The 72,089-nt window shown below is 37.0% G+C and overlaps 2 protein-coding genes and 2 pseudogenes across 3 annotated transcripts; 2 read left to right on the top strand and 2 right to left on the bottom strand.

The window, feature by feature from the left end:
* Positions 1-16,878: 16,878 nt before the first annotated feature.
* LOC120168271 (probable BOI-related E3 ubiquitin-protein ligase 3) lies at positions 16,879-19,512 on the bottom strand. Of its 2 annotated transcripts, none has more exons than XM_039177055.1 (4): positions 19,367-19,512; positions 19,132-19,238; positions 18,597-18,916; positions 16,879-17,610 (listed from the first exon to the last, which is right to left on the bottom strand). In XM_039177055.1, exons 1-4 carry the CDS (start codon positions 19,444-19,446, stop codon positions 17,083-17,085), a joined length of 1,035 nt encoding a protein of 344 aa, XP_039032986.1. In that variant the 5' UTR covers positions 19,447-19,512; the 3' UTR covers positions 16,879-17,082. The 2 variants fall into 2 exon arrangements, with proteins under 2 accessions (XP_039032986.1, XP_039032987.1); XM_039177056.1 differs by having other exon boundaries at positions 19,132-19,232; positions 19,367-19,510.
* Positions 19,513-31,001: 11,489 nt separating this feature from the next.
* On the bottom strand, positions 31,002-32,972 carry LOC120168281. The gene has a single exon (XM_039177062.1). It carries the CDS (start codon positions 32,970-32,972, stop codon positions 31,002-31,004), a length of 1,971 nt encoding a protein of 656 aa, XP_039032993.1.
* A 2,164-nt stretch (positions 32,973-35,136) lies between these two features.
* Positions 35,137-44,328, top strand: LOC120168282 (annotated as a pseudogene).
* Positions 44,329-71,076: 26,748 nt separating this feature from the next.
* The window catches only part of LOC120168270, a 2,250-nt pseudogene continuing 1,237 nt past the window's right edge, over positions 71,077-72,089 (top strand).

Consider the following 72,089-nt stretch of genomic DNA (forward strand, 5'->3'; position numbering starts at 1 on the left):
AGTGACAGTAATGTGTAATAATTTTAATGCCTATAATAGGGAGACATTCATCCGCAACTCCTTACGATATGTACCGAGGTGGGTCGACGAATAATCCGTATGGCAACATCGCGTCCAGTTCAAGGGGAAGACATTCATCTACAAATCCCTTTGGCCTTAATATAGAGATACTATCGACGCAACAATCTGTGCAGTTTCCATTTGACACGATGGCTTCAGCTCTAGGGGGAGGCATTCGACTGCGAGCTTTTTCGATCTGAATGTCGATATGCCTTCCAGTTCAAGGGGAAGGCGTGCAAGTAGTAGGTTCTTCGACCTAAATGTGGAGAGCATGGAAGAACCATCATCTCCACCAGAAGAACTGTTTCGTGAGCTTGGTGCGGATGGTGCTGAGACTGGACTATTCATTCACCCAGAATCATCGTAATTCAACTCCGATGATGATGATGATGTGGATGAAGTTCCAGCAAATGTGGCACAAACTGACCCTCCAGCACACATGTATGAAGCTGATTATGGTGTAATGTATACGCCAAAATTTGCAGATAAGCCTCATCTCGGTGACTATGGATATTACTCATCAATAAATAATGATGAGTTATATTTAGGCATGGAGTTTTCAAGCAAAGAAGAAGCGATGATGGCTATAAAAAATTACAATATCCGTAATTCTGTTCAATCGAGAGTCGACCGCTCCACGACAGAAAAATATGTATGCTACTGTGCCCGACACGAAAACGGATGCAATTGGATGGTTTGCGTATCGAAGAGGAATAGGAAAAACAACATATGGGAACTAACAGTATACAACAGTCCTCACACATATAGCCAATATGTCATTGTCAAACTTCATGGTGAATGGGCTATAGGAAAAGCAAGCTCTCATATAGTTGTTCCTCTATGACATAGAGGTGTCGGTGCCTTCCCCGTAGAGGAAAAGCAAGCTCTCATATAGCTGTTGTTGTGTTGATTTCAGCTATACAATCGCAGTATGGGTACACTGTCTCCTATAAAAAAGCAAGGTTGGCAAAACAAAATGTCATTGTCAAACTTCATGGCGAATGAGATGCATCTTACAACGAACTTCCAGGCTGGTTTAGGCTGGTACGGAGGTTAAATCCTGAGACAATTGTAGACTTCGAAACCTCCTATGCATACCATAATGATAGAGTTCTCCGCGATCGATGCCAATTCTTTCAGGTTTTTTGGACTTACCCACAGTGCATTAATGTTGTCAAATACTGCAAACATGTGGTCCAAATCGATGGGACTTTCTTGTATGGAAAATACAAGCAAGTTTTATTATTGGTTGTTGTTCAAGATGGCAATCGCAACATTCTTCGAGTTGCTTTTTCTCTTGTCGAATGAGAAGATACAAATTCTTGGGTTTTTTTCCTCCGAAATTTATGTGCACATGTTATCACGAGGGAAAAAAGTTGTGTCATTTCAGATCGCGGAGTTGGGATTAAAGCAGCAATGGAGTCTCTGGGTCCAATGTGGCAACCACCCTTTGTCCAACATAGGTATTATCTCTAACACATTACTGCGAACTACCATGGAAGATACAAACATAATGATGAGCGTCAATTACTTATGCGCATGGGTAAGTGAAACTGATGTAGTTTGTTTTCTTTCGATCCTTTTGATATGGTTAGTAAGTTATACATTTTTTGATCAGGTTACGAACTTCTTCCTCGAACGTTTGAATCAATGTTTCAAGATTTACGGGTGAAGAACGAGGAATGATACGATTACATCATCCTCATCGATAAAGAAATGTGGACGAACGCATATGATGGTGGATATCGATATGGACATATGACGACCAACTTGGCAGAGGCAATTAATTCAACCTTAAAGGGTGCACATCACTTACCTGTAGCGGCTTTGGTAAAGACTATATATTTTCGTTTGGGGGCGCTTTTTGCGAAGCTCGGGGGACAAACTCAAACCTGGATGCAAGACAATCATGTCTATCACCCTATATTAGTTGCAGATCTACAGAAAAAAATTGATGCATCAAATGGGATGTCTGTAATAAGCTTCTCTAGAAGGCATTAAATGTTTCGTGTCACAGAGTTGACGCGACCTCTTCAAGGGATTGAAGTTGTGTCGCTAAGAGTAAATTTAAGGGATAGAACACGCGACTGCAGGTTTTTTCAAGCTCTGAAATATCCATGCTCTCATGTGATAGCAGCTTGCTTGCATACACGTCAAGACTATAACCATTTTGTTGATCACGTATACCTACTATCTGAAGTTTTTAAGGTATACAAATTTGATTTTCCCCCATAGGTAATGACAAAGACCCTGATGGGGATCAAGATTGGCTTCTGATTATACCAAATCCGAGTTTATTGAGGGAGCGCGATCATCCAAAATCCAATCGAATTCATTGCGATATGGATATTCAAGAAAGATCTAGACAAGACAGAAGATGTGGGCATTGTAGAAACCCATGACACACTAGAAAAACATGTTCACTTTTGTTGTCATCAAGTAACAATTGATGAGGAAATGTTGTAGTTGTTTATCAATTAATAATTATTGTACTTTAATTTGCATTTACTTCAAGTTAATGTTATTCGATAACCGCTGATGAAGATTAAAAAACGATACAATTATACGAGATTGGACGTTGGCGTTATATTAACGAATAATTGATATTAACGATACAATAAGTATTAAATGGTAAATGATAACCAAATTATAATAACTAATATTAAATGATAATAAACAAAATTAAGCAAAATAAATTAACAAAAAGTCCAATAAATTTAACAAAATAAATTAAAATAAATCCAACCATATTAACGAATTAAAGTAAGTATTAAATAATAAATAATAAAAAAATTACAATAAAAAAGTCTAATAAACAACTACAATAAAAAAGTCTAATAAACAACTACAATAAAAAGTACTAAATACAAATATAATAAAAAAAAAAATCTCTATCGATGCCTGCGACGCGAATGTGTTCCGCAGGGCGGTGGCTGTCGGTCTCGAGGAGGATTTCTTCATATCACTGGTTGTGACTCCTCGCTGTCATCATCATCACCATCATCATCATCATCATCGTCGTGGAAAGGTCTGCCCTTGTGCATCCTATAGCGTTTCTGTTGTGTGAGGACCATAGAGGAAAAGCAATGACATATTGACCATAGAGCTCTCATATAACAAATGAAGTTAAATAAAAAGATTATGGTATAGCTTTATAGGAGACCGTTCACCCATACTGTGTTTCTGTTGAACCACTCATAATAATCATCACCAACCGTCAAGTCATCAACATAAATGGGCTCTCTACGGGGAAGACGTCGATGTCGATCCTCCCACAACACGACCCATTCATGATGCCTCACTAGCCAATATGTATCGGTCTTGCCGTGTCTATCTGTGCTATGCAACTCGTCCATATTGCGAGGTGCTTCCAGAATTGGTTGAAAACAACCAAATTGCCGGAGTACACGATCAGTGGAGTGCCACTTGACGGTCGCATAACAGATCAAAGAGACCATCACCATCCAAACATCTGATGGGCCCCTCAACTCAGGTGGGATCGCCATCCTCACATCATCATTAGAATATGGCACTCATTCAAACTAAAACAAATATATATAATTTTTTATCAAAATAATAATCTAATTATATAACTATAATCTAAAATCGATTTTTAAACATTAAAATTCATACATGTGTGCCAGCCTTCTGATCAATTAGCACCTTAATTTTTTCTAAATCATCGGGTAACTCCTGATGATTTTTCCTGTCAGTAGACCACCTATTCAAGGAAAAAAATTATTATACATTGTATAAAATGATTAATATACGAAATCAGTTTTATAATTACCTAAAGAGTAGCGGAAATACGAATGGATTCTTCACAACTTGACATAAAAAGGGCAATCGATACCATGCCCAAGACTGTAGTAGCAGGAGACATCCGCCGATAACATTACGCTTGTAGTCAGTGGTTCGACACATCTTCCTATACAGGAAAGCGAAAATTTTCGAGCCCCAACTAAGTGATCCGGCTAGACGAAAGTCGACAAGATGTCGCAACCACATACAGTGAACTTGGTTGCGCGATTTGTCCAACATCAACAACCCTCCTATCAGCTGCAGTATGCATGTCCGTGCATATATTTTAACTTCATCATCTGACGCGTCCTCGCTCAACTCTCGAAAATTGGCATCTAACCAATTTAACGGTATCCAACCACCGTTAAAACTTTTCGAGACATGTCCTAGATTATCCCGACACAAAGCAATCCAGGAACCCTGCGCGATCCCTGATATCACATCTCCATCTACCAGAAGCCCCATGTGCATAGAAACATCCTCAAGTGTAATCGTGCACTCTCCGCACATAAGATGGAATGTGTGCGTCTCCGGCCTCCACCGCTCTACTAAGGCAGAAATAAGGTCTGGTTCTATCTTACAGTGACCCTGATATTTACCTATGTAACCGAATCCATCCTCTACTAAATATGGTAAGACGCAGCTAGGTATCACTAATTTAAGGTTTCTAATAAAAGGATCTAATACACAGTCCTTCTCCTAAAATTAAATAATTACAAAAATTAATTCTTAATCTAATAATCATGCATTAAATAAATCAACAAATTATTACTAATAATTTTAATTAAATTAAAACGTTAAAATGTTATCGTATCAGCAAAGTGTCGAGATATATGATTTCCATCCAAGCGAAGTAGAATGTCTTCCATTTTATATATGCAAAAAAATTAATTAAGTAAAATATTAAATAAATTAAATACTTAAATAAATTAAATATAAAATATTGAAAATATAATAAAATATACATTAGACAGAGATTATAAGAGTATTTGAGAGAAGTTGAGAGAAATTGAGAAAATTTGGTGTGATGAAAGTGATTGAGGATGAAAGTATTTATAGGGAGGGATTGGGGTGTGAAACGTCGGGATAAGTGGGTAATTATACCTAAGGCGCGCCGCAGGGGACGCGTCTTACTGACGCGTGGCAGATTCACAGGTAAGGCGTTGCCCCTGCCCCGCACTATACCCTACGTGGCATAAGGATCGTCTCAGGGGCCGCGCTATACACATGTGTATCCCATGTCAGCATAAGACGTGCCTCACGGGGCGTGCCTTACCTCACATGGTGTCAAATCAACGTTAAGTGCGCTATAAGAGGACGCCTTTCTGTAAAGGGTGTTAAATCAAAAAATATAGTTTGAATTGTGCCTGATCGAAAAAAAAACGATAGACGATGATATATCAAGAAAATCGCCCAAAACGATGGCAGGAAGAATCAAGGTGAGCGTCAAGTCCCGATAGTGAATATATAATGCAATAGTCTTGTCTTTGAACTTTCTTAATTCTTCCCTCAATTGTTCACACCCTCACACAACCCAGCTGTCCTTGTGCAACTGCAAAGTATGCACCTACACGCCCACGGTTTATTTTTTGCCTTTTGGTTTATTGTTGTTGATGAACATCTTTGTATGTCGCCATTGTCCTCATTCCTCTTATGTTCTTTTCCCAGATAACATAAAATCCCACCACTCTTTCTCTTTCAGACACATTTCTGGAATAATATTATTTCCTACACTACACATTCCCCAACAATAATAGATTAATAGTGACTCTGTATCTCTGCCACGCCACCTTATCCTTTCAAATTTAAAGACCATAATTAGTTCAAAATTAACTAATAAAAATTATCTCCTTTGATTAACCTAATCAAGTAATCATGTTATTAGTAGAACCTCTGTATCTCTACATTCATGATATACAAGTGTGTGAGTAGGGACCCATGAAATGAATAGTATAGAAGAAGGGCTCATCTTTTTCTCTTTCTTCTCTCCCAAAACAAGTTGTCAGCAACTTGGACACAGATCCTACTGAGCCCACCATTTTCACTACCCAAAATCTCTCTCTCTCTCTCTCTGCCTATTTCCAAACTGTTTAAGGAGCCAAGAAGATTCGATTCTAATTTCTAAAGCGCGGTGAAACTGTGAAAGTGAAACCCACCACTCACCCCCCTGATCCCACCTCCTCTCTCTCTCTCTCTCACATGCCCACCGCCGATTCTCTTTCCAAATCACTGAAATAATATATATAAATACAACATGTTTACGATATTTAAAAATGGGGTTTGAATGAATATTGGAATTTCAAGGAGAGACAACTTAAAAACACTGATCGAATACGACAAAACCCTACTGCTGTACTCTGTTATTTAATTTAAGGGGGAAATAAGAAAAAATCTTAGCGTGGTAGGGTGTATTATTATATTGATCTTCTTCTTCCTACTCTGTTTTTCTATTTCTAAAAGTGAAAAAAAAGAATCAAAATCTGTATTCTATACGACAACGACAAGCTACAAGGTTCTTTCTTCCGTCTCTTCTTGCACTCTCTTTTGTCTCTTTCATTGTCTCTTTTCCTCAACAGAAGCGAGGGAGAGAGAGGCATCGAAGACAAAACCCATTTACCGATTTGCATTTTAATTAATTAATACTTTATGGTATTATATTACATATTAGAAACTGATATACATATAAATAAAGAAGAAGCTACAAGTAATTCAGACATGAAGGCATTTGAATTAGCATTTATTTGTGTGATTGACATCATTGTCCTTCTAGATGACACGCCTCTGCATCACGCGAAGAGTGCTACTCGATCTGCTTCCTCTCTAATAATGCATGCAGACCAAATATGAACAACGTGCCATTCTTTTTCCCTCTCTTAACCACCATGGGTAATATAATTTAATAAAGTTCGATGAGTCAGCCAGGACCAACTCAGTAAATAGGTTCGCAATTTTATAGAAACTAAGCTTATTTCAACTTCAAATGCCACTTTTATACTACACAAACGCATGCTTCTGTTTCATACTACTGAATTGTCTTCTCCAAGTTCCTTTGACTGCTGCTTTTTTAAATGCCGAATGCTTATTGTGGTCCATCGTGGGCTGCTGTAATTTTAGACTTGCATGGGCTGTTGTAATTTTCTTATCACTAAAAAGAAAAGCTCATTTTAAACAAAAAAACACTTTAAGAGAGTTACATTAAAAGAAGGGAACAACAAGAGATATCTCCCGCTTTCCCTTTTCTTTTTCTTCATTCCTTTGTTTAAGACATGCTTCTTCTTCTACCTGAAAAAATAAAGATATTCCCTACTATAAAAAGTGTGAAACTTTGCCATGTACAGAGGGCAATAGATATAGGTTGATAAGCAAGTATATTCTACGTACAAATGAATATGAAGACCTGGATTAATAAAGAAAGAATGAAAGACATCTGAGCTGGCTATGGTTTGATGTGATATGGTCCTGTGTGGTGGCCTCTGAATTCCACTAATTAAACAAAAACATCTGCTTTTAATCAGTGCATGAAGAAAACATGGCTGACCTTGCAAGACTAAGTATGGGCCCGAATTAATTAACTTCTTTAGAACCTAAAAGCAAAACATCATTAACATAAACATGCAGAGACATGTGATGCATGCCATGTTCAGTATGCCATGGTTATAAGCAAAAAAGTAGTTAGCAACCGAATGTCGAAAAGGGAGTTAGAAGGGATGGTGGAATTTCTGTGGATATGGGATCGGGTAGAAGAAGAGGGGAACATAAAGGCTGTTGGATCACATGCTCGTCACATTCTTTTTCTTCCTCCTCTTCTCTTCTTTTTATACTGTGGGTGATGAACGTTAAAGGAAAAGAAAAGGTGATTTTAAAACAAAGGTCCCACAATTCAAGGCTGATGCTCTTCATCCTCCTCAATCCAAGGGATTCTTTGTGTCGATCAAACCCAAATCATGGGTCCCTCCATCGTCTTCACCATCATTTCATGCAATATGTAATGTAGCAGTATATATGAAAGCCCCACCTCACTTTCTATTTTGCTCTTTGACAAAAGCATATTTCTTAAAAGCTACCTTTTCTTTTCTTTCTGTTCAACTGCCAATAATTTTGGATATATAAAACTTGGCAAGTTCTTCATTCTTTTCCTCATCGAAATCCAACTCGAATTATTGTAATTTGATCCATATAATAACTGTTTTGGGAAAATGAAGTTAGCCCTCCAAATCATTCGCCGTGTTGGCTTGATTCGACCAGTCCAGTTCCCTTGCCTTCTTTTCCCATTACTACTATATATTATTGGGTAAACTACGTATTTAGTCATACAACTTTTACTTTAGTTCTGTTTTAGTATTTAATTATTATCTTTTTCCCCAAAATTTATAATAAACGTTACATTTTAGTTTCATTTTGATAATCCATCGTTAAAAAATTAATTGTGACACTGATGTGCCATATTAAGGTAATATCAATGTCATGTTACCATTAGAAAAAAAATTAAAAATACCATATTAGTATCTATGTTAATTTCTTAATGAAAAATGACTAAAATGAAACTAAAACGTAAAGTTAATGATTTGAAAAATAGTTAGATGAATAAATAAGTACTTTACCCTATATTATTGCCACCTCATTATCCACTATACCAGGCCAATCCTGTCCACCAAAAAGCTTGGTAGTCACCCTGGTCTTGGATCATTCCTCGAAAACGACAGTCCATGGATGAAATTGATCATGTAACACCATTGCCCACTACCCCGGTTTAAGGTCTCAACATAATGTTAAATCTTAATTAATTGATGTTGATTGCAGTTATGTTGTGGACTACAAAAAATGATTAACTTGGCTACCAAAAGTGAACAATTAAAAGCTCATCAACTTGATGAAAAAGAACTTGTGGCTAGTCATTATTAGAGAGAGTGCATATCCAAGGCCTAGTGGCTCTGTGCATGAGACTAAGGAAACTGAGAAAGGATAATTATGAAAATAATTCCTCCAACGAAAAAGCTACATTTGAAGAGAATAGGACAAGGACGTGAGTTTCTACATAGGACCATTGTTACCAAAAGTGAAGCCAACAAGCTATTGAGAGGAGGATAAGACTTTGCTTTTTCTTGGTTCCTATTCTTGTAAGAAGCCAACGAGCCCATTTGTCTTCTTATACGTACAAACGTATAAAATCATATTATATTAATAAAATCATCTTTTCCAATGATAGAAGCTGTTTTTGCATCAACTTTTATATAATATTAGACGAGGAAACGATAATGTATTAAACTAAACTGATGTAATAATTAGATTATAATACGGGGAAGTGGGTGCTAAGAGTTTGCACATGATACGAAAACAATGCAGAATATTTTAGGAGGAACGAGGAAAGACAACACTTGAAACTATGCAAAAACAAATATTCCATTATACATCTGGGGACCCCTTGAGGAACTCAGCAGAGACCAAAGAGAAACTATCTATGGTATGGCCTCGTACCCGAGGTTGACCGTGGGTATCACTAGATGCATTTTCAGTTTAAAAATGGAATAAATTTGACACTCTAGATCACATTTGAGTCCCCCAATTTATAATATTCACAATGTACAATATCTCATGAAAAGAAAAGGGAAAGTTGAAAAAAAGAGAAAAGCATAGTGGAGGTAAGCTCTTTCATAAAAAAACAATAAGATAGATAGCAAGAAGAACATATTTATCTGAGGTCAGGTGTATCTCAAATTTCATAAAATTGGAAGTATTACTTATATATCAATAATTAAAGATGAAATTTGAATCTTAATATATTTCAATAAGGAAAAAAACTAGTTTTACAGAGAATAAGGAGGAGGTTGGATGATTGAACTGGAATTTTTTTTGATAAATTTTTAAAATTCATTAATTTAAAAGGGATAAAGGGATAATTAAATGGAATAAAGATGGCAAATGGGGGGTGGGGGGAATGACAAGACTGAGATCGGCTGGGGTTAGCGGTGGAAAGTGGAATAATAACAACAACAACAATGCGTAGTGTATAATCATTGGGGCCACCAGATTCACTTTCTTCTTTGTCGTCGCTTTCCAAGGCATGATTAGATTGAAATTTATTAATCTTCAACCCCCACATTAAAGAATTTTATTTAAAAGAAAGCTTTTTCTTCTCCTGTCCCCCTCCACCTTTTCTTTTTCCAATTCTAAAACCCAAATAATTGTAACTTGTTTCCTTTTAGACTCGTACATATGTACCAATTAGCATATTAGTGAAGAACAAGTAAAGGCTTTTCGAATTTTCTTCTTCTTAAGATGTAATTTGTACATGGACCTCGCAATTTGATATCTAAGCTTGCTCGGGCTCTTTAATTCTTGAAATGGGCTTGGTAAAGGTAACAATGGCAGTTCAACTACTTAAAAAGGGCGGTGGATATGAAATTCTTCGGCAGTGCAGATTTTAGCACAGATGATAAAGCTGACTGGGTTGGTTTTTGAGTAACACAGGACTCAGTCAGAAACATCAATTAATATTCCCTTAGCTTTAGATCTTACTGATATATCTCCCACCATTTTATTCATAATGAGTTGCAGTGGATGGCCATTGCGCTATTACATGTTTATCTCAGTTGCCTTCAAAAGTTTCTGATTTTCTGCAAACTAGGAATCCAGCTATCTTGTCTGAGTGATTGGGGTCAGACTACATTCAAGTAGAGTTTGTTACTTTGTTGAAAAACAAACCTTAGCTTATATTATTTCTTCTAAAATAAGAGTTTCAGAAATGGTGATGGTGCTAAGCAATAACTATCAAAGGAAAAATAAAAGTTTCCCTGTTTTCATTCAAATCATCTTTGTTATATTCAAAATTATGGAAAATGAGTAGAGGAGAGAGCTTGTTCCTGTATCGAGCCTGAGAACAACAAATAGCATGGAATTGGTGGAAAATAAGCAAATGGCACATAATGCTTCGAAAAGAGAAAGGACTCTCACATGGGTAGGCCCAATACAGGGAACGATCCTTACTCCTCGCAAAATTAATTGGTCCAATACCTCATCAAAAAATTTATTTTACAAACCATGATCTAGTGAGATAAAATCGTCATGTTGACGTAACGAGTTTGTTAAAAAAATAATTTTTAATAGTCCTGTCATAACCACTTTTTTATAAAATTAAATTTAAAATATAATTATGACTTTATTTAAAAAAAATTGAATTTCAGTTTAATTTAAAATTTGGAGTCGTTGTCGATCTTTGGGTAAGGTAGGTTGAATACCTAATAATATATTTTAAATTTTTTTAAAAAATCATTTTAAATACAAAATTTATCACGCGTGTCACCAGAAATTCATTTTTAGGGATTTAGGAGTCGATTATGTGTGGGGAATGATTAACACCCCACAATGCCCAAAATTGATACCTCTCGATTGTACGTTATCTAAGTAGTGGAATTTTACAAATTTAAATTTAAAATTTAAATTACGTTGATTTTATTTCTATGAATGAATTTGAAAAAGGTATTAAAACATTTGACTCTAAAACGGACTTGGTTCACTCTATTTAAATTGAAAAGGGTGTCACTTCACTCCAAGAATTAATTGAAATCGTTACCCAGTCATGTTGGACACAATTCTATTAACTCTAGATATAAAGCAACATTGCCTCTTACTTTAAAAATGAGAAAATATATGAATAGATAATGTAGGAAACAATAATAGATGATATGAAAAGTCAAAGAATGAAATGCCAATAACATAGAAATCAAATAAATGTTTATAAACAAATTGTTAATATTAATTAAGTTAAAATTGATAGGGCATTCTTTCACTCGTGCGTTTTAAGGAATCAAACTCCAGATATTTTAGAGGTTTTTTCATGAACCGCTCTTCGTTTGAAATATTTCCCATAAAATAAATATAATTTATTTTTTATTAAAATAATTTCACTATATGAAAATAAATATATATATATATATATATATATATATATATATAATTACCATTAAAATGGAACATGTTTATATACCTTTAAAGAACATAAAATACCTACAAATATTGAATAATAATAAAATGTCCGCTTTATTCGAATAACCTTCTAAAGGGCACTCCAGATTTGTGGAGGTCTTCCACAGGTTAATCGAACAACAAATTTTTTTTTATAAATGTCTAAAACATTGAAAAGAAAATTTTATAAAATATAATAATAATAATAATAAAATAAGAATGTCATTCTTAATAAATATACCGTTTACATATAATATTATATCATATATTTAATATTAAATATTTACATAAAGATGTGAAATAAATACATATATAGTAATAATAATAGTACAAGGACTAAAAATGTATAACATAATAAGTAGAAATGGCTAATTAATAAAAAAAAGGAAGACTTTGGTTGAAAATTGGTAGGTAATAACTAAAATTAAGGAATAAATAAAATTCTCATAAATATTATGGAATAAATTAATCTACCAAAAATAAAAATAAATTAGAATAATAAAACTAAACCAAGCATAAATGGTCATGCATTTAAATAAAATTAAAATAAATGAAAAATAAAGAGTAAAGATAACAAAAATAAATAAATAAATAAAAGTAAATAAAGTTGTCAAGGGACTGAAATGAATTAATAAAAATTACAGGGAGCCAAATTAAAGAGAACATAATTCAATTCGTGCAATTAAGGATCAAATTGAAAACGTAGAGAAACTTGGAGGGATCGAAGGAGGGATTATCCCCTGAAATCCCAAAATACCCAGGTTGGAGTGCCAAAAAAACGTTTTTTTGATGAAACTATAAATACTTTTTTTCTCTTCACTTTTTCATTTCATCATTTTTTTTCTTTTCTTTTATTTTCTTTAAAAAAATTCTCTCATCTCTTTACTTAGAGAATCGGTGAACTTCCTTCGGTCACGAAGATCTCCACCTCCGGCCACCATTTAGCCTAGAAATGCCTCTACTGCCGTATATCTAAGAAAATTCCTTTGATTTCTCTAATTTCTGGTGACCTTTTGGTTTTCCCGATGAACCAAAGTAATCTCCGATGATCGACGAAACATATAATTTCTCATTCTCTTTTTCATTTTTGAATTTGGTTCATTTTTTTAATCACATTTTCTTTATTCCAAAAATGTTAGAATGGTTCCCCATTCTCTCTTCTTTGATTGCATGTTATATCCATGACTTGCTGTTTGGTGAGGGTGATGATGGTGGGTGGTTAAGATGGTATGAACTCCCCATATTTTTCGAGGAGTTTGTTTTAAAAAAGTATGGTGTTTCCATTGATTTTGTTTGATTTTTTAGATTAGTTTATTAATTTAGTTAGATTTGCTGAAATTTGAAACAAAGGAAGTCTGACTGAAACAGTGGATGTACAGCGTGGGGTTAAAGTTAGATTAGCTAGGGTTTCTCCATGTTTTAGGTTTTGGGCCCAATTTTGGTTAACTCGGACAAAATCAAGTTATTACAGCTGTCACTCTTTGCTTGATGTCATGAAATAAGAATGAATAAAAGATAAATAATGACCCATTTTGTCTGACTTGGGCTCTTACGCTGAGTATGAAAATTAAGTCCTTTGTCTGGGGATCAAAAATCCTGAAATTGAGATTGTTCTTTCATGTTGAGGACGTTTGGTCGTGCTTCAGTGATTTGATCTTTATTTGAGGGCTTTAAACTTGCTGATGACATTGTTCATTCATGTTGAAGAAGACTACTCTTGCCTGAATATTTATGTGCTTGAAGACGATTTTATTTCTTCATGTTTAGGAAGTCTGATTGTTTAGAGATAATTTGATCTTGTAAACGACATTGATACTACGTGTTGAAGAGATTTGGTTGCTTTTGGGTGATTTACTCGATGTCAAATCCGACGATGACATTGCTCATTCACGTTGAGGAGGTCTAGTCATAGTTGAAAGATGACTGATCTACTACTAAGATGAATTTCTCGGATCGTATTTGAAAATGTCATATGCTATGATTCCGTGTGTTTCATATACGGTATGTCCTAAAAATGATGTAATGTGGTTGTGATGAATGTTTGATGCAACTTTGTATGATTTGATATGGGAACTAAGACTTCATCGCTTTTGGTGAATGATCTTCAGTCATAGTTGATGAAATTTCCTCTATTTGGTGCTTAACCACAATAGTTAGTATGTTTACTGTTGTCTTTGATTTATCTTTGTTGACTTGATTCGAAGAACTAGACTTTTTGCGAAGGTTGAATCTTCTTGAAATGATTTGATTGATTAAGATCACACATGGGGTATCCCATTCAGTTCTTGACTTGGGTCAATTTGTTTATCTTGCCCCAATAAATTTTGGCCCAAAATTTCATCTTTTCTTGCCACAGTTCTGATCAAACTTTTGTGTATGAGAGACACTTGCTAATTCCTAAGATCTACTCCAAAAAGATTGTCTTATTTGAAAAATGTTTTTGTTTATCTTTTTATTTTCAAAAGTGAAAAAATATTAGTGAGAAAGTTTTGAAAATGTTTGATGAAAAGATTTTGAGAATTGTTTGATGAAGCTTTTTTTTAAATGTTGTCTATTACTTTAGGTTCACAATTGAGACAAATTACAAAACAAGAGTTCATTAGATATCAAAAGAATCAACTGCTCTTTTAATCATTTTAAAGATTATGACCCATTGACAAGTGTCAAGATTAATGTTAACTTTGAGGTTTAGGTTGATTTGGGAAGTTGATGGTATTTTAGGTTGGCTTTTTTGGTCAAGACCTTCTTTAGTGTTCTTTGATCAAATGAAGTAGTTATTATGCTCATCTTTTTTAGATTTTCATTGGTTCTCAGCTCTCATGAGCGCATTTGGGTTGTTTTGTGCCTTATCGAGAGATTTATAAGACCACCTTCAATGTAACAACTGCACAATCTGCATATTTGAGCTACCTTTTCAGGTTTTCAAATCAAACCCTCCTTTGGTTTCAAGACGTCATCAGAAGTTTTACATCATGAACCCACATTTTGTTATTTTTATCATGTATTAAAGATTTTAGAAAACCTTTTACAAATAAAGATTAATCTTGGGAGACGGAATGAAATCTAGAGATAGTCTCTTTTACTTTTAGAAATTCATGTATGATCAGAAGAAACTTTTTAGCCATGTAATATAGGTTATTGTTCACTGTTATGAAATAAAGGGATAAATAGGCCCAAATAAATATTTCTGATTGAACCACGGATCAATTTGTCTTGATACTTTCACTCTTGTTTTGTTTGATTTGAATATGCTTACAATATGTCCTTTATTTTTCTATTTTTCTGGATCCCTCTAAACTGTCCATTTATGGGTTTTCACTCCATAGTTCATTTCCTCATTGATCTTCTTGTGAATTGATTTGAGATATTTGAACCAATTGTACTTGATTAACCTTATAGTTTGAGGCTCGATGAGTCATTTGATTTGATGGACTCTTTGTATGTGCTTCTTATCCTCTTTATTTGAAGAATTATGCACTTCTATTTGAGTACAAATTATTTCTTGTATTCGAATAACTTTTGTTTTTCTTGACTCGATTTGATATTCGACACTTTGTATTTGGTTCACCTTGCGGTACCTTATTATTTCTCACTTTATTCCATAAGGACTTGCATTTGTAACAAAACCTGGATTGATAGTCTTCACTCGTGCGAGCATATGTCCTTCACTTTCTTGAAAATGTCTACCCTAGACGAAATATTATGCATTGATGTCCATATTTCTTAGTTTGAACTCACTCTGGAAGAAGAACATGATATTCGTCAACGAGGAATGACACTTAGAGATCCGCATCAGCGGATTATTATATATCTATAACAATCTAGGTTGTATCTAATCACATTTCTACTTGGTTTTAAGGTGAACTCGACACTACTTTCGGTGTTGATTGAACGCTGGAGCCCGAAACGCATACTTTCCATTTTTCTAGTGGTGAAACGACGATTACGTTAGAATATGTCTTTACGAACTCGGTGTTCCAGTTAATGGTGCGACACTAGTGAGGCACAATGATTACAATTGATTCGCTATTGTTGAGGAAGTTCTGGAAATATGCAACCACCAAAGGTCTTAGACAAGTATCGGATATGGATAACTTGGTTGAAGTTCGAATTTCATTTGACTAACGACTTTACCAATGATGAGGTCATATTTGTAGCCCAAGCGTATCTTCTCAAATTGATTGGAGGAATGTTGTTACCGGATAAATCTGAGAATTTGGCGCACACTTGGTATTTTTCGATATTTAATAATTTTACTAATTATCGTAACACTCGTTGGGGCTCAGCGATTTTGACATATTTAAATCGGGAACTTTGCAAGGCTATAATCGTTGAATGGGGTCAAAAAGCCAATGTAGCGGGTTGTCTAATCCTGCTACAATCTTGGACGTCATACCGGTTCTTTTTTTTTTACGCCAATTAAATCAGTCCGATTGAGTTTCCTATTATCGAAAGGTAATTTTTTTAACTTTATTTTATTAGTAAAATTTTCAATTTATTTTTTATCCTTATTTTTTTATTTATTATATTAATTTGAACAACATACCCACACTAATGACTAAACAACAGAAACATGGATCCATGACTCAATTACCTTCGAGTATGATTTTAGTTATATAAAAATACACCTAACAAAAAAAGCAAGTGTAATCAGTTCATCTTTGTTGACTGATGGTGTTATACTGCAGCTTCAAACATTTTATATGCAGTAACCAAATACTGGACTGGAAGAGAAACCTTTCCTCACTATCCATGAAGCATTCCGTACAAGCCTGGGATTTACCTCAACCTAAACTAACTTCATAAACTCCCACAATGCATGTTTCAGCTACTGCATTATGACCACTTACGTTAAAAAGACTCCAAATACCTCATACGTGGTTGATCTGTCCGTGTTCTAACACTTATCCAATCATTAGAAAGATACCTCACATCAATAACATTCTCATAAATCACCATATAACACGTCTCCCGAACAACTTGCTTCTTAAAATACATAAAACCAGGCAGCACATGCGACGCAAACATGAAAACTACCATTAACAGAACAAAGAATAAGACAGTAACAATCAGAACTCATCCAACAACTTAAGTTGGTGAAGGTGTCGAATTCTTAATATGAAATGCAAGACATTTCTTTTAAAACAGATGTTAAAATGGGCCTTTGAACAGAAAACTAGCAACCAACTGGCAACCGTCATTTCACAAGATCGCTGGATATAACTTTAGTATTATATTAAAGCTTTGATACGTATATTATTACATAAAGACCTCCATACCAATAAACTTGGATGACTGGCATATGGGGCAAAAACTAAGCTTACTTTCACAACTTTTACACAGGCAGAGATGCCAACAAGGTAACAAGAGCATACGCGCTTCATTCAACGCACAAGCTTTACAAGTCATCAACTCTTTCTTGTTGCTATTCTCCTTGCAGAGCAGGTGGAAATCAATGGCTCGGCCATTGCAACATGAAGCTGTATCATCAACCTCACTATCACCACATCCTTCTTTACTATCTCTACTTTGAGCAAAAACTTGCTGAAGATTAAACTTGAGAGCAGTAATCATGTTCTCATTGTATCTGGCACGTTGCTGCCAGGAACCTGCTTCCATGGTCAATTGCTCCATACGCTCTTCAAGTTCCATGTTCTTCTTGTTTATATTCTCCACTTCCGCTTCCTTTTCACGAAGTTTCTTAAAAACTATCTCTTCCACAAGTGAAATTGTCTGAAGCTGGTTCACTTGAACCTTCTCCAAAAAAGATTGTCGTAATCGGTCACCCTAATTAAAGAAGAGCAGATTAGAAGTACTTTCACTAGAAGTAAAATTCAGAAATGCTTGATGATTAAAATATATATTGTGCGACAAGGATAGCAAGTTGATATTAAAACAAACAACGAAAAGTAGGATTCACTGCCATGAACCTCACCACCATACTCAATATAATTATAATATTTCACTTTCACTTACAACCAATAACAAATAATACACACAACTAACATCAGAACCTTGTGAAGGTCCTGAAGGAGAGAGGAAAAGAAGAAGAAGAAGAAGAAGAAGAAGAAAAGAGAATAATCCTTATAAATCATCTTCAGGGAAGATTTTAATTCAAAGTGTGCAGAGCAGAAACATCCTTGGATTATAGAATAACTGAGCATGATGGGTTCATCAAAATTGATTAATTGAAGTTAGCATTGTTTCTGTGTAGGTAAAAAAATATCAGTTAATTTCTATCATAGACAGAATTGCCTTCATTTCTATAAATAACATAGTTTATTTTGAGAAAACAACTGCAGAACAAAGCAAATGATGAAGAAAACTATAATCAGTGACAAGGGGGAAATTACAGATGGACTAAAACATATTTTACTTCCTATCACTTCTACAAAATAATGACATAGCATGGGGAAGAACATTTCTATCACAAAAAGTCCAATACTAAAAGTTAAATGTTAAAGGGAAAACATAATGAACATATGCCGACATGCAAATGCTCAAGTCATCCTCAAAACCAGCATGCAGTTAGGACAAAACAACCACAATCATATGCGCAAATATGAAATAATTTCCTTATGAAACAAACAGTAGCAGAAAATTTTTAGCTCAAAAGCTTGATAGTGTACAACCATTAAATGATTGTAAAATCTATATCTATCCACATATGGTGTGAATGACGCCCTGAAATAATAAATCAATCCTTGCAACAACCATGGAAGATAATGAAACATGTTTATTTCCAATTAACTATAAAGACAACAAAGACTGACCTGCACTTTGAGGAACCTATCAATCTCTGCATCCTGTCGCTGCAATTCATTATCTATGTCATCACCGATGAGTGACAACAAAGTTGAATCACCTGAAGAAGCCATAAGATTATTATTATTGTCAAGTGACAAACCTAACCCTGTCGAGACTGACCTTGCTTGCAAAAAGTCAACAGAAGATATCTGCGAGTTGTTCTCTAAAAAATCTTGTTCCTTTAGTTTCTTCCTTTTAGGTTCACCCCCGTTTTTCCATTGCATCTCAGCTCCTCCACTCCCATCAGCCAACGGAATCGGACCCGGAGCAAACCCCACAACATGAACTGAACCAAGAAAAACAATAAATAAATAAATCCCAACAAACCCAATTTGATTCTTAAAAGTAAAAGGAGAGAGATAAATATGTTGTAAGTTCACGCTAACTAGCAGAAACGAATCAGTTTTTAATTTATCAACATATAATTCTTCATCGATTAAATAGAAAAAATTTAAAGAAAGTTTTTTTTTTAAAAAAAAGAAAAAGAAAGAAAGGGCTTACAAGGAGGGATATAAGGAGGATGCTGCGACGAATCTTGTAAATTAGGCGTGTCGTAATAAGCAAGTGGAGGTGAAATCTGAGTCTCGATTGCGTACAAGTTCCTGAGACTACATATTAGAAAGAAACAGATTCAAATAGCTTTTTTAGGGTTTTGTTTCCTCTTTAGCAGAAAATCAAAATTGATTTTTGTAATAACCAAAAGATCGATCTTTTTTCCTTTTCTTTTGGGGATTACCTGAAACTTTTAGATTGTTGTTGCTCTTGTTGTTGATGAGGTTGGTAGTGTTGTTGAAACTGTTGCCGAGGGAAAGCCATTTTTCGGAGGATTGAGTTGAGTTGAGTTGAGGTATTTTTTTCCTGTGCTGGAAAGAGAAATAGGAGACTAGTTTTCCTACCATATGGAGAGAGAATACGATGGCGTGGGCGCGTGGCGAATACTCATTTTATTTCTAGTTTGGCCTCAATAAAATAAATAGTTTGCGGTTCGCACACTATTTCTTTTAATTGCCCAAAAAGATCCCTCGTTGATTTGTTTCTTATGGAGTAGGCCAATTTGGAAGAAAAAGTAAAAGGAAAAATTAATATTTAGTACTTAAACTTCATAAATATTTCAATTTTGTCCTTATGTTTTGGGTCTATATTACTCTTGCACTTGATTATTCTTTTTATATTTATTTTTTATTATATTTTGTATACATATCAGATTTCATTTCAGATCACCTCATTATTAAAATAGTATTTATTTGAATGCTACATTTAAAAAGTATGTGGAAATTTTATCATTGCATTATTTCAACGTTTTGCCATTATTGATTGAAATAATAATCACGACATATTTCATCTTTAAAATACTAGTAAGCTTTCAAACTCTTCAATTTTCTTCTATTTCAAATTTGTGACTAGTACAACTTCTCCCAATTGTTACTGACCATGCTCCAGATAGCCCTAAACATTGACTAATTTGTGGAAAAATGATATCCTTTATGGAGGCCGTCCAAATAATACTTAATTAATTAGTATTTATCAACAATTAGTTAGTCTAGTATAATAATATATTAGAGAGATCCTGATATTTGTTAATAAATTAAATTAAGTTAGTAGAGTTATCCATAATTAATCTCTATAAAATCCGTAGTATAGTATTTAACAGGTGATGGACTTTGGGGAGTGATGAATGACGATGTCCTCCGCGTTATGGGAGACTTTATTAGAGTCGGCAAGGCATCAATCATGTTGGTACACCATCAATGTACTATTCCGTGTATGCATTAAGTATTTACAAGTTGCAGTTCAGTATTTTGTCACGAGCTAGGAACTTGGGTCCGAGACACTGGTGCAAGTGTCCGACAGAGAGGTTCAAGACAGAGGATCGGGCTTGCTAAGACATTGGTGCAAGAGTCCGAAAGGGAATCTCAAGATAGTTATCGGGCTTGCCAAAGTCACCAGACTTGGCCCATCGCTTGGAGAATGCTATGGAGCCCGTTCACATTGGCCGTGCAGAAAAGGAAAGTGGCATCATATCTGAAGATGATAACAGAAGCTCGGTAAATATGGCAAGAGGCAACAAAATCAGGAAGATATTGTGGGAAAATCTTACCATATCCAGTGTGAACACCTATCCAAGGAAGGAATCCTACTAATGGATGTAATTAGGAAGGATTTGGTTGTAATTCCTTGATTTAGGGGATTTGTCATTAATTGGGCAAATCTTAGCCGTTGATGTAAAATGATCTAGGCCATTGATTGAGAGGGAGCTCAACTATAAATAGAGAGCTCTCCTCCTCATTTGTAATCACCCAATTCCATTCTTCTCTTTGTGAGAGAGTAATAAAGCTCTAAGGCATTTGCCCTATCTTTCTGAGTTCTTTAGTTTCTTTGTTCTTGTTGCCTATCTCGGTGGCCAGGAGTAGCCACCTTCGTGTTAGCACTTCCACACGATAGTCCGACCTTATCGGCATTCTAAAGCTTCCGCAATCCGAAGCCTTGAGGGCTTGGTTCCAACCTTTGTGAGTTTGCACACTCACTTAGCTTGGGTAAGGCTTACTTAGTCACCGAGAAGACCGAGGAGCGTCTAAAGCGTCTAAGGCCGCACGACCCGTCAGACCTTGACTCTGATATTCCGACGGTGTGAGGCGTCGAAGTTTTAGGGGCGTGACAAGTGGTATCAGAGCGAGTCGTTGTGGGCAAGCAACGATCGTTTCGACCAAGTTTGGTCGAAGGTGTGAAACCGGGTAAGTTTATTTTACTTACTTTCAATCAATTTACTTTGATAATTGAATGGGGCACAAGAAAAGAGGAGTTTACGCACGCAAAGGCAAGGAATGCCATGGTGGGAAACAAGATGAGAGTCCGAGGGGCTCAAGAGCATCATCGGTGTCCAAGCATGAGGATGCCGTGACGAGTTCGCAGAGAATGCTCGAGGCAACAATAGCACACCAAGGGGAGCCGGTTCTCGAGGTAGAGAGGCTCAAGGGTGACGCCGAAGGTATGTCCGAGCGAGACGAAAGGTTCTCTCATGATGACGGGGAAAGTCTTCATGAGGAACCAGACGAGGAGCTAACGATGAACGAGAAATGGGCTTATTGGATGGAAGTTATTGCTGACCATACCGAGAAGCTCATTAATCTAGAGCATATCTCAACTGCGTGGGAACAAAGGGTCGGGAGACTTGAACAAGCCGAAGATGAGGCCAAGCAGACCCAAGGTGTTGTGGAATCCCGCCTTGATCGATTAGAGTCCATGGAGGACAGATTCAAGGTCGAGACGCAACGAGTTCTTGACGAGTTGGAGATGGTTCGAGGGAGAAATGCCCAAGAAGCCGAGGTAGCGGCTTTGAGAAGCGAGGTGGATGAGCTCAAGAGGGAGCTACTCATATGCAAGGAAGCAATGAGTGAATGGGGTGCGCTCAAGACCTTCTTGGAAGGACTTAGACCAGGGGCGATGCTCGGGGAAGAGCAAGGTGATGCCCAGAGACTTTCGGGAGCCATAGCTGTAGCCGGAACGCTAACCAAGCTTGCTGATGTCAAGCCAAAGAGCGATGTGTCGTCCAGGCCCATGCCCAGGGATAGTGGCAACAATGGGGGAGACCGGGAAAAGGTGCAGCGGGGAGATGGTATAGAAAGCTCTTCGAGTGGCCAAGTTGAGCCAACGACTGTTCGCGGCCAAGGAAAGCCATCGGGAAAGAATGGCAAGGCCAAGTCCGGGGAAAAGAAGAAGGCGAGCAAGGAGAAGTTAAAGTGCTACTTCTGTGATGGTCCTCACTTGATTAGAGGATGTCCCGAGAAGCGTCGCCTTACAACCATCATGGAGAGGATGGGAGAAGGAGGAGTAGCAAGCATTGGCGGAGGCAGAAGAGTTCAAGCTGCCAAGTCAAGGGAAAGACTTGGTCCGATTGATGGGATCAATGCGGCCAAGCAAGGATCAAGACGAGGCAAGGCTGTCGAAGATGAGGCGGTCAAGCCGAGAAGGAAGCCAGATGCGATTGCGAATGATCAAGCAATCAAGTCAGGGGCAAGACTTGACGAGGCTACATGTTCCATAGTAGCCGAATCAAGGGGCAAGCATGGTGCGACTACAAGTTCTCAAGTAGTCAAGCCAGGATCGAGACGTGATGAGACTGCGGGTGTCAAAGCAGTCGAGCACAAGGAAAGACCCGGTGAGATAACAAGCAATAAAGCCGTCAAGCCGAGGGTTCAAAGTGAGCAGGTTCGCTCACAATATGCCAGGATGGAGGCGTGGTCCAAGCTGAGGCGCCTTAGGCATAAAGGGACACTCAAGGAGTATGTAAGCCGATTCAGAAGACTCATGCTCAAAGTCCCAAGTTTGACTGAAGAAGAGGGATTCTTCACCTTCATGTTCGGATTGAAGCCGTGGGTAAAGAGGGCGTTGGAGCGAAGGGAAGTCAAGGAGCTATCTGAAGCCTTGACAACCGCGGAGTCCATCAAAGAGTTTGGAGTCAAGAAGAACAAGACTTCCAAACCAAAGCCGAGAGCCGAAGGTAGCGGCAAGCGATCCCACAATGAAGGCAAGTCGAAGGATGAGGAATGTTGTTCCTCGAGTGGTAGGGAAAGTCCACTCAACAATGAACCGGACGGTGGATCTGGTGATGATGTGTGCACTAGTTCAAGTGACACAGATGCTAAGCCGAGGGTAAGAGTCGAGCAACCGAAGGGGCGCAAACTTGAGGTGCCAACAGTGTTGCAATATTACCCGAGGGGAGTCGAGTCATCCAAGGTAATGGATGAGCCCAGGATCGTGTTGTCCAATGAAGAGGACGAACCAAGGATCGAAGGGGCGTTGCGACTTGGCTCAATACGGTTCATTTCTGCCAAAGCAAGTAGAGGCCAAGGGCAGACTGAGTTGACCATGTCCAAGGAATCGAGACAAGGGCTTACCGAGGATGTTCAAGAGAGGAACAATCCTTCAAAGACTCGTAGACAAGAGTCGAAGGAGGCCAAGACGTTGAGGGACAAGGCAACCATGGAGACACCACCCATTTCAAAGGTGGGAAGCGAGCTCCAACCTTCGTGTTAGAAGGGATGAAGCAAAGAGGGGCATCAGACTTTGCCGCGAGAAAGTGCCGATGCATGATGACGCAAAGAACTCCAATGACAAGGGTTCAATGCGGGGAGTGTCAGACTTCATTGAGCAAGAAGGGCTGACGCAAAAATTTGAGCAAATGCCAACTAAATCAGAGGGGAAGGTACATCTCAACACTATTCTTGTGTTCTTGTGAGCTTGATTTGCAACTTTAAGTGAGTGTAGGTCGGGCAAGACCTAACTCTTAACGCGGATGAAAAAAGTTTGGATGGGATCCAAGACTTTGCCGCAAGGGACAAGGAGGTCCAAGTTGAGGCAAATCAAGACTTGTAGGAAAGAGTTCCTACGGAAGAGATGCACTTGTGGGCGTGTTAGCCCATTTCATCACTTGGCGGCAAGAGCCGAAGCAAGCACAACCATTATGGGAGGCTGAGTCCTTATGGGGGGACATGAGCAAGCGAAGGCGTCGAAAGGCAACCAAGTTGATGTGAAGTATGGCGCGAGGGATCGTGAAGTTACTTGCGGCAGAAGCCAAGGCAAGCAGTTCGTATGGGAGGACCGCAACAAGCCAAGGCAAGGAAAAGTATCCAGAGTGGTGTTGCCCAGGATCGTTGAGTGCAGCGACGAGGGCGTCGCTAAGTTCAGTGGGGGAGAGTGTCACGAGCTAGGAACTTGGGTCCGAGACACTGGTGCAAGTGTCCGACAGAGAGGTTCAAGACAGAGGATCGGGCTTGCTAAGACATTGGTGCAAGAGTCCGAAAGGGAATCTCAAGATAGTTATCGGGCTTGCCAAAGTCACCAGACTTGGCCCATCGCTTGGAGAATGCTATGGAGCCCGTTCACATTGGCCGTGCAGAAAAGGAAAGTGGCATCATATCTGAAGATGATAACAGAAGCTCGGTAAATATGGCAAGAGGCAACAAAATCAGGAAGATATTGTGGGAAAATCTTACCATATCCAGTGTGAACACCTATCCAAGGAAAGAATCCTACTAATGGATATAATTAGGAAGGATTTGGTTGTAATTCCTTGATTTAGGGGATTTGTCATTAATTGGGCAAATCTTAGCCGTTGATGTAAAATGATCTAGGCCATTGATTGAGAGGGAGCTGAACTATAAATAGAGAGCTCTCCTCCTCATTTGTAATCACCCAATTACATTCTTCTCTTTGTGAGAGAGTAATAAAGCTCTGAGGCATTTGCTCTATCTTTATGAGTTCTTTAGTTTCTTTGTTCTTGTTGCCTATCTCGGTGGCCAGGAGTAGCCACCTTCGTGTTAGCACTTCCACACGATAGTCCGACCTTGTCGGCATTCTAAAGCTTCCGCAATCCGAAGCCTTGAGGGCTTGGTTCCAGCCTTTGTGAGTTTACACACTCACTTAGCTTGGGTAAGGCTTACTTAGTCGCCGAGAAGACCGAGGAGCGTCTAAAGCGTCTAAGGCCGCACGACCCGTCAGACATTGACTCTGATATTCCGACGGTGTGAGGCGTCGAAGTTCTGGGGGCGTGACAATTTAAACAAGATCAACAGTTATTGTCGAAAAATTATTTAAGAAGAGAGATCGGCATTATTGAGTCTATATCACTCATTTCGAGACCATTTAGTAATTGATCAATGATTACCGATCCTGGTCACTCATTTCGATAGGTGTGTAGTGAAGAACGTAAGAAATATATATTACGTGTTTACTAGGACATTCCCTGCACACACATGCCTAAGGGTTTTACTGCAACAGAATCAATGGTTTCAGCTCGAGCCTGCTGTGGAATTCCAATGTCTGAATCTCGGTTATCTATAACTGTGTTAGACCACTCTTTTGAAGGAGATATATAGTAGCCTAGGAGAGCTATATAGAGGAGCTTTAAACTATTTCTTGCAACTTGCAACTTGCAACTTGCAACATAAAAGAAAAACCCATAGCTTCTGCGCCTAACCACTTTATATCAGCAATAATAATAAATAATGAATTTACATTAAAAATATAAAATTTTGTCACTCACAATTATATGAAAAAAAATCCAAATATTTGATTTTACGTAAAAAAAATATCAGAAACTTTATTTGGGAAAAATCAGTTTTTTTAAATCGGATCGAATATTTAAAAATTGAATAGTATAACCGGTTTGAGAAAAAATTGGACGAACGGTTTTTTACTGGATAAAAAACCGGTTTTTATCCAAAAAACCCGATATGAGGTTTTAAAAACTACCCGTTAATATAGTTATTTTGGGGGTTTTGTGACCGTTTTTTATAATAAAAAAATAATCATTTTACCACCCTAAACATGTATAAATAGATTAGAGATGTATTTGGTTGATTACAATTTTCTCAAATCTTATTACACAACTCCTAAACATCTCTAAAATCTTTTTTTCGTAATTTTTTGTTCATCATGGCTACAAATACCGACTTTTTTTAAATTTGATTTTTGGCTAGGTGAAAAAACCGAATCAATTTAATCCGATCCAGATCAATTTTTTATCGGATTTTGTGCATGTCTACTCACAAGTGACCACGGAACTCAACGTATGTGCTGTTTCTGACTCAGTGAGCACATGGGATGGGCATCCCCAACAAACTTACAACCGCGTTCCTCAATCCCTGCCCAGAATCTCTTAAATTGCCCGCTTAGTTGTTTTTCCCCTTCACACTTTTTCGACAAAAGAACAGATTAACAAAACAAAAAAAAGTGTCTTCAGCGTGTTTTGCATGTGATTCGATCTTTTATCAGTCGTATAGGCAAGATTTCTTGAGTGAAATGGGAACGTTTCAATTTTCTTGTAGAACTTGGGCTTCACTAGTTTGCCCAGACATAAGCTCTTGATCGGACAACGAAGCTCAGTTTAAGTGAAACTGGATACGATGTCGTTCCTGTTGAACTGCTCAAACTTGCTACACTTTCGTACAAAGGAACCTTGTTTCCCATTACCGTTACAGTCGCAGACATTTGGCTCTTCCTATATTGATAAAATCTCTTTATCTGAAACACCCAGATTCAATAAATATTAATCCAAATGACATAATCAACATTTTAATATAGTGCAAATGTTGTGTGTTTTTGGAACTTGACTTACGGTTCCTGAAGCGATGTTGATTTGAGAATATGAGAGATCAAGAGGAGTTGTGGTGACATGGACGCGAAAAAACGTTCCAGTGTTTCGATAAATCATTTTCACTGTAGAGTTCATGGTGATCGTATCTGTTGCCACCCCCGTGGAATCCGGACCAGCTTGGATCTTGAATTGCTCAAATTTTATGCTCTGAAAGATGAAATAAAGGAAATCAATCATGACCCAGCTCGTAATTCATTCTAAAAAGTTCACTAAAAACGAAAGAGAACCGGCAGATTACCTTCATGGTAATCTTGGCTTCTGGGGTTTGCTAGCTCCCCAGAGAATCAAAGAGAACATTGAGAACAAAATGAAGAAGCCAAGAACAAAGGCTAAAAAGTAGCAACGCCGAGGAAGTCCCTTCTCACGCTCTCCATCATCAAGGAGACCTTCTTCTTCAATCACATCACTTTCTTTCCACTGCTTATGTCCCTTCCTATGTGCTCACCTGAACGACCCGTCGTTAGGCAAGACCTTGCGGGATCCGGGTTTAAGCGACCCTGAAAACCAACTCCACGACGACTCGCGCGAGTGGCGATCCACGGAGGAATGTGAGTGCGGTGGTGAGCCCATGGGGCTGAGTACCAGCGTTGAATGGAACGAGGTCGTGATCTTTTCTCCATCGTGTGAATCACGGGAAGGGCTCTATACATAGTAAACTGGACGACGCGGTGACCTCGTTGGCGATGATGGGGCGAGACTGGTTACCTCCGAGTCAGTTTATATAGTAGGGGTTGTTTACTACAAATTGGAGGTATGTTTTATTGTTTGGGTTTTGATGATTTATTTGAGAATAAATTGTGTGTGTGTGTGTGTGTGTGTGTGTGGCGATGATGGGGCGAGGCTGGTTACCTCCGAGTCAGTTTATATAGTAGGGGTTGTTTACTACAAATTGGAGGTATGTTTTATTGTTTGGGTTTTGATGATTTATTTGAGAATAACTTGTGTGTGTGTGTGTGTACGTGCGTGCGTGCGTGCGTGCGTGCGTGCGTGTGTGTGTGTGTGTGTGTGTGTGAGAGAGAAAGAGATGGATGCTAAACCATCATCTCAAGGGCGGGGAGGGCATCTAAAGTTAAAGCATGTTGTCATGGACTTAATCGCTCAATAAGCCTCGTACGGCCTTAGCTCCTTTTCGCCCCTTGCGATAGCTAAGTCAGCCTCACTCGAACTCGTGCTAGTGAAAGGATTGGCAAGGAAACAAAAAAGAAATGAAAGAACTTAGAGAGAAAGCTTGTTGAATGCTTGAATGCTTACAACTCTTGGATGATTTACAAATGAGGATTCTACACCTATTTATAGCATCTCACCTCCTCAATGGACTGTGGAGATTGATTTGATCCTACGGTAGGGAGAGATTCTCTAGAATTCTCCATTATTTCCTACCTAACATGGAAGACTCTAGAATGCTTCTAGAATATGTACAAGTCTTGAGTATTCTAGAATAATCTACACTATTCTATCAACCTCTAAGACCAAATGTGGCCCAACATAGCCCAAAGTGTGGGAAAAAGCCCAAGTTCATGACATTCTCCCCCACCTATTCTGGCGTCGTCCTCGTCGTCTCGTACGCTTTAAGATGTTCTTCGAACTGCCATAAGTCTTCAGCTAGTTCCCATGTTGCCTCGGACTCTGGTAGTCCTTTCCACTTGATTAAATACTCGGTACGCGGTGGGACTCCTCTCTTGTGGACCGTCCTGCTTGTGAGCACCGTTTCCACCTCTTTGTCATAAGACTTGGCTACTATGGGAGGTGCTCGATGCGAATGCCCTCAGCTTGGGTCTTCCTTGTCCGTATGATATGGCTTGAGCATACTTACATGGAAGACCGGATGAATCTTAAGTGTACTTGGCAAGTCTAAGCGATAAGACACTTTACCCACCTTGGCAAGTACTTGGAACGGTCCCTTGTATCTACGTATTAGTCCTTTGTGAACGCTTCGAAGAGATTTGAACTGTTGTGGTAAAAGATTCACAAGGACTAAGTCTCCAATGGAGAACTCTCGATGTCGCCTCTTCTCGTCCTCCCATTTCTTCATCTTCTTTCGGGCTTTCTCCAAACATGCGCGGGCGATGTCGACGTTCTCCTCCCATGACTTAACCATCTTGGCGGCCCCGGGACTCTTACCCTCGTCAAGTGGCATTGTCAGTGTGTTCGGCGTGAGCGGTTGTTGTCCGGTCGCAAGCTCAAACGGACTCCGGCCTGTGGCTTCACTCCGCTGTAAGTTATAAGAGAATTGGGCAACGTCTAGCAATTTAGCCCAATCTCGCTGGTTAGCACTCACAAAGTGCCGCAAGTAACACTCCAACAAAGCGTTCACCCGTTCGGTCTGCCTATCAGTTTGAGGATGAAAGCTTGTGGAGAAATTTAACTCGGTTCCAAGGAGCTTGAACAATTCCGTCCATAGCCGTCCGGTGAATCGAGGGTTTCGATCACTAATGATGCTCCTTGGTAAGCCCCAATGCTTCACGACATTCTTGAAGAATGCTCGCGCGGCCTCCTCCGCAGTGCAATCCTTGGGGCATGGTATGAAAGTCCCATACTTAAAAAATCGGTCCACGACGACCATGATCGAACCGTATCCTTCGGACTTGGGTAATGAACTAATGAAATCCAAGGTGATCGCATCCCAAGGTCTTTGGGGGACTGGTAAAGGTTACAGTAATCTCGCCGGCTGTCGGTTCCCCACTTTGTCTTGTTGGCACACAAGACAAGTCTTCACGTAAAGTTCTACGCTATCCTTCATATGGGGCCAAAAGTATGCCGTCTCTAGCAATGCCATAGTGCGCTTTTGACCTGGATGACCAGCCCACTTGGTGTGGTGGCACTCTTTGATAAGATCTTGCCTTAAGTTGTCCCACTTTGGAACATAGATTCGCCGTTCCTTGTTGTAGAGTAGACCGTCCTCTACCCAAAACCGTTGGGTTTTGCCATCGCTAGCCAGCTTTACTAATTCTCTTGCCATTGAATCTTGCTCAAGGCCCTCCTTGATTCGTTCCAACACGGTTCCCTTGGCTAGAGAGATCGCGGCGAGTTCCGCCTTTCGACTTAAGGCATCGGCTACAATGTTGGCTTTGCCTGGCTTGTATTCCAACGTGTAGTCAAACTCGGCTAGGAATTCTTACCACCTAGCTTGTTTTGGTGATAGCTTCTTCTGGGTCTGAAAGTAACTCGTCGCCACGTTATCGGTCTTGATGGTGAAATGAGCGCCGAGTAAGTAATGTATCTATACCCGCAAGCAATGGATGATGGCCGTCATCTCCTTTTCTTGCACCGTGTACCGCCTCTCGGTGTCATTTAGCTTGCGACTCTCAAATGCTATCGGATGCCCCTCTTGCATTAATACTCCCCCGATAGCGAAGTCAGATGCATCGGTATGCACCTCGAACGGCATGGTAAAGTCGGGTAAGGCCAAGACAGGTTCTTGGCTAACTGCTGCCTTCAGGTTCTCAAAGGCCTTCTGACATTGTTCAGACCACTCCCACGTCTTCCCCTTCTTGAGTAGGTCCGTCAATGGTGATGCTCGCGCCGAGTAACCCTGTATAAACCGAAGATAATAATTTACTAGACCAATGAAGGACCTCATCTCACTTACCTTGGTCGACGACTCCCACTCGGTTATGGCTTTGATTTTGCTCTCGTCCATGAATAGCTTCCCGTGGCCGATTACATGTCCAAGGAAGTGTACTTCCTCGGTGGCAAACGTGCACTTTTCCTTCTTGACGTACAGCTCGTTTTCTCGAAGTATCTTGAACACAATCCTTAAGTGGTCTACATGTTCCCCAATAGAGTTACTGTATACCACGATATCGTCCAAGTACACCACCATGAACTGGTCCAAGTACGGTTGAAAGAGCTTGTTCATGAGCGTGCAAAACGTCGTTGGTGTATTGGTTAGGCCAAAGGGCATGACTAACAACTCGTACGATCTGTATTGGGTGATGCATGCGGTCTTTGGCTCGTCGCCTTCTGCTATTCGAACTTGGTAGTAGCCTTTTTGCAAGTCCATCTTTGTGTACACCTTGGCTCCTCCAAGTCTGTCAAATAAATCGGCAATCAAAGGGATCGGGTAGCGATTTTTAATGGTTACCTTGTTAAGTGCCCGGTAATCGACACACATGCGCAATGACCCATCGTGCTTCTTTTGGAAGAGTACCGGTGCGCCATACGGTGCCTTCGAAGGTCGAATCATTCCCATATCGACTAGCTCCTTGAGTTGCCTTCAAAGTTCCTCAAGTTCAGGTGGGGCCATTCGGTAGGGTGCCAAGGCTGGCGGCTTGGCACCAGGTTCCAACTCGATCTTGTGATCCACCTCACATCTTGGGGGAAGTTTATTTGGTAACTCGGGCGGCATCACGTCCTTGTTCTCCTCTAGGACTTCACGGATGATCAATGGTAGGTCATCCGTTTTCTCGATCTCGTCATCTTCCTTTAGCATGGCCAAGTAAGTAATGTCCCATTTCTTGATGCTTTTACCAAGTTGTATGGCCGAGAGTTGTGTGGCATCTCGACCTTGTTCTTTCGGTGCCTTGACCGTGGGGATCATGCAAGGAGACCCTTTCTCCAAGATGCAAACGGAACTAAAAGAAGGCATAGGGATAGCGGTTACCTGTCGGAGAAATTCCAACCCCAAAACGACCTTGAAGTCATCCATGGGAATGACAGAGAAGTTCACTTGGCCATTCCAAGTGCCTAAGCATAGCTCGACCCCTCGTGCCACGCCATGGAGTGGTACCGCTTGTGTGTTTACCGTCTTGAGCCATCCTGTGCTCCCAATGTACTTTAGGCCCAAACGGTTGGCTTCGTCTTTAGACACGAAATTGTGGGTAGCTCCCGTGTCCACCATGGCTCTTGTCGGCTTCTCGTTGATCACCGCTTCCACATACATGAGCCCATTACTCGGTGTTGGTGTCAATGGCTTGGCCTTCAAGGTGTTTAGAACTTGGAGTGACCCCATATCGGCTTGAGACTTTGTGTCTTGACGATCGACGATGGCAGACAATGAACCAAGTTTGGGACATCTACTCATCGGATACGGTCCTTTACACAAGAAGCATCCTCCTTTCGGAATGAAGGCCTTTTTCTTCTCTTCGTAGTCCCTTCGGCCCGGACGTCGATCACGATCTCCCTCTTTAGTTTGTGGCCTTCGGTGATCTCGGTCTCGGTTGCCTTGGTAATTCTCCCGCCGTTCTCCCCCACATTTGGCTGAATACTTATCTTTATTTTTCGTCGCATTGGTGTGGGAGTAGGGTTGGAAGTCGACGAGTGACTCGGCGATGGTAATGGCCTCATCAACCGTTTTAATGTCCTGACGATGCATCTCTTGCTTGGCCCATCCTTGTAGTCCGTCAATAAAATAGAACAAGAGATCATCCTCGGACATATTGGGAATTTGAAGCATAAGGGTTGTGAATTCTTTTACATAGTCCCGCATAGTACCCCGTTGCTTCAACTCCCGCAATCTCTTACGAGCCTCGTATACCATATTCTCGGGGTAGAAGTGCTTCTTGAGTTCTTTCTTGAACTCGTCCCACGTATCTACCCGACAAGCTCCTCGCTCAATGTCGGCATGTTTCCTACGCCACCATAACATAGCAGTATCAGAAAGATATAAAGCAGCGGTCTTTACCTTAGTCGCCTCGTCGTTAAGGCCGATTCCCTCGAAGTATTGCTCCATCCGCCATAGGTAGTTTTCGACTTCCTTGGCGTCCCTTGCCCCGTTGAACCCTTGCGGCTTGGGGCACTCGACCTTCGGGTTAGAGATGGTGATGTTAGCACTCCCGCTAACGGCGATTCTCTTGCAGAGCGTCACGTCCTCCCGCATCCCCTCGATGCTTTCACGTAAGGATTGGATCATATCCTCTAGCCTTATGAACCAAACTTCTACCTCATTGATAGTCTCTTCGGCACTCCCCTTGAGCGCGTCAACTTGCTCCAAGACATGGTCCTCCAGCGTCTTGAAGTCATGCTGGACCCTCTCCAGTCTCTCCCCGAATTCTGCCACCATCGGTTCTAGTGAGCTCCCCTCGCGGGCTTTACTCTGGTCCCTTTTTTTCTTTTGGTTGGTGGGTGCAGCTTCTCTCCCACGTTCCTCAGTAACAGTCGACTCGTTGGCGCTCTTCTTCGGGTTGGTGGATGCAGTTTCTTTCCCACGTCCCTCGGTAGCAGTCGACTCGTTCGAGTTCCCGGCCATTCCTACAAGACACGTGCACGATATTGATGCTTTAACCGGCTCTGATACCAACTGTCAGGGACTTAATCGCTCAATAAGCCTCGTGCGGCCTTAGCTCATTTTCGCCCCTTGCGATAGCTAAGTCAGCCTCACTCGAACTCGTGCTAGTGAAAGGATTGGCAAGGAAACAAAGAAGAAAGGAAAGAACTTAGAGAGAAAGCTTGTTGAATGCTTGAATGCTTACAACTCTTGGATGATTTACAAATGAGGATTCTACACCTATTTATAGCATCCCACCTCCTAAATGGACGGTGGAGATTGATTTGATCCTACGGTAGGGAGAGATTCTCTAGAATTCTCCATTATTTCCTACCTAACATGGAAGACTCTAGAATGCTTCTAGAATATGTACAAGTCTTGAGTGTTCTAGAATAATCTACACTATTCTATCAACCTCCAAGACCAAATGTGGCCCAACATAACCCAAAGTGTGGGAAAAAGCCCAAGTTCGTGACAATGTGCCCCCATGTGAGATGATACCCTGCTCTACGAATGTCTCAATACTTATGCCTTTTGTTTATTCCCACTTGTTTTGGTTTCTCATTTTTCATCTTCTTTTGTCGATAATATGATATTTTGTTAGGTTAGGTAGGTCGTTTGATACCTTCATTTATGCCAAAGAGCTATTGTGCATCCCTTCCTCGCCACCTTATTTTTCATTCCAATTATAAGGTCCGCATTTAGGGGCGAATGCAATGGCCTTGCTCCCTCCAAGCTGGAAAATTTGTCTTCTACTCCCTTCTAAAATATTGAACTTGTATATTAACGCACTAATAAAATTATAATTTGGTCCCAAAAATTAATAGTTCGATTTTGACCCTCATAACATTTTCTAGATCCGCAAGGAAATATTATATGGAGAAGCCGAAGGCTCTTTGTTTGAAGGCGTGATCCACTAGTTTTTTACGAGGATTTTTCTCTGGGCCGAATACTCAAAACCTCATGGACTCAGATTTATTGATATTAATCTTATTCTCATCATAGTTTATGACATTTACAGGCTAAGCCCATACTTGTTTCAAATAATCATGCCCAGGTAACAATTATTACCCCTAGATTACTGCTTTTAAGTTTAACCAACAGTTGAGATTTAATGAACTGGAGGGAAGAAAGGGACTAAATTCTTAAATATTTATGGAAAATTTTTAAGAATTCCAAATAAATAAAACTGGATTGCCAGGAATTTTGGGTGGCAAATCGCATACTGTTCATTAAAATATAAATATTTATTATACGCATAATATATGTATATGTTTAAAAATTATGAAAATTTTATCTATCCTTTTGAAGTTATATATATTTACATTTTTATAATTATATGGTGAAGACGGTGACCAGCAAAATTCATGCAGCTGTTTGAAACAAAAGAAACTTCCAATGACACTATTAGGCTTACACGTCTTCGTTAATAGCTATAAGGTAGAAAGAAAAGCCAAATTACAGAACCATAGGAAATAGGGACACAGACATTGATGAGCAGAAACATTCAGAATCATTTTTTCTTCCATCTTTCACATAGAAAAGTACATGCAACTGTTCGATGTTTACTATTGTTGATGAATCGGGAAAATAAAACAAAATAACACAAGAATTTTAACGAGGTTCGGCAATGTGTTTACGTCCTCGGTACCTAGATGGCGCTAGAAGTTTTATTCAATATCTCATAAGTTTCACTTCGCTCACTCCGCTCCATCCCATGTCCTCTTTACTGATATATTTATGAGTCATACCTATCAATTATTAATGGATTAAACAGTAACGCGTAATTAGTCTAATTGTATGAGAAAAATAAAAATACAAAGTACGTTTTACATTCAGAAACATGGGAACAGGAGATACTAATAAGCATTAGCAAGAAAATGAGATGATGACAGAAAAGCCAAACAAAAAATCAACACGTCTAATACAAGGTTGAAGGCTTGAAGCTAACATTGATGAGCAGAACTTTGGAGAAATCAATACGTAAAAGGAAACGGACATGGAGCCAAAATCAAGTTGGAATTAACGTTATGCAGTTCATGTCGTCTTTTGTTTCATTTCTGACGTATATATAACCGAGTGGGAACTGGGAGGGAATGAAGGGACAATCATTAAACGTAGATCTTCCTAGCCTAGTTATTAGCCAATGATATGCGAGACTAGAAAGCAGGGACGGATGTACATGGCTTCTTTGGGGAGCCATTAAACACTTATTATTTTGAGAAAAATGTTAAATTTAATTTAATTTGCTAATGGGAATAGAAAAAATAAGAAAATTTGTATATCCAATTTTTTTTAAAATAGGATATTAAAATTTTGAACCTATATCTTTTAATTTTTAGATCCGACATTACTAGAAAGATGAGTTTCTGCAATTACCATCATTTCATTCTATTTTTTTTACTGTTTCTGGTGCTTGGAGTCAACAATGCGCTGTCGGAACCTGAAGAACACAAGACGTACATAGTCCATATGGACCGTACAATAAAACCTTCATCTTTTCTGACCCATGAAACTTGGCACCGGACCATCCTACGATCGCTGTCAAAACCCGTTCATGACAAAGACAAGCTACTTTACTCTTGCAACCATGTGATGCATGGGTTCAGTGCAAGGCTGACACCATCTCAAGAATCGGAAATCAAGAAATCTCCGGCTCATATCGCCATGCACGAGGAGAAATCTGGCAAACTGTTCACCACACACTCCCCTCAGTTCATGGGGTTAGGGCATTCATCTGGATTGTGGAATGCGTCATCGTATGGTGAAGGTGTGATTATAGGAATGATTGATTCAGGAGTTTGGCCTGAGAGCGAAAGTTTCAATGAAAAAGGAATGCCAGCAGTTCCTACTAGATTGAAGGGCAAGTGTCAGAATAGTACAAATCGACCCTTTTCCTTGCAATAGAAAACTCATTGGCGCCCAAGTATTTATCAAAGAAAGTCAGGCTGCGGGTGAGTCAGACTCGCCAGATGATACGCCAAGAGACTATTTGGGACACGGAACACACACATCATCAACCGCCGCAGGTAACCATGTACCAGGTGCAAGTCAATTCGGATATGCTCAGGGTGTAGCCCGGGGGTTGGCACCAGGTGCACATGTTGCTACGTACAAAGTATCACCGGAGGATTGATAGTAGAAAGTAACGCTCTTGCTGCTACGGATCAAGCAATCGCAGATGGTGTTGACATCATGTCACTATCTCTGGGTTTTTATCAGATAGATTATTTCGAAGATGTCATAGCCATTGCTTCCCTTTCAGAGATAGAGAAGGGATTGCTGTTGTCTGCTCCGCTGGGAATGATGGAGCACCTAATACTACACACTATGCAGCACCGTGGATTACTACAGTTGGTGCAGGAACGCTTGATCAGAGTTTCACTGCAACGGTGACCTTAGGAAATAATCAAACATAGAAAATCACAGTTCCCAAACCGTGTTTTTGTTATACATACACCTTTGTACTATGGAAAAGGAGATTCTGACAAAGCAATATGCAGCACTGGAGCATTGAGTGAAAATGAAGTCTTTGGAAAGGTGGTCATATGTGATAACAACAGCGTTATTAGCGTTTTTGAGCAAGCGGAAGAGCTTTCAAGGAATGGTGCAGCTGCAGGAATACTTATCTCGGATTCGACCCCGGAGGGAACTGATGGACTCAGCACCCCAAGCCTCATTTTACCATCTTCTTCTGGTGCTTTGATAAAAAAATATGCTACGGAGGCAGCTGATAACGCAAGAGTAAAAATCATGAGATTCGTGCTCACAAGATTCAGCGCAAAGCCAGCACCACAAGTGGCCTACTTCTCTTCAAGATGACCAAACCTATTAGCCCAAACATTCTAAAGCCAGATATTATTGCTCCAGGGGTCGATATGTTGGCCGCAATCCCACCAATAATTACAGTGCAATATCTTGATAATTATCAATTGGCTTCAGATTACGCATTATATCCAGGCACATCAATGGCAGCACCCCATGTTGCTGGAGTGACAACTTTACTTAAAGCTGTTCACCCTGAATGGAGTCCAGCAGCTATTCGATCAGCCTTGATGACCACAGCGTATACCATTGACGACAATGGAACTATTTTGACAGACCAATCCACTAACCTTTCCGGAACACCTCTAGATTATGGGGCAGGTCATATCAATCCAAACAAAGCCATGAATCCCGGTCTCATCTACGACATAGATTGGCAAGGTTATGTTGATTTCTTATGTGGCCTAGGCTACAGTGACGCAGAGATGAAAGCTACTCTTAGACAAAGCCTATGGAATTGCAGCCAGGAGCATACCGACATAAACTACCGATCATTTGTTGCCATGTTTAACACAAGCTCTCCGAGTGTTAAGAACTTTACCAGAGTTTTGACCAATGTGAGAGATGACCAATCAGTTTACCACGCTGTTGTGGAAACAACCTATGGAATGACATTCACAATGGAGCCAAACACCCTAGCCTTTACAAAAAAAAAAATACCAAAGCAAAACTTTGTCGTGAGTATTCAGACGTAGAGTAAAGCTCCTCCGGTGACCTACGGTTATCTAAAGTGGATCGACCAAAATGACCACATAGTTGCGAGCCCTGTGGTGGTCCTAAACTACTAATCACATTCTTAACATAATTATTCATCAATAAATCATGTGATTGATTATCTTAATGTTCCCTGTAGAAAAGAGATTGTTTTCGGTTTCTTAATTTTATATGAGCAAGCAAATTTGAATTGGAATTTCGAAATCTCTTATTCATCACAGCAAAACTTATTGGCAGTAGAATCGTTTTGGAAATCTTAAGCAACAGGAATGTGTTTCTTCAAACCTATTTCTAACAACAATGTTGTTGGACCGGCTATAGCCTATATGTTATTTTTGCTACATGACCCCCGAAAAGAAGACCATAGACCCTGAAGACTACTGGAAAATTAAATCATCCATAAAGATCTTCCTGATTCACACTCTTCCTTCTGTGAAGCATTGACTAGAATGATGAATTTATGCAGTTAATATCTGTTATCATGTTGCAACTTTTGTTGTTGCCGCTTGAAATCAACGATGCAATGTTAGAACTTGAAGAATACAAGTCCAGGACCATTCACATAAACCTGCTTCTTTCTCATCCCACGTGTTATGGAACTGACCTATCCTCTATTCTTCGATCATCGTCCAAGCAAGTTAACGATGAACTCTTACAACCATATCACTCATGCATTCAGGCATAGCTCACTTCCACTAAGCAATCTGAAATTGAGAAATCTCCAGCTCATTTTGCTACATATCAGAAGTCATTTGGCAAGCTACTCACAACGCACTCCCTAAACAGGGCTTTCACTAAAACAGGCAACTACGAAATTGTGACAGACTATGCATAGTGCTCAGGCACATCAATGGCAGCATCACATGCAGGTGTGGTAGCTTTGTTGAAAGCTCTTAACATTAAGTGGAGCCTGGCAGCCATCTGATCAGGTATTATGAGTTGATGACCACTACATATAATATCAACAACAATAGAACTGCTTCGACAAACAAACTTCATGATATCCGTGGGGACACTTCCAGACACAATGATATTGAAATCCCGGATTACGTTGGCTTCCTTTGCAGCCTTGGCTACAATGATTATGACGCACAGATGATTGATTTGGTTAGACGAAGCCAATGGGGTTGCAGCGAAGAGAGAAATGAACTAAACTAGGCATCCTTTATAACAATATTTAGCAAAGATGAAAGCTCTCTCTGTTGGTTTTTAGCAAAAGTCCCACATTGGTTGTGTATAAGGAGGAGGGGAAATTTTTTTGTTATAAATAAAGCCCTCCTCCTCCTTAGTTAATCATCCCACAAATATAAGCCTTCTTCTATTTTAAAGGCTATTTGTATTCTTTCTCTCTTTGTAATATTTCACTAATAGAGGAAATATTACAAAGAGAGAAAGAATACAAATAGCCTTTAAAATAGAAGAAGGCTTATATTGTGGGATGATTAACTAAGGAGGAGGAGGGCTTTATTTATAACAAAAAAATTTCCCCTCCTCCTTATACACAACCATGTGGGACTTTTTCCAAAAACCAACAAATCTCCACCTTGGCAAATTCCACACACATCTCTAAAAAAAACAATCTTTTAATTTGTAACAATATTGACCAAATCTAAACAATGTTTAAACTTGACCGCAGTTACCACTTTTGTCAACATATCAGCAGGATTCTCAGTGGTCCGAATCTTCTGGATTATAACTCCACCTTCTTCTAGAATCTCTCGTACAAAGTGATATCGAACATCGATGTGCTTCGTCCTTGCATGGTAAACCTGGTTCTTTGCTAAATGAATAGCACTCTGACTGTCACAGTGCACTTTGATGTGCTTTTGTTCCATTCCCAATTCACCAAGCAACCCTTGAAGCCAAATTGCCTCCTTCACAGCCTCTGTAACTGCCATATACTCTGCCTCTGTAGTAGACAAAGCCACTGTTGACTGTAAGGTGGACTTCCAACTGATTGGTGCCTTTGCAAATGTAAACACATAACCAGTAGTTGATCGACGCTTGTCCAAATCACCTGCATAGTCTGAATCACAATACCCAACTACACACTGACCATCTTGTTTGTCCTGCTGAAAGACCAAACCAACATCTACGGTGTTCAGAATATACCGCAGAATCCATTTCACAGCTTGCCAATGCTCCTTTCCAGGATCATGCATATACCTGCTCACAACCCCAATTGCCTGTGAAATCGGGTATCGTACACACCATTGCATACATCAAGCTACCAACAGCACTTGCATACGGAACCTTTGACATGTATTCCCGTTCTACATCATCCTTAGGTGACATGGATGCACCGAGCTTGAAATGAGGAGCAAGAGGTGTACTAACTGGTTTTGACATCTCATTTATGCCAAAACGTTTTAGTACCTTCCTCAGATATTCTTTCTGAGACAAACAAAGCCTCCCTAATTTCTTATCCCTTGATATCTCCATGCCTAGAATCTTCTTCGCTTCACCAAGATCCTTCATCTCAAACTCCCTGTTCAATTGAGTCTTTAGTTTCGCAATTTCTGTCTGACTCCTGGAAGCTATCAGCATATCATCAACATAAAGAAGAAGATATATATAGGATCCGTCTTCTAGCTCACGTAAATACACACAATGATCATATTTGCTTCTTGTGTACTTCTGCCCTATCATAAACTTGTCAAATCGCTTGTACCACTGCCTTGGAGATTGCTTCAATCCGTACAGCGATTTTTCTAATTTGCACACCATCTCTTCTTTTTCAGCAACTTTGAATCCATCTGGCTGAGTCATGTAGATTTCCTCATCCAAGTCTCCATGTAAAAATTCAGTTTTTACATCCATCTGAACTAGTTCCAAATCCAACTGCGCTACCAAAGGCAACAAAATTCTGATGGAGGAATGTTTTACAACTGGAGAAAATACTTCATTATAATCAAATCCCTCCGTTTGAGCGTAGCCTTTAGCCACCAATCTTGCTTTGTAGCGGATATTATTCTTGTCAGGAAATCCATCTTTCTTTGCATATACCCACTTGCACCCAATTGCCTTCTTTCCCTTCGGAAGACTAGCTAGTTTCCACGTCTGATTCTTTTGAAGGGATTGCATTTCTTCATTCATGGCAATCCTCCACTTTTTATGTTCTGAACTTTGAACTGCTTCATTAAAAGTGGCAGGAACGTCATCAATTGCAATTGGTGATGCAAAAGAGACCATATCAGCATAACGAGCAGGTTGTCTAATGGTCCTCTTTCCCTTTCTGAGTGCAATTGATTCATGTTGCTGTGGAGGTTCTTGGGTCTGAACCTCTTCTTCATCTGACTCTTCTTCTACCATAGGAGAGTCAACATCATTTTCTTTACTGGTTGGGACAAATTTGCTTCCTTCAAACTCCACCTTTTTGGGAGTTCCATCTGTCTGCTCCAATTTTTCTGAAGTCACCTTTCTCAACATGGTAGATTCATCAAAGGTAACATCCCTGCTGAAGATTATTTTCTTTGTTTCTGGACACCAAAGACGATAGCCTTTCACACCAGAGGTGATCCCCATAAAAATCGCCTTCTTTGCTCTTGGATCCAGCTTTGACTCCTTAACATGGTAGTATGCAGTGGAACCAAACACATGTAAGGAATCATAATCTGTAGCAGGTACTCCAAACCATTTCTCTAATGGTGTTTTACCACCAATAGCAGTCGATGGTAAGCGGTTGACAAGGTGACAAGCATAGACCAAAGCCTCAGCCCAAAATTCTTTGCCTAACCCAGCATTAGACAACATACACCGAACCTTCTCCACTAATGTCCGGTTCATACGCTCTGCCACTCCATTCTGTTGTGGTGTACCTCTGACAGTGAAGTGCCTAACAATACCTTCCTCTTCACAGACTTTCAGAAATGGATCATTTTTGTACTCTCCACCATTGTCTGTACGGAGACGTTTGATTTTTCTGCCTGTTTGAGTCTCCATCATCTTTTTCCATTTAAGGAAAAATCCTAGCACCTCATCCTTTGTCTTCATTGGATACACCCAAACTCTCCGGGAAAAATCATCAACAAAGGTGACATAATAGTGTGTTCCTCCCAATGAAGTTGTCTTGGAAGGCCCCCATACATCTGAATGAACATAATCCAAAATACCTTTAGTATCATGGATTGCTGTTCCAAATTTCACCCTCGTCTTCTTCCCTTTGATGCAATGCTCACAAAAAGCTAATTTGCAAGACCGAGCACCCTTCAATAATCCTTGATCTATCAGTAATTTCAAGGATTTTTCACCAACATGCCCCAAGCGCATATGCCATAACCTGGTTGCTTCTGACTCCTGTTCATCAGTAGAAGCTGCCACTGCTACTGTCCCAACAATTGTACTACCCAGAAAGTAATACACATTGTTTCTTTTTCGGATTCCCTTCATTATCACCAGTGCACCAGAGATAATCCTCATAATCCCATCTTTTGCCCTCACTTCTAAACCTTTTGACTCTAAGGTTCCCACAGAGATGAGATTTCTCACTAAATCTGGTACATAATGGACACCTGTTAAGGTTCTGATTGATCCATCCTGATTCATCAAGCGAATTGAACCAATCCCAAGTGTGTCAAGAGGGGAATTATTTGCTGTGTAGACAATTCCACCTTTTAGTTCTTTAAAATCAAAGAACCATTCTCTATTGGGGGTCATATGGTGGCTACAAGCTGAATCTAACAGCCATGAACTGGAACAGCTGGTTGATGGCGTAGCAGCGAATGCGAAATCTGAATCTCCATCATCATACTCGACCACATTTGATTCTGAGACAGCCTTTCCCCTTTCAGGTTTACCTTTATTCTTTAGCCTGGGACATTCTTTCTTCCAGTGCCCTTTTTCTCGACAAAAGGCACATTCATATTTGCTCAATCTGGACTTTGACTTTGATCTCCCTCTGCTTCCTTTATTCTGACTCTTGGAACGGCCTCTAACAACAAAAGCTTCTGCTTCGACACTTGTGTTTTCTTGTTTGTCTTTCTTTCTCAATTCATAACTATACAAGGCAGCAGTTACTTCACTGAGAGACACATCAACCTTCCCATGAAGTAGAGTAGTTTCAAGATACTCAAACTCATCAGGAAGTGATCCCATCAACATCAGAGCCAGATCTTCATCTTCAAAAGTCACGTCCATATTCATCAGATCAGTCACCAGCTGATTAAAGCTAGTAATGTGATCATTCATAGTGATACCTGGTACATAGTTGAAGCGGAACAATCTCTTTTTCATGTAGAGTTTGTTCTGACCGCTTTTCTTCAAAAATTTCTCCTCCAGTGCCTTCCACAATTTACTTGCAGAAGTTTCCTTAGAAAATGCATACTTCTGCTCTCTAGAAAGAAACGATCGAATAGTACCACATGTTATTCTATTGATCCTCTTCCATTCTTTCTCCTCAACATCATCTGGTTTCTCTCATTCAATAGCAATGTCTAGACCCTGCTGAAATAGGGCATCTAGAACCTCGCTTTGCCACATGCCGAAATGACCGGTGCCATCAAAAATCTCCACTGCAAATCTAACATTTGTCACAGCATTTCTTGCCAAAATTGAAGATGAAGAAGCGTCTTCCATTTCTGCTACAAATTCTATTTAATAGCTGCCAATGCAGAATGTCAATTATCCCAAGGAAATTTTTCTGATGTGGAAGATCAGCCTAAGCCGCAACCACAGAGCATACTAAAATAAACCAAGAGCGCTGATACCAATTGTTGTGAAATTCGGGTTAATTTCCACCAATAACAGATTCACCGTGAAAACTATTATCTAGGTGACTAGTGTGAAAACGATTGTACTAAAAATCACCCCAAGGTAGATTCCCAGGAAAGAGGAGGGGTCACAATGGTCCCTCTTAAAACCCACTTTCCTTAGACAGAACTACCAAGACAAGTAATTTTAATAGGACAATAATTGACAACAACTATTCTCTTTTATGTCTATTTAATAGCTATTGTCGGGTATAGTCGTTGTCAATTATTGTCCTATTAAAATTACTTGTCTTGGTAGTTCTGTCTAAGGAAATTGGGTTTTAAGAGGGACCATTGTGACCCCTCCTCTTTCCTGGGAATCTACCTTGGGGTGATTTTTAGTACAATCGTTTTCACACTAGTCACCTAGATAATAGTTTTCACGGTGAATCTGTTATTGGTGGAAATTAACCCGAATTTCACAACAATTGGTATCAGAGCTCTTGGTTTATTTTAGTATGCTCTGTGGTTGCGGCTTAGGCTGATCTTCCACATCAGAAAAATTTCCTTGGGATAATTGACATTCTGCATTGGCAGCTATTAAATAGAATTTGTAGCAGAAATGGCAGACGCTTCTTCATCTTCAATTATTGTCCTATTAAAATTACTTGTCTTCGTAGTTCTGTCTAAGGAAAGTGGGTTTTAAGAGGGACCATTGTGACCCCTCCTCTTTCCTGGGAATCTACCTTGGGGTGATTTTTAGTACAATCGTTTTCACACTAGTCACCTAGATAATAGTTTTCACGGTGAATCTGTTATTGGTGGAAATTAACCCGAATTTCACAACACTCTCGAGGCCAAGAACTTCACCAGGGGGTGACCAAGTAGGAAGGGACAATGAATGCAATTATCAGGCAATTGCAACAACTTCAAACGGAATGATATTAACAGTAAAGCCTTCGAGTCTAACATTCACTGAGAAGTATTAGAAGCAGAGTTTTGTTCCGAGTGTAGAGATTAATGAAGTTTCTCGGGTGCTTTTCGGTTATGTCAAGTGTATTGATCAGCATTCCCACACAGTATCAAGCCCCATCGTTGTTCTCAACCTCTAGGTAAAACCCCTTATCATTCAAAACTCCATGAATCAATAAATGACAACCAGTTTATTACCTCCAAAAGTGTTGGGCTTCATTTTTGTTTTATTGTTAGAGAGGGTTTGAGGCAATGAATGGACCATTATTTTGAAATTATATCCAATCTTCATTAATTCCACGAAAAAAGTCATATTTGTAACAGAGGACTATGTATTTAGCATAGTCCCAAACATTTCGGATTCAAATAGCAACACTAAAAGGCAAAGACAAAATAAAAGTCGATAAAAAGAAGAAGATAAATTTTATCTTCAGAAAGTTTCTTCTTTGTTTCGAGATTCCAGCGTGAACGGTTCTCGACACCTTTAATATGTTTAGAAATTTAAAGGCCTTTTTTCCCCAACAGATGAGAAGTCATATAGATGCTTTCATATCTCACAAAATATTACAGACAGAAGAGAAGGGAAGCTATCCAAATCACTTTTAAAAGAACATTTTTTCTTTTTTAAATGAAATTGTTTTTCATTGATGACTGCCTTCAGCTTTCGTGTTTCATTTTTGCTATTGCCTTCGGTTCATAGATCAAGCAACGGCTTAGCCTGGACAGGAGGATTAATTTGCGATGAAAATGGTGTGTGGGTGCGTGGGTTTACGCTGAACATTAAAACGACCGTAATATACTAGTAAAATTGTGAGGAGTTCGACAACAACTAATGACAACCACGGAGTTAAGAATCCCGTGCTTAATCTTGAGCTTCATATAAAATGGATAGTGAAAGACTCAAAGATCTGGTCGTTGATGTCTTGATGATTATCGAACTGACGTGTTGATAAAAGACTATCATAAATTAATGGTAAATTTCGCATTTAGTATTTAAATTATTAGTTTTGGTCTATTTTAATATATAAATTTTTAATTTTTTTAAAATCATACCAAACGTTTCATTTTATTTTAGTACTCGCCGTTAAAAACTTAATGTGTTTAGTACCTAAATTTTTATTTTTTTAAAATCTTAACATTAAATTTTAAACGAGATACTAAAATGAAACAAAAACTAAAGCTTTTAATGATAGTGTACTAAAATAAAATAAAACTATACTTTAAATATGATTTTGAAATTGTTGCTTCGACGCATGAAGACAAGAGGGGTGTTAACGCGTACTATAGATCCTAATCGTCCTTGGTATTCCTTAGGAGGAATTCTAAGAAACGGCAGAGTATTATACGACTAAAAAACAGCGCAACCGAAAAGTTTAAAAGAAACTTAAGAAAATAGGTTTAGCATTATCGAAAATGTTGATTTAAGCATAATATATTAGGTTGCAATGAAGTTAAAATAATTTAAAATGACTTAACTGGGTAACTTATTTTGTCGGTAAGTATTGATACTAGTTTTCGAGAATATCGATATTGATAAGTTCTCAATTTAGTTCATATTTTTCTTTTAAATTACTCCTTAATCATTGGTTTTTGTAGTTTATTTGTTCGTTTTGATTCATTTTATGTGCATGACGTCAGATTCTGGAAATTGCACTTAAAGGATAAAATTCTGCAGTTTTTTTTTAAATTTTCAGAATCAAAGTTGGACTAATGGGCATGAATTCGGGCATGAAATATCCGACGAGGCGATGACATCAGCACCTTCTAGAAGATCCAGTCAGCGTTTCTAGAAGCACGAATGGATTGTCCGCACATTTCTGGAATTCAGATTTAGATTAAACTCAATTTTAGGATAATATTTTAAACATTATATTTTATATTTGTTTTAAGTATTTTAGTTTAAATAGGTTTTAGTATTTCAATTAGGATTTAAGATATTATTTTATTTTTGTTTTAGGTATTTTAGTTTAAATAATTTTAAGTGTTTTAATTAGGATCTAAGATATTATTTTAGGAATTTAGCTTGTTTTTAGGAATTTGAAAGCTATAAATACCCTCTCAGGGTAAGCTTAGAAACACATCTCTCTCATATGAGAATAAAATCTTATTTTTTCTCTCTAACTTTCGCATACTTCCTTTATTTCCCTTTAAAATTTTTGTTTTCAAATATGCTAAGTATGGCTTTGGGCATGCTTAGCTAAATTTCTTTTAAGCCGAGGGCTAAAGCAAAGGCTCAATTCCAAACGTGAGAATTGTAAGGTACTTAAATCGCTTCGGATTTTTCTCTCTGTTTTCTGGACTTATTTTTCAAACCAAAACGATTTTCAACATTGGTCTAGATATTGTTATGGTTAACGTTGGAAGAATGATTGGCTTATTGATGCACATTCAACTTCTTGAGAACACGATTAGAAAAATTGTTTACTGAGAGGAAACAGAGATCGAAATCAGTTATTATTGAAACAACATAATCCGAGTCGGTAGCGAGGAATTGTTCTTGTAGTAACTGACATGAATCTTGAAGTAAAGATCAGTTTCAATGATCCGAGGAATTTGAGACAAAGTTAAAGTCTAAGACTGCTTTTACAATAAGTTTTCTTTATCCCTATCTCTTTTATTTATTTTTAATCTTTATCTTTTATTTCTTTAAATAATTAAAAAACCCTTTTATATTTATTACTATTAATATTTATTATTTTATTATTTTTTCTTTTTAAAATTATAATTATTTATTTTATTATATCTTTTCATCTTCATCTGGAACTCTATTTTCTTTTAAATCAAAAAAGAGTTTTACTAAATCAGAAACACCATAGTCCCTGTGGATCGACCCTGCTTCTCTATACTACATTTTTCTTTCTATTTATTAAGAAACCTGAATTATTTTGATAACAAAACGACAGTTATCAGATATTTTTGAAATTTATAACATTTCAGTTCATAACCTACTCTTGAGATAGTAATGAACTTATTATTTTGTCGTGTGAATGAATACTGTCACATTAGCTTAAAATCTTATAACATTTTTCGTCGCAACCGTAGATTTTAATTATATTAATAACATTGACATTTTTAACTTATTTTGTGACTGATAGAAGGGAAACATTTTAAATTTCAACCAAATCACCAAATCAGTAACAATGACATCCTAGTGGCATGTATACATATTTTGACTCAAAACAAGATCTATTTAGTCCTAAAATCGGCTAAACTTACAACTCTAATACAAAAAAAAAGTAACACCTTTAACCCATATGCGTATACTGATACGAGTTAAAGATGCCACACTAATTATTCGAAATATTTCGTAACCTAAACTGGGTAAAATTTTGTTTCTTTCAAATATTGTCAATTCTTAACCTTTATTATAAAATAAGTAATCAGAGAAAATTGAGATAAAATTTTGATTTCTATTTCAAATCATGTTTCAGGCAATAACAAACAGTTAATACTCTGTTTTATATAATAAATAAAACTCTACAATTGTCTGATTAAAATCCAACCAATTAATATTTAAAACATAGTTTAATATCAAAATATTTATTAATACAATTAATTATATTCATTACTAACCATATTTATAAATTTCCAAATATTTCTTACTCATATACATGCTAGCTAGAAAATTTCGAACACAATAGGATGTCAACACTATTACCTGTAAATATCCCTTGGTGATTGATGCCAAGCTCAGCTCCTTACTCCTTTCGCTTTGTTTTTACCTATGTGTGAAAATCATCACATGCTAATTGTTGAGTTAATCGATCGATGGAATCGGCCAAGAGGGGGGGTGAATTCGCAATTAAAATTTTGGTGGAAGCTTTTGCAGAAAATTGAAAGTAATTGCACAGCGATTTAGAGTGGTTTGACTTTCTCAATCAAAGTCTACGTCCACTAACTTAGCTATCCACACTAAGGATTTTCCAACAAATTCACTAATTTGTTCTTTCTTTTGAGGCCAAAGAGATAATCTTTACAACTCCCTCAAGAATATACCCAATTCTTGAGAACACTCTTTCTCAAAGAGAATATTACAAATTTGCAAACTTACAAGGAAATCCTCACAAGGAAAGATGTTTGCACAATTCTAGAACAAAGAAAAGAACACTCAAAGATGAATACAATTGAGTACAAGTAGTGTTCTTGAAAGCAAAGATGAATATTGAATGAAAAATAGATTGAATTGCTCAAACTTGAGGCTTGATGCTTTCTCTTTGATTCTCTCTTGATTCTTGATAAAATTGTTATTGATAAAAGGCTTCTAAGCTTGTTTAAATACTCCTTAAATCACTTCTGAACGTTGGGGATCATTAATGAAGTTATTGGAGCCGTTTAAGTGTGAAAACAATTAATATTTCTGCTTGGAGCGTGGGGGGAATCGGTACCCCCTCATAGGGAATCAATTCCCTAAGTGTAAAATTCAAATATTTCGACCGTTGAACATGGGGGGAATCGATACCCCTTAGGGGAATCGGTTCCCTCCGAGCATTCTGTTTTCTCGGAGCCAAACCATTCAGGGGGGAATCGGTACCCCCTTGGGGGGAATCGATTCCCTCTGAGCAATCTGGAATTTTTGGCTTTGAAATGGTTCGAAATATTTTGTAAAATTGTTTTGAAATTATTTTAAGTTTAAAACTTAATTTTACACTTGAGTAAGGATTAAAAATAACATTTGAAAGATTTGGAGTAATATTTTGATATTCGAATAATTATATCGAATAATTATATCGAATATACTTAGAAAATCTTTTGGAAAATCTTAAAATTCATTTATCTTAATTTGTTATATCGAAATATCAAAATGTTTTCAACAATCTCCCCCTTTTTGATATAACAAAACATTTAGTAATTTTAAGATTTTGAAATCAAGTTTTGAAATTACTCCCCCTTACTCTAACACTTCTCCCCTTTAAAACACTTTTAACATTTCTCCCCTTTTTGTTAAATCAAAAAGACTTTTAAAAGATTTTAAACAAGGTTTTGAAATCATTTAGCCAATTGATGATAAATATATATAGCTTAAGCTGCTAAGATCATAATCAAGAGAAATATTAGCCATTAGTTCCATAATCAATATTCATAAATAAATATGCAATGGAAATTGGTCATATATATATATAATGATTCAAAAATTGATAAACATTAAACTGAAACATAAAATTCAAATCAAGTATAGGTTCAAACATTCATAAACAACCAAAGTAAAAACAATCTATGAACATCAAAATGTTTCACAATTAAAAGTTCTGAGTTCGTGATGATAAACCCATTGACCCAAAGACCGAGTTTGATAAACAAATTACTAAGGAGACAATCATAAACCAAGGTTTCTATATTCTTGGAAGGAACAATGTTTATGGAAACTCACTAAAGATGATTTGTGGCAGATTAATCTTCTTTTTATGTTGGATACAATATATCCACCATATATCTATGTTCCTAAGGGAGAAGTACCTACCTCCGGATGGTCTAAACCACCAAGAGATCAAATAATGAAGGAATCTATGAGTTCTTAGGGTACTCTCATTATCCTTAGACTTATAGGGTGAATCCACAGTCTCTTTTTCATTAAACATGAGTTATCTAATCCAAAATGGATAGCGATTGTGCCAGAGTCAATAAAAATGAATTATCCTAAAAGATAGGATCGAATTCCTATAGTTTCAGATCGACGCTCGTTTTGGACACATACCACATTGGAATAGAAAAAATGCAGACTAATTGATGATAAACCAAAGGTTTGAGTTTAAAAGAGTTTATCAAACTTTTAGGATTTAAGAGTAGGAAGATATTGGAAGTCCATATCTTCTATAGCTTGGATCGAAGGGATACGCTCTTCCCAGATTTTGTATGACTCAAAACAAGTATGGTACATATGGTATATATCTTGTCCACAACCAGGTACGTTGAAACAAGAATTCATAATGGTCATATTTGGGTTATTTGGATTGGGTGGAGGAATAAGAGGTCGATTTTGACTTGAGCTACTAGACAATGTCCTAGGTCGTTTAGGATTTGACATGTTTTAAGAATCAGAATAGAATATGTAACCTGTAAATTTAAACACATGTATGCAATATAATCAAATCCAAAACTCAAATGAGTCCTCAATATTTCAAGATTCTCTAAATCGAATCCTAAAGGGCAATGTTTTGAAAAACTATTTGAAAAATAATGTTTGAAAATTATAATACATATAGTTTTTATGAAAACATAATTGAATCAAAAGCGTCAATTAAAACAACAATTTTCGATTTTTTTTATTTCGAAATTTAAAGATAGTTTTGAAAAATTGAGTGTTTTGACGAAATTGGTTGTAAAATCATCATATAACCAATGCCCGATGTAATGTTCATCTTAGAACTAATCAAAACTAATCCTAAGTTCAAAAATCAATGAAATAGAGGATTTTGAAATATTACCTTAAAAATTTGGATTTTATGAGAATGTGATGTTGTTTGCAAGGATTAGAAGTTGAAGAACGATCTAATTCCGACTTGTATTTGATGATTTTGGCAAAAATGGAGATTTAGAGAGAAAGAGAGGATGAACGACGTTTAAGAAAGAAGAAAGGTTTTGAGAGAATGGGTTTTTTGGTCGTGATATATCCAGAACCCGTAGGGGTATCGATTCCCTCAAGGAGGGAATCGGTTCCCATTCAAAGGGGGAATCGGTTCCCCTTCAAGGGGGTATCGATTCCCTCTGCACTAAAATTGTTAAAATTTGATTTTAAACACTCAAAATGCTAAATTAATTTTCTCTAGTGGCATTGGCAACTCATATTACTAAAAATTAACTATGTTCAATCAATCAAATTTATCATTAAAATTTATTTGAACATATAATCAATTTTTCACAAAGAATCATAAACTCCCCCTAACTAATAGCAAAGAATGCAATCAAAATTTATTATAAGCATTTTTCATTTATTCTTAAAAGTGCTAAAATTATTTTAAACACTAAGTGAAGATAGGTCAGTTAAACATAATTCTCTCCTAAGTGTCCAACATCTTTCCTTGTCTAAAGGTTTTGTAAAGATATCCGTTAATTGGTGAAAAGTATCAACAAATTCTAGAACTGCATCTTCCTTAGCGACATGGTCTCTAATGAAGTGATGTCTTCTTTCAATGTGCTTAGTTCTAGAGTGTTGGATGGGATTTGTAGTGAGACAAATAACACTATTATTGTCACACTTAATAGGAATGATACCTATTTCAATTCCATAATCAAAAAGTTATTGTTTCATCCATAAAACTTGTGCACAACAACTACCAGCTGAAATGTATTCGGCTTCAGTGGTAGATAATGCAACACAATTTTGTTTCTTTGAAAACCAAGAAATCAGCATATTTTCAAGGAATTGGCAAGTACCAGAGGTGCTTTTCCTATCTAATTTGCATCCTCCATAATCCGCATCATAAAAGGCATGCAATCTAAAGCTAGAGTCTCTAGGATACCAAAGTTCTAAACTAGGAGTGTCCTTAAGGTATCTAAAGATCCTCTTAACAGCTAGTAAATGTGATTCCTTAGGGCATGATTGAAATCTAACACATAAACAAACACTAAACATAATGCCTAGTCTACTTGCAGTTAGATAAAGTAAAGATCCAATCATTGACCTATATAATTTAACATCCACACATTTACCTCCTTCATCTAAGTCAAGCTTTGTTGATGAGCTCATTAGAGTATCATAAGGTTTCCCATTTTCCAGTCCAAACTTCTTGAGCATATCTTTGACGTACTTAGATTGATTGATGAAGATGCAATCTTTTCTTTGCTTGATTTGGAGTTCCAAGAAAAATGAGAGCTCCCCCATCATGCTCATCTCAAATTCACTTTGCATTAGCTTGGAAAATTCTTGGCAAAGAACATCATTAGTAGAACCAAATATTATATCATCAACATAAATTTGAACTACTAATAAATCTTTATATTTATGCTTTAAAAAAATGTAGTGTCAACATTCCCTTTTGAAAAAACTTTTTCAATTAAAAAGTTTGACAATCTTTCATACCAAGCTCTAGGAGCTTATTTTAAACCATAAAGCGTTTTTGTCAATTTAAGAACATGATTTGGAAATTTTGAATCTTCAAAACCTGGAGGTTGTTCCACATACACTTCTTCTTTTATAAAACCATTTAAAATGCACTTTTAACATCCATTTGATATAATTTAAATTCATGAAAACATGCAAATGCTAATAGCATTCTAATTGCTTCCATCCTAGTTATGGGAGCGTATGTTTCATCATAGTCTATGCCTTCTTCTTGAGTATATCCTTGAGCAACAAGGCTAGCCTTGTTTCTCATTATATTACCACTTTCATCAAGCTTATTCCTAAATACCCATCTAATACCTACAGTAGATTTATTACTAGGCCTTTCAACTAATGTCCATACTTTACTTCTCTCAAATTGATTTAACTCTTCTTGCATAGCCATAATCCAATGTTCATCATTTAATGCTTCTTTAATATTCTTAGGCTCTATGCATGAGATAAATGCAACATAATTACAAATATTTCTAAGAGAAGATCGAGTTGTTACCCCTTTGGATGGATCACCTATAATCTCACCATCCTTGACATAGTTGTATTCCCTTGGGTAAGAGACTTCCCTTTCTTCAATGGTTGGATTCTCGAGTGGATCATGAGTTTCCTCATTTTTCGTTTCTTCCTTTGATGATGGTTCTCCAACGTCATGTCTAACGTCATTTGTATTTATAACACCTACATCATCATTCACACAAGAATTCTTCCTCGGAAGGAGGTTATCATCGAAAACAACATGTATAAACTCTTCTACAACTAAAGTTCTTTTATTAAATACTTGATAAGCTTTAGAATTTAAGGAATAACCCAGAAAAATTCCTTCATCACTTTTAGCATCAAATTTGTCAAGATTGTCTTTACCGTTGTTTAAAACAAAACACTTACATCCAAAAGGATGAAAATAACTAATGTTAGGCTTTTTATTTTTGAAAAGTTCATATGGAGTTTTCTTTAAAATAGGCCTAATCATTACTCGATTTATAACATAACAAGAGGTATTTGTGGCTTCCGCCCAAAAATATTTTGGCAAATTGTTTTCACAAAGCATAATTCTAGTCATTTCTTCTAAAGTTTGATTTTTTCTTTCAACAACTCCATTTTGTTGAGGGGTTCTAGGTGCTGAAAAATTATGACTAATACCATTAGAATTACAAAATTCAGTAAATCCAAGATTTTCAAATTCAGTTCCATGATCACTCCTAACACTAGTTATAGAGTAACCTTTTTCGTTTTGGATTAATTTTGAAAACGTGATGAATTTTTCTAATGCTTCATCTAGTACTTAAGAATAGAACCCAATTATATCTAGAATAGTCATCTACCAAGACAAATGCATATTGTTTTCCACCCAAGCTAGTAGTTCTAGATGGCCCAAAAAGATCTAAACGAATCAATTGCAATACTCTACTAGTTGATACATCATTAATGGATTTAAAAGAAACTCGCTTTTGTTTTCCTTTAGCACAAGCATCACATATTTTATCATTATCAAATTTTAGTTTAGGCAGTCCTCGAACTAAATCTCCTTGAATTAACCGTTGCAAAACACTCATACTAGCATGACCTAGTCTCATATGCCATAACCAACTATCATGCCCATCCTTAGCAACTAGGCATAAATTAGTCATATATATAGAGTCTAAATGCACCATGTAAATGTTTCCTATTCTATGACCAACAATCATAATCCGATTAGATGCAATGTCAATGACTTTACAACCATTAGTTTCAAACATGACATTGAATCCCTTATCACAAAATTGACTAATGCTCAAAAGATTATGCTTTAATCCATTCACATATAAAACATTTCTAATTTGTATGGAAGAGATATTACCTATTGTACCTATACCTTCGATGTAACCTTTGAATCAACACCAAAAGTCACTTCTCCTCCATTTTTGGCGTTAAGCTTTATGAACCGGCTTTTGTCTCCGGTCATGTGTCTCGAGCATCCACTATCAAGGTACCATGAATTTGAATTTGTTTCCCGTCCCTTGTAGCAATGCTCATTTTCCTACAAACATAGATTAATTTCTAATTTTTGGTACCCAAATTCTTTTGGGTTCATATTCATTAGTTTCCAAAATCCTAGTCCCCTTAGGTATCCATTTGTGTAGGATATATTTATCTTTAGTAGTAATCAGTCCTTTAGGAACCCATATACTTCTAACGATTTTTCTATTAGAGATTCTTCGGGGACCTATATGATTGTAGTTTTTAAAACTTTTTCTAACAAAGTTGGATTTTGAATTTTATCATTTTTCAAAACGTTTTGTTCCAACTTTATCAAAAGAAGTTTTAAGATCATCAATTTTCTTTTGATGATCATCATTGACCTTTGAAAGTAAATTTTGCAAATCCAAAATTTTCTTTTCAAACTCTTCTAGTTTGATTTGCAAATCTTTGATTTTACTTTCAAGATCGTTGTTGGTTTTGGATATGAGTTTATTTTCATTTTTCAATTTTGAAACATCATTTTTATATTTTAAAAACAATTTTTCATAATCCGAAGCCAACCCATTATATTCCTCTAATAGTTCATCATAAGATAAATCATCAAATTCAGATGAGTTAGAGGTTACCTTAGAATCTTCCCCAAATACCATTAAGCACAAGTTTGCTACTTCTTGTTCCTCTTCATCGGAACCTTCTTCATCGCTCCATGTAACTACATGAGCCTTGTGCTTATTCTTTGATTGACCCTGTCTCTTCAATTATGGGCAATAATATTTAACATGCCCCGACTTTTTACATTCATAGCAAACGATCGGGTCCTTCTCTTTTGGTTCATTTTTAGGCCTTCATTTCATTTGAATTTTCTTCCTCGGTAAGGTCTCATCATTTTTCTGAACCGTTTGGAAAACAATTCCATTTTCTCGTCATCGTCATCTTCATCCGAATCGCTCTCATCTTTTGTGGATTTGAGAGCAACTCCAATGTTTTTCTTCTTCTCCTTCTCCTTTGGTGTCTCTTCAATCTTATCGAGGTCCACCTTATCTTCAAGCATCATTTCATGAGTGAGGAGAGAATCGATTAGCTCTTCAAGAGTTAAAGACTTTAGGTTCTTAGCCTCGATGATTGTCGTCTTCTTAGATTACCATGATTTTAGAAGTGAGTAAACTAATTTCCTCACAAGCTTCTCGTTAGGAATGATCTCTCCATATGATTTGAGACCATTGAAAATAATTGAGAATCTATCCGTCATAGCTTTGATATCTTCATTTGGTTTCATCCTGAAATTTTCATAGCTATGTGTTAGAAGACTAATTTTAGATTCTTTTACCTCGTCGGTGCCTTCATGAGTGATTTGTAGTTTATCCCATATTTCTTTGGCGGTTGTACAAGATGAAACTCTTCCATATTCATCTGATCCAAGAGCACAAAATATGATATGGATAGCTTTGGAGTTGAGCTGGAACATTCGTGTCTCTCTTTCACTCCACAATCTTAGATGAGTGAGAAGTTTGATATATCCGTCTTCTACAACATTCCATGCTCCCATGTCACTGGCTTGAATTAAATACATCATCCTATTCTTCCAATAGGCATTGTTACCTCAATTGAAGAAAGGATACTTGTTGATGGACATCGAATCGAGACCAGAGTCGACGTTTGAAGTGGAGGCCATTAATGACTTTGATTATCGATGTAACTCTTCCCGGATCTACTCAAGAGGCGGTTAAACCTTTAAATGAGTCAAGCTCTGATGCCAATTGTTGAGTTAATCGATTGACGTAATCGGCCAAGAGAGGGGTGAATTGGTAATTAAAATTTTGTTTGAAGCTTTTGTAGAAAATTGAAAGTAATTGCACAGCGATTTAGAGTGGTTCGACTTTCTCAATCAAAGTCTACGTCCACTGCCTTAGCTATCCACACTAAGGATTTTTCAATAAATTCACTAATTTGTTCTTTCTTTTTAGGCCAAAGAGATAACCTTACAACTCCCTCAAGAATATACCTCAATTCTTGAGAACACTCTTTCTCAAAGAGAAGATTACAAATTTGTAAACTTACAAGGAAATCCTCACAAGGAAAGATGTTTGCACAATTCTAGAACAAAGAAAAGAACACTCAAAGATGAATACAATTGAGTACAAGTAGTTTTCTTGAAAGCAAAGATGAATATTAAATGAAAATGGATTAAATTGTTCAAACTTGAGGCTTGATGCTTTCTCTTTGATTCTCTCTTGATTCTTGATAAAATTGTTATTGATCAAAGGCTTCTAAGCTTGCTTAAATACTCCTTGAATCACTTCTGAACGTTGGGGATCATTAATGAAGTTATTGAAGCCGTTTAAGTGTGAAAACAATTAATATTTCTGCTTGGAGCGTGAGGAGAATCGATACCCCCTCATAGGGAATCGATTCCCTAAATGTAAAATTCAAATATTTCAACCGTTGAACAGGGGGAATCGATACCCATTAGGGGAATCAGATCCCTCCGAGCATTCTGTTTTTCTTGGAGCCAAACCATTCAGGGGGAATCGCTACCCTCTTGGGGGGGAATCGATTCCCTCTGAGCAATCTGGACTTTTTTGCTTTGAAATGGTTCGAAATATTTTGTAAAATTGTTTTGAAATTATTTTAAGTTTAAAACTTAATTTTACACTTGAGTAAGGATTAAAAATGACATTTGAAAGATTTGGAGTAATATTTTGATATTCGAATAATTATATCGAATATACTTAGAAAATCTTAAAATTCATTTATCTTAATTTGTTATATCGAAATATCAAAATGTTTTCAACACTAATTATACACTTAGTGAGGCAATCATATAAATATTCAAGGCACTGCAATACATAAATCTAAAAATAATAATATTCAATGCATCATGATCACTTTACTTGTATTTTCAATCATGCTACTAATATTAACGTGATATGAATCGCATATAAAATTTCTTACAAATATACTTATCATTTATTCCATAAGCTCATAAGCTTATTCACTTGTTTGTCATTTATTACCCAATAAACCATAACCCAAAATATAAACTTATGAGGACCCCGATATTTCAGTCGAATATATGCATCGTAGTGCTAAACCTGCACTAAGCTTATGCTCGAGTGCTGATATGAATATGACACATAAGGTCGTGCCCACCACCTACACTAGGTTTACATTGTAGTGTTGATCCATATATGGCACATAAGGTTGTGCCCACCACCTGCAATAAGTGTCCTTGCACACTATAGTGCTGAAACCTACAGCTACTAGACTCTATGACATGCCATCAATACCACTGACCCTCATGTTTGGGCATATAGTATATATTTATTCAATCCATCCATGACAAAGTATATTAATATAATTTCATATTGGGCACTTCATACTCGAAATAACATCATATATATACATAATAAACATCATATATAACAACTAGTGATCAATGCATTTCTTAATCAACCTTTTACATATTAAGAATATGTCAAATATATGATAAATGACATAAATATCATGCCAATATGAATAAGGTAGACTTATCGCAAGTCTTACCCGATGATGTAGAAAGCATCCATATATAATGTTATGCATGTCTTGCCCTCGCTTTGACATTATAAACAATTTAAAATATAAGCCTCACTAAGCTTCTACTTAATCCTTTACTTTAGATTTGGTTAAATTCCAAAATTTATCACAATTTCATATCCTGACAGTTTGTACCACATTCAAATAAATATTATTTTGTATTAACCTACACCATTAAAATTATGATGTTTATAACACTGGAAACTATACTCGAATGTGAATCTAACCATATAAGAAAATTCCTCTAGTTCAATTCGTACAATTTATAGTGAATTTTCAAATTTAACTTATAGAAGCTATTATGAGCAGAATATGTTGCCCTATTTACTGACCTATCTTCGATTAAAAATTCATATCTGTTTTATACACCTCGAAATCAGTAGTCGTTTGTTTTAAACAAAACTAGACTGATATAAAAACCCAACGGTATATATCATTCACTAATCATTTTTATAGAATTTATGGTGATTTTCTAAACTTACTATTCAAAACACAACTCTAGGCAGATTTCACCAATTTGCAATTTCAGCTTATTCACTAATTCTATTACCTCACCAAATGAACATATATGCATGAACCACAAAACACATAACATTTAGGAGTCACTCCTTACCATAATAACTCTGTCACTGGCTCATCACAAGCCAATGTTTGTTCGATAACATAAGTACAAATTAAATTTGCACTCACCTAGTGTCCTTAACTTGTAAACCTTCCTTAGATATTCACATTTCATCCTTAAGCTTATCATTATCTTAAATCATGTTTGATCTTGATTTCAAGAACACAATCTAAATGAGCATAGTTTACGAAACATATTCAATTCAAACCACATATTAGTATCGTACTAACATAGACACACATTAGAAAATAAATATCTAAAAATCTTTCGATACACTTTTCATTTCACAACATACTTGTTGACCTCAAAACTTCTAATTGACCATCCAAGTTCATTTTAATCCAATTTTCACATAATATTTTCACTTAAGTTCCTAACTTTTTCATATTTGTGATTTTAACCTCAATTTTTACCAACTTTCCAAAATTGTCCAATTTCACATCCTAACATCAATTTCAACACTCTAACATTAATTTCTAGCATAGTACATCAACTATTGAACAATTACAAATTGATCCCATAGTTTTTCAAAATTATCGAATAGATCCCCCAACTTTTACAAAATTACAAGAGGGTCCCTATAACTTTCTAAGGCTTGTAGAATCCTTCCTACATCATTTTCAACCCTTGCATAATTTTTCCATATAATTTTTCTTATCCTTAAACACCATGGTATAATTATTCAAGGTTAGGGTTTCATGATTTTCACTTGATTTCAATTGATTAAAGCATGAAATTTACATCAAATCAACATTTCCAAACTTCTATAATTAACCCCTAATCTAATTTCATCAAAGCACAAACTTTCCAAAATTAGGGTTTAGGCCGATAATCATTAATAACATTATGGGAGGTTTTGATCATCACACAAGCTTGGAAATGATTCTACAACTACAAAAACCTTAAAATCCATCATTAATTCATGAAACCCTAACATGAACATGAACCCTAAAATTTGGAAACTTAACATCCAAACATGATTAACATGCAATAATGGTGCCAAATGATAGAGCTCTTCGAATAGAACAATTTTCTATTCATAGTTTAACCCAAAAACCAAAGGAAATTGTTCAAAAATAAAAAAATAAAAGTTCTCTTACCTAGGGTTATGAGGAGCACGGAATGGAAATTGAAGAATGCCTTATTTTTCATGAAATGACAATTTTACCATTAATGAAACTTGATAATTTAATCCATACCAAGGCACATATTACTTATCATATTTCCAAAGTCAAAGATGAACAAATTATTATTCCCTTTACAACTTTACTCATGCATTTTTCCAAAAAATTTCAATCTTGTCATGTTCATCTAATGGTCCAAATTGAACATGAAAATAAATTCTCAAATCTAATGATTCATATTATTTTCCATCATTTTATAATGTAGAAATAATATTTCTAAGATTAATTTAATGCCCTTCAAATTTTCTCAAAATTCTTATTCGATTTGATTTATTGAATTTTTACCGGACTTTAACACTTTCTAACTTTTAACACAAATTTTGGATCAAAAATTTGATTCCCACCAAAACATCATTCTTGGAGATGAACTATTCATTTATGTAGTTAAAACACCTAACTTTTGAAAATTACATTTTTAGTCCCTAAACTTTTGAAAATTACCTTTTTAGTTCATGCACTTTTCCAAACTTTATACTTTGGCCACTAAACTTTCAAAATTTATGTTTTGGTCACTAACCAAAATTTTGGGGTGTTACACCTGTTGAAACATTTTAATATTTCGATATAACAAATTAAGTTAAATGGATTTTAAGATTTTCCAAATGATTTTCTAAGTATATTCGATATAACTATTCGAATATCACAACATTACTCCAAATATTTCAAAAATCATTTTTGATCCTTACTTAAGTGTAAAATTAAGTTTTAATCATAAAACAATTTCAAAATAATTTTACAAAGTATTTCGAACCAATTCAAAGCCAAAAATTCCAGATTGCTCAGAGGGAACCGATTCCCCCCCATAGGAGGAACCGATTCCCCCCTGAATGGTTTGGCTCCGAGATTTCCAGAATGCTCGGAGGGAACCGATTCCCCCCAAGGGGGTACCGATTCCCCCCTGTTCAACGGTCGAAATATTTGAATTTTACACTTAGGGAACCGATTCCCTATGAGAGGGAACCGATTCCCCCCACGCTCCAAGCTGTTTTATTAAATGTTTTCACACTAAAACGGCTATAATATCTTCTCTAATCATCCCCAACGTTCAGAAGTGATCCAAGGTGTATTTAAACAAGTTCTGAAGCCCTTGATCAGCAAGAAAATCATAGAGAAACAAGAGAGAAAGCATCAAACACAAAGTTTGTGCAATTCAAGCCAATTTTCATTCAATTTTCATTTTGCTTCAAAGAACACTTATTGTGCTCATTTGTAATTTTCTTTGAGTGTTCTTTTCTTGTTCTAGAATTGTGCAAACATCTTACCTTGTGAGGTTTTCTTGTAAGTTTGCAAATTTGTAATCTTCTCTTTGAGAAAAGAGTGTTCTCAAGAGTTGGGTATACTCTTGAGGGAATTGTAAGGTTATCTCTTTGGCCTCAAAAGAAAGAACAAATTAGTGAATTTGTTGGAAAATCCTTAGTGTGGATAGCTAAGGTAGTGGACGTAGACTTTGTTTGAGAAAGTCGAACCACTGTAAATCGCTGTGCAATTACTTTCAATTTTCTGCAAAAGCTTCCACAAAATTTTTATTGCCAATTCACCCCCTCTTGGCCAATTTCGTCATTCGATTAACTCAACAATGGTATCAGAGCCTAACTCATTTGAAGGTTTTATCGCCTCTTGAGTCGATTCGGGAAGAGTTATATCGATTATTAAAGTCATCAATGGCCTCCGCTTCAAACTTCGACTCCGGTCTCGATTCGATGCCCGTCAACAAGCCTCATTTCTTCAATGGAGCTAACTACGCCTATTGGAAGAATAGAATGATGTACTTCATTCAAGCAAGTGACATGGGAGCATGGAATGCCGTAGAAGAAGGATACATTAAGCCTATCACTCATCCAAGGTTGTGGAGTGAAGGAGATACAAAATGTTCCAGCTCAACTCCAAAGCCATTCATATTATCTTTGTGCTCTTGGACCAGATGAATACGGAGAGTTTCATCGTGTACAACCGCCAAAGAAATATGGGACAAGCTTCAAGTCACACATGAAGGTACCGATGAGGTAAAGAAATCAAAAATTAGTATTCTGACGCATAGCTATGAAAATTTCAGGATGAAACCAAATGAAGACATCAAATGTATGATGGATAGATTTTCAACGATTGTCAATGGTCTCAAATCATATGGAGAGATCATCTCAAATGAAAAGCTTGTGAGGAAGTTAGTCTACTCCCTCCCAAAATCATGGCAATCAAAGAAGACGGCAATCATCGAGTCTAAGGACCTATCGTCCTTAACTCTTGAAGACTTATCGGATCACTCCTCACTCATGAGATGATGCTTGAAGATGAGGTGGACCTTGATAAAGTTGAAGAGACACCAAAGGAGAAGGAGAAGAAGAAAAACATTGGAGTTGCTCTCAAATCCATAAAAGATGAGAGTGATTCTAATGATGATGATGATGACGAGGAAATGGCATTGTTTGCCAAACGGTTCAGAAAAATGATGAGACCTTACCGAGGAAGAAAATTCAAACGAAATGAAGGCCTCAAAGATGAACCAAAAGAGAAGGACCCGATCATTTGCTATGAATGCAAAAAGCCAGGGCATGTCAAATATGATTGCCCACAATTGAAGAAGAAGGGTCAATCAAAAAATAAGCACAAGGCTCATGTGGCTACATGGAGCGATGAAGAAGGTTCCGATGAAGAGGAACAAGAAGTAGCAAACTTGTGCTTGATGGCATTTGGGGAAGATTCTAAGGTAACCTCTAACTCATCTGATTTTGATGATTTATCTTATGATGAGCTATTAGAGGAATATGGGTTGGCTTCGAATTATGAGAAATTATTTTTAAAATATAAAAATGATGTTTCAAAGTTGAAAAATGAAAATAAACTCATATCCAAAACCAACAATGATCTTGAAAGTAAATTAAAGATTTGCAAATCAAACTAGAAGAGTTTGAAAAGAAAAATTTAGATTTGCAAAATTTACTTTCAAAGGTCAATGATGATCATCAAAAGAAAATTGATGATCTTAGAACTTCTTTTGATAAAGTTGGAACAAAACGTTTTGAAAAAGGAGAAAATTCAAAATCCAACTTTGTTAGAAAAGATTTTAGAAACTACAATCATAGAAATCCTCAACGAACCTTAAATGGTAAAATCTTTAGAAGTATATGGGTTCCTAAAGGACTCATTACTACTAAAGATAAAGATATCCTACACAAATGGATACCTAAGGGGACTAGGATTTTGGAAACTAATGAACATGGACCCAAAAGAATTTGGGTACCAAAAATCAAAAATTAATCTATGTTTGTAGGGAAAGGAGCATTGCTACAAGGCACGAGAAACAAATTCAAATTCATGGTACCTGATAGTGGATGCTCAAGACACATGACCGGAGACAAAAGCCGGTTCATAGAGCTTAACGCCAAAAATGGAGGAGAAGTGACTTTTGGAGACAATTCAAAGGTTACATTGAAGGTATTGGTACAATAGGTAATACCTCTTCCATACAAATTAAGAATGTTTTATATGTGAATGGATTAAAGCATAATCTATTGAGTATTAGTCAATTATGTGATAAAGGATTCAATGTCTTATTTGAAATTAATGGTTGTAAAGTCATTGACATTGCATCTAATCGGATTATGCTTGTTGGTCATAGAATAGGAAACATTTACATGGTGCATTTAGATTCTATTGATATGACTAATTTATGCCTAGTTGCTAAGGATGAGCATGATAGTTGGTTATGGCATAGGAGACTAGGTCATGCTAGTATGAGTGTTTTGCAACGGCTAATTCAAGGTGATTTAGTTCGAGGGTTGCCTAAGCTTAAATTTGATAATGATAAAATCTGTGATGCTTGTGCTAAAGGAAAACAAAAACGAGTTTCTTTTAAATCTATTAATGATGTATCAACTAGTAGAGTATTACAATTGATCCATTTAGATCTTTTTGGGCCAACTAGAACTACTAGCTTGGGAGGAAAACAATATGCATTTGTCTTGGTAGATGACTATTCTAGATACACTTAGGTTCTATTCTTAAGTACTAAAGATGAAGCATTAGAAAATTTCATCACATTTTCAAAAATAATCCAAAATGAAAAAGGTTACTCTATCACTAGTGTTAGAAGTGATCATGGAACTGAATTTGAAAATCTTGGATTTATTGAGTTTTGTAATTCTAATGGTATTAGCCACAATTTTTCAGCACCTAGAACCCCTAAACAAAATGGAGTTGTTGAGAGGAAAAATCGAACTTTAGAAGAAATGGCTAGAACCATGCTTTGTGAAAATAATTTGCCAAAATATTTTTGGGCGGAAGCCACAAATACCGCTTGTTATGTTATAAATCGAGTAATGATTAGGCCAATTTTAAAGAAAACTCCATATGAAATTCTCAAAATAAAAAGCCTAACATTAGCTATTTTCATCCTTTTGGATGTAAATGTTTTGTTTTAAACAACGGTAAGAAAATCTTGGTAAATTTGATGCTAAAAGTGATGAAGGAATTTTTCTGGGTTATTCCTTAAACTCTAAAGCTTATCGTGTATTTAATAAAAGAACTTTAGTTGTAGAAGAGTCTATACATGTTGTTTTCGATGATAATCTCCTTCCGAGGAAGGATTCTTCTGTTAATGATGATGTAGGTATTGTACAAGCAAATGACGTTAGATATGACGTTGGAGAATCATCATCAAAGGAAGAAACAAAAGATGAGGAAACTCATGATCCCCTCGAGAATCCAACCATTGAAGAAAGGGAAGTATCTTTTCCAAGAGAGTACAACTATGTCAAAGATGGTGAAATTATAGGTGATCCATCAAAAGGGGTAACTACTCGATCTTCTCTTAGAAATATCTGTAATTATGTTGCATTTATTTCATGCATAGAGCCTAAGAACATCAAAGAAGCATTAAAAGATGAACATTGGATTATGGCTATGCAAGAAGAATTAAATCATTTGAGAGAAGTAAAGTATGGACATTAGTTGAAAGGCCTAGTAATAAATCTACTGTAGGTACTAGATGGGTTTTTAGAAATAAACTTGATGAAAGTGGTAATATAGTGAGGAACAATGCTAGACTTGTTGCTCAAGGCTATACTCAAGAAGAAGGCATAGATTATGATGAAACATACGCTCCCGTAGCTAGGATGGAAGCAATTAGAATGTTATTGGCATTTGCATGTTTCAATGAATTTAAATTATATCAAATGGATGTTAAAAGTGCATTTTTAAATGGTTTTATAAAAGAAGAAGTGTACGTGGAACAACCTCCAGGTTTTGAAGATTCAAATTTTTCGGATCATGTTTTAAAATTGACAAAAGCTCTTTATGGTTTAAAACAAGCTCCTAGAGCTTGGTATGAAAGATTGTCAAATTTTTTAATTGAAAAGATTTTTTAAAAGGAAAGGTTGACACTACATTGTTTTTAAAGAGAAAAGGTAAAGATTTATTAGTAGTTCAATTTATGTTGATGATATAATATTTGGTTCTACTAATGATGTTCTTTGCCAAGAATTTTCTAAGCTAATGCAAAGTGAGTTTGAGATGAGCATGATGGGGGAGCTCTTTTTCTTGGGACTCCAAATCAAGCAAAGAAAAGATGGAATCTTCATTAATCAAGCTAAGTACGTCAAAGATATGCTCAAGAAATTTGGACTGGAAAATGGGAAACCTCATAACACTCCAATGAGCTCTTCAACAAAGCTTGACTTAGATGAAGGAGGTAAATGTGTGGATGTTAAATTATATAGATCCATGATTGGCTCATTGCTTTATCTGACCGCAAGTAGACCGGATATTATGTTTAGTGTTTGCTTGTGTGCTAGGTTTCAATCATGTCCTAAAGAATCACATTTACTAGCTGTTAAGAGAATCTTTAGATACCTTAAGGACACTCCTAGTTTAGGACTTTGGTATCCTAGAGACTCTAGCTTTAGCTTGCATGCTTTTTCTGATGCGGATTATGGAGGATGCATATTAGATAGGAAAAGCACCTCCGGTACTTGTCAATTCCTTGGAAATATGTTGATTTCTTGGTTTTCAAAGAAACAAAATTGTGTTGCATTATCTACCACTGAAGCGGAATACATTTCAGCCGGTAGTTGCTGTGCACAAGTTTTATGGATGAAACAACAACTTTTTGATTATGGAATTGAAGTAGGTACCATTCCTATCAAGTGTGACAATACTAGTGCTATTTGTCTCACTAAAAATCCCATCCAACACTCTAGAACTAAGCACATTGAAATAAGACATCACTTCATTAGAGACCATGTCACTAAGGAAGATGTAGTTCTAGAATTTGTTGATACTTTGCACCAATTAGCGGATATCTTTACAAAACCCTTAGACAAGGAAAGATTTTGGACACTTAGGAGAGAATTAGGTTTGACCAACCTATCTTCACTTAGTGTTTAAAATAATTTTAGCACTTTTAATAAATCTTGAAAAATGCTTATAATAATTTTTGATTGCATTCTTGCTATTAGTTAGGGGGAGTTTGTGATTCTTAGTGAAAATTAATTTTATGTTCAAAAATCGATTAAATATTAATTTAATTGTTTGAACATAATTAATTTTTTATATATGAGTTGCCAATACCACTAGAAAAGATTAATTTAGCATTTTGTGCTTAAAAAATCGGATTTTAGCATTTTGGTGCATAGGGAATCGATCCCCCCCCCTGAGGGAACCAATTCCCCCTTTGAAGGGGAACCGATTCCCCCCACAGGGGAATCGATACCCCCCTGGGGTTCTGCTAAAATCGGGCAGAACAACCCCAAACTCTCAAAAACCCTCTTCCTCTCTCTTCGCCGTTTCTCCCTCTAAATCTCTCAAATCTCCATTTTTGCCTCAAATCAACAATATTAATCGGAATTTGCTTCATAAATCATCTTCTAAACCTGTTGGAATCATTAAAATCGTGCAAACAACATCTAAATCCCCTCAATCTTCATCTTTCAAGGTAAAGTTTTCTAAACTCTTTATTTCATTATTTTTGAACATAGGATTAGTTTCAATTAGTTCTAGATTGAAATAGTGATCGGGCATTGATTATTTAGTGATTAGAAACTAGATGTTACAACTAATTTCATCAAAAACACAAGAATTTTTCATTTTTTTTAAATTTTCGAAATAATAAAAAAATGTTATTTTTCAAATTATTGTGTTTTGATTAAATTATGTTGTTGTTATGAAAAACTATACATATATTGTTTCTCAAAACCATATTTTTCAAAAGTTTTCAAAAACTTTGCCCATTAGGATTGATTCAGAGAATCTTGAAATTGAGGACTCATTTGAGTTTTGGGATAATTGAATTGCATACACTTGTTTTAAAATTGCAGGTTATTATATCTATTCCGATTTCCTTCACCATGTCAAATCCTAAACGTCCTAGGTCTTCATCTAGTCGTTCTAGTCGTCAACCAAATCCACCTCCAAATCCTCCTTCTATTCCAATTTCTAATCCCAATCCCACTGATCCTAACTTGACTATCCAAAATTCGTGTTTCAATCATCCTGGGTCTAGAAATCACCGATATTGGTATTATCAATATTTCGATTCTTACAAAATCCGGGAAGAACGTATTCCTTCTCGTCAAGCTATGTTAGCTATCGATTTTAAATATCTTCCATTTTACAAGAATGGAAATTTGATAAACTATTTGATCTTGAACCCATCGTTTACCATCAACTTGTTCGTATATTCTACTCTAATGTCGTATGTGTTAAAAACCAAGCTGAAACCGAAACCATAGGAATTCGTTCCTACCTCCTAGGACAATTCTTATATATTGACCCGGCATATAGCCAATACATTTGGATTAGATAATGATGGTATTTCGAATGAAAAACAAATTTTAGGTTCTCGTTATAAAAGAAGAGATAGTGCGAGTGTCTTAGACCTACATGAGCGTTTTCTTCATCTAATGATTTCTTGGTGGTTTCGACCATCCGGAGGTCGTTATTCTACTCTTAGAGCTTTGGATCTTTGGTGGTTACATTGTTTCGAAAACCGTATTAAAATTAACCTACCTCAGATTATTTTTGCTGAAATTGTTGAAACCGTAAATCTTGTTCCTAACAAGAAACACTGTTCATCTCTAGTTTACGGTTGCTTTTTGAGTAACCTGTTTTCCAAAGCTGGGCTTAGAGTCGGTCTAGATGCCGTTTTTCCTCTTAAGAAACAAATAAATCTTCTTTCCTTAACGAGAGCGGGATGGGTAAAGGACAAAGAAACCGGTGAATGGGTTCGTTCTTCTACTCCGGGAGCTAGTTCTTCACAAGCTCCACCCGAAGCTGACGAAGATCCTGAGTTTGAACAATTAATGAGGAGCAAGCCGAAGAGCAGCCCGAGGAGCAAGCACAACAAACGCATCAAATGCCTCCATATTTTCAATCCTTTATGGAGACATTCGATTTCCGATACGCTACCATGGACTCGCACTTTTCCTCTATAGCGTCTCATTTATCCACAATGGGAGCTCAACAATTAGAGATTCTTCGGGAGATGCGTGCAAACAATGAATCAACCAACGCTCGTATCAATGAACTCACACACGAGATGGCCGCTATGCGAGCCCGTTTTCCTCCTACCGATCCGGATGCTTAATTTTATGGTTATCTTTAAAACTTTGAACAAAATGAATATTGTTTCAACATTTTGAATTGTTTGATTTTGTGGATTGTTGGATTTTGGATTTATGAATGGTGTGAACTTATATGTTTGGTGTTTTATTCATTTTTGCATCATTTACATTATCATTAGCAATATGACCAATTTTGCCATATCACATTATTTATGAATATTGATTTATGAAACTAATGGCTAACCTCTCTTTTGATTGTGATCTTAGCAGCTTAAGCTTATAATTAATAAATCAATTGGCTAAATGATTTTCAAAACCTTGTTTTACAATATCTTTTTGATTTAACAAAAAGGGGGAGAAGAATAAGTGTTAAAGTAATGTTAAAGTAAGGGGAGTAATTTCAAAAATAAGTGTTAAAGTAATGTTAAAGTAAGGGGGAGTAATTTCAAAACTTGATTTCAAAAATCTTAAAATTACTAAAATGTTTTGTTATATCAAAAAGGGGGAGATTGTTGAAACATTTTAATATTTCGATATAACAAATTAAGTTAAATGGATTTTAAGATTTTCCAAATGATTTTCTAAGTATATTCGATATAACTATTCGAACATCACAACATTACTCCAAATATTTCAAAAATCATTTTTGATCCTTACTTAAGTGTAAAATTAAGTTTTAATCATAAAACAATTTCAAAATAATTTTACAAAGTATTTCGAACCAATTCAAAGCCAAAAAATTCCAGATTGCTCAGAGGGAACCGATTCCCCCCCCATAGGAGGAACCGATTCCCCCCTGAATGGTTTGGCTCCGAGATTTCCAGAATGCTCGGAGGGAACCGATTCCCCCCAAGGGGGGTACCGATTCCCCCCTGTTCAACGGTCGAAATATTTGAATTTTACACTTAGGGAACCGATTCCCTATGAGAGGGAACCGATTCCCCCCACGCTCCAAGCTGTTTTATTAAATGTTTTCACACTAAAACGGCTATAATATCTTCTCTAATCATCCCCAACGTTCAGAAGTGATCCAAGGTGTATTTAAACAAGTTCTGAAGCCCTTGATCAGCAAGAAAATCATAGAGAAACAAGAGAGAAAGCATCAAACACAAAGTTTGTGCAATTCAAGCCAATTTTCATTCAATATTCATTTTGCTTTCAAAGAACACTTATTGTGCTCATTTGTAATTTTCTTTGAGTGTTCTTTTCTTGTTCTAGAATTGTGCAAACATCTTACCTTGTGAGGTTTTCTTGTAAGTTTGCAAATTTGTAATCTTCTCTTTGAGAAAAGAGTGTTCTCAAGAGTTGGGGTATACTCTTGAGGGAATTGTAAGGTTATCTCTTTGGCCTCAAAAGAAAGAACAAATTAGTGAATTTGTTGGAAAATCCTTAGTGTGGATAGCTAAGGTAGTGGACGTAGACTTTGTTTGAGAAAGTCGAACCACTGTAAATCGCTGTGCAATTACTTTCAATTTTCTGCAAAAGCTTCCACAAAATTTTTATTGCCAATTCACCCCCCTCTTGGCCAATTTCGTCATTCGATTAACTCAACAACACCGTCACTACCTATTATCAAGTCAAAATTATATTTTGTTGTCCTGGTATTCACTTAGAATGCATCACCGTCGTAGGTTTTTTTCCTCTGAGTCGCTCATCTACTTTGATTGACCAACAGTGGCATTAACTGTGATGTTGATTATCGACTGTAGATACTTTTTGTTTTTCACTTATTTTCTTATATTACATCTTTGTTTCTCTTTTGATTTTTTATTTGAATAAATATGTCTTTATTACACATTTTTCTTTGTTGGCTTTCTTATACATTTTGATATGTTTTCGATCTTTTGGTCGTTCTTTTTAATTTTATATTTTTTCTCATGGTGGGATTGATGACGCCTCAACTGATCAAGATGTCGCTTATTTGTTATCCTGATGGTCTTTTCTACTTTGGAATGGGATACGCGGTTGCGTTCATGGATAGTTTCAGTAGTTTTCATCATCTTTTATGGTTTGTTTATCGATACTATCAGATCTATTCATGTCTATCTTTAATTGAGTATTTGGTTGGATTTTTAACCTTATGGTTCATGTATGATCTCAAGTGGCTAGTTTCTCATGTTAATGGTTATTGGAAAATACCCCAATTATGTGTTTTATTTGATTGTGAACATTCATAGAGATTTTGAGTATTTTTCTTTTAATAAAACTAGTGGCTTCTATTAAAAAAAGAAAACATCACCATCGTAACTTAAATATTAGATAAACTATGTATTTAGTTATCTAATTATTATATTAATTTTATTTTGATCACTCGACTATTATTGTTCAAAATTATACCTAATATTATTAATTTACCCTTAAATATTTGAAAACTAAAAACAACATATCGATCCCTACATCCGGAACGGCATCCCTCAAAGAGAGGAGAGTTATAATTTTTCCACCCATCAAAGAGCAACAAAGACTGCCGGCCTCATACAAGGTTCAAACTAACATTGATAAGCACAACATAGGAGAAATCAACACTTAAAAGAAGTAGAACATGCACCCAAAATCGACTTGGATTTAACGCTCTGCAATTCATCTTGTCTTTTGTAAGAAAAATAATTATATTAAATAGAGATATACTAATTCATAGAAGGGAGTTGAACCCATATTGTTAATAATTGAGATGTGATAAATTTTGGGTCTACTGAGATAATGACAAAAAATAAACACGCCTTTTAACCTAACATTGGTGAGCAGAGATTCGGAGAAATCAATACATAAAAGGAACCGAACATGGAGCTAAAATTAAGTTGGAATTAACGTTATGCAGTGATAAGGTCGTCTTTTGTTTCGTTTCTGACGTATATATAAGTGTGGGTGTGAATGATGTGACAATCATTAAACGTAGATCTTTCCAGTGTAGCTATTAGCCAATCTGCAAGGCTAGAAAGATGAGTTTCTGCAACTACCACCATCTCATTCTATCTTTTTTACTGTTTTTGGTTCTTGGAGTCAACAATGCAGTGCCAGAACCTGAAGAATATAAGACGTACATAGTCCATATAGACCCTTCACTAAAACCTTCATCTTTTCTGACCCATGAAACTTGGCACTGGACCATCCTACGATCGCTGTCAAAACCCGTTCATGATAAAGACATGTTACTTTACTCTTACAACTATGTGATGCATGGGTTCAGTGCTAGGCTGACACCATCTCAAGCATCGGAAATCAAGAAATCTCCAGCTCATATCACCATGCACGAGGAGAAACCTGGCGAACTGTTCACCACACACTCCCCTCAGTTCATGGGGTTAAGGCATTCATCTGGATTGTGGAATGCGTCATCGTATGGTGAAGGCGTGATTATAGGAATGATTGATTCAGGAGTTTGGCCTGAGAGCGAAAGTTTCAATGAAAAGGAATGCCAGCAGTTCCTACTAGATGGAGGGCAAGTGTCAGAATAGTACAATCGACCCTTTTCCTTGCAATAGAAAACTCATTGGCGCCCAAGTATTTATCAAAGGAAGTCAGGCTGCGGGTGAGTCAGACTCGCCAGACGATACACCGAGAGACTATTTGGGACACGGAACACACATCATCAACCGCCGCAGGCAACCGTGTACCAGGTGCAAGTCAATTCGGATATGCCCAGGGCTTAGCCCGGGGGTTGGCACCAGGTGCACATGTTGCTATGTACAAAGTATCATCCGCAGGATTTGTTGCAGAAAGTGATGTTCTTGCTGCTATGGATCAAGCAATCGCAGATGGTGTTAACATCATGTCACTATCTTTAGGTTTTCCTCAGACAGCTTATTTCGAAGATGTCATAGCCATTGCTTCCCTTTCAGCGATAGAGAAGGGGATTGTTGTTGTCTGCGCCGCTGGGAATGATGGAGCACCTAATACTACACACAATTCAGCACCATGGATTACTACAGTTGGTGCAGGAACACTTGATCGG

Source organism: Hibiscus syriacus, unplaced genomic scaffold (genome assembly GCF_006381635.1).
Source record: "Hibiscus syriacus cultivar Baekdansim isolate YM2019G1 unplaced genomic scaffold, ASM638163v2 tig00111718_pilon, whole genome shotgun sequence".
Classification (NCBI taxonomy): domain Eukaryota; kingdom Viridiplantae; phylum Streptophyta; class Magnoliopsida; order Malvales; family Malvaceae; genus Hibiscus; species Hibiscus syriacus.

What these genes read in the sequence shown, in the direction of transcription:
- LOC120168271 (XM_039177055.1), bottom strand. Translation starts at nt 19,446, where the DNA reads ATGGCTTTCCCTCGGCAACAGTTTCAACAACACTACCAACCTCATCAA. An exon ending in CAACAATCTAAAAGTTTCAG is followed by an intron (nt 19,239 to 19,366) that starts GTAATCCCCAAA and finishes TCTAATATGTAG; the next exon opens with TCTCAGGAACTTGTACGCAA. An exon ending in ATAGGTTCCTCAAAGTGCAG is followed by an intron (nt 17,611 to 18,596) that starts GTCAGTCTTTGT and finishes TTCTTTAATTAG; the next exon opens with GGTGACCGATTACGACAATC.
- LOC120168281 (XM_039177062.1), bottom strand. Translation starts at nt 32,972, where the DNA reads ATGGCCGGGAACTCGAACGAGTCGACTGCTACCGAGGGACGTGGGAAA.